At 39.7% G+C, this 72089-nt stretch overlaps 4 protein-coding genes and 1 long non-coding RNA gene across 5 annotated transcripts; 2 read left to right on the plus strand and 3 right to left on the minus strand.

The window, feature by feature from the left end:
• Positions 1–4713: 4713 nt before the first annotated feature.
• LOC137724443 (uncharacterized) lies at positions 4714–5571 on the minus strand. The gene is made up of 3 exons (XR_011067402.1): positions 5314–5571; positions 5098–5208; positions 4714–4907 (listed from the first exon to the last, which is right to left on the minus strand). It is a non-coding gene; the product is annotated as an uncharacterized lncRNA (long non-coding RNA).
• Positions 5572–35609: 30038 nt separating this feature from the next.
• On the minus strand, positions 35610–36262 carry LOC137724933 (uncharacterized). The gene is made up of 2 exons (XM_068463570.1): positions 35990–36262; positions 35610–35801 (listed from the first exon to the last, which is right to left on the minus strand). Exons 1-2 carry the CDS (start codon positions 36260–36262, stop codon positions 35610–35612), a joined length of 465 nt encoding a protein of 154 aa, XP_068319671.1.
• Positions 36263–37561: 1299 nt separating this feature from the next.
• Positions 37562–40002, plus strand: LOC137725174 (stress enhanced protein 1, chloroplastic). The gene is made up of 4 exons (XM_068463766.1): positions 37562–37664; positions 37772–37867; positions 38397–38572; positions 39712–40002. The coding sequence occupies exons 1-4, from the start codon at positions 37619–37621 to the stop codon at positions 39814–39816; spliced, it is 423 nt and encodes a 140-aa protein (XP_068319867.1). The 5' UTR covers positions 37562–37618; the 3' UTR covers positions 39817–40002.
• Positions 40003–41193: 1191 nt separating this feature from the next.
• On the plus strand, positions 41194–42719 carry LOC137726593 (ADP-ribosylation factor 2-like). The gene is made up of 5 exons (XM_068465528.1): positions 41194–41402; positions 41621–41691; positions 41874–41993; positions 42100–42218; positions 42399–42719. Exons 1-5 carry the CDS (start codon positions 41255–41257, stop codon positions 42487–42489), a joined length of 549 nt encoding a protein of 182 aa, XP_068321629.1. The 5' UTR covers positions 41194–41254; the 3' UTR covers positions 42490–42719.
• A 267-nt stretch (positions 42720–42986) lies between these two features.
• Positions 42987–43473, minus strand: LOC137724934 (uncharacterized). The gene is made up of 2 exons (XM_068463571.1): positions 43328–43473; positions 42987–43230 (listed from the first exon to the last, which is right to left on the minus strand). The coding sequence occupies exons 1-2, from the start codon at positions 43471–43473 to the stop codon at positions 42987–42989; spliced, it is 390 nt and encodes a 129-aa protein (XP_068319672.1).
• Positions 43474–72089: the final 28616 nt, after the last annotated feature.

Here is a 72089-nt window from a genome sequence, read left to right on the forward strand (position 1 = left end):
TGAAGAATAAAGCGTATTTTTTTAAGTTTATGTAATTTTATTTGGTGTTTTTTTTTTTTTTTTTTTAAGTTTATTTGGTGAGGTAATGTAATCTTATTTGATGTGTTTAAATAAAGTACAAAAAAATAAATTTGAAATTGCATAAAGTTCTAAAAATAAATAAGAAATTACATAAAGTACTAATAATAAATAAGAAATTACACAAAGTACTAATAATAAATAAGAAATTACATCTATAAATAAAAATAAATAAGAAATTACATAAACTACTAAAAATAAAGACGAAATTACATAAAAATTACATACGAAATTAAATAAAGTACTACAAATAAATACGAAATTATAAAAAGTCTCTGGAGCTAGGGTATGTGGTGCTAGGATCTTCGTTACTAGGATTTGTGTAGCTATAACCCCATTGACTTGTTTCCGCATCTCTTGCACGCCTCCTTTGTACGACGTCTCTTTTTTCTGATGTCCAAAAATATTTTGAATTCGGAGACAGTCCTACTAGAGACTTGTTCATAATGTCACGATCTGCTTGAGCTATCCTTTCTTCTCTAAGCATCTCATTTTCTTGATTAAGTGCTTCTCTAATCATCTCATTCTCTCGATTAACTATTTCTCTTTGTCTCTTAGCCGCCACATCACGTCTCTAAGTAGTTGCTAATATTGCTGGCATAGCAGCAGCTTTTTCCTCATCTCTAGCTAGTTCTCGCTCCATGTTCAGTTCACCTTGGTGAGCAAGTTCCTCCATATATTTAGTGTAGTCATTTTTGGAAGAACTACCATTTTTCTTTGATGCCTTTTTACCTTGAGGCCTGAGGGATTGACAAGTCAATTGGGTCTCCGACACTTCTTCAGCAGTCATTTCCGTGTCTTCTTCTGGCGAACTGTGTAGACCTATGCCGTGCATGACAACTTCTAGACTGGTTACCATAATTTTGTATTTGGGGCAATCTTTGACAATTTCCCATTGAATGATTTGTTGTGGTTCTTCGCATTGTAGAAAGCTTGTGCTTGTATTGTCTATAAATGTGGGATCAGACAATATTATAAAATGTGGGTGTAACTCAAATAAATAAATTAAAATATTGATGTGGGTGGCATACATATAAATAAATAAAAATATTGTCACCTGATCCGCTAAACTTATCCCACTATGCAGATTACCGGAAGCATGAGAGATGTTTTTCCAACAAGTAAAGGATGCGTTAAGTTTTTTCCAACAACCTTGAAGACCTTGACTACTTCTGGCGTCATTTCCATGTACATTGTAAAACCCTTTCGTAATTTTACTCCACATTTCTCGTTTATCCATCTCATTACCCGTAATCGGGTCATGAGTTGTGTAGAAAATATTGAAATGTGGTGTAAGGTGGAAGATGAAGGATAGGTATTTATAGATAAAAAAATAATTTTTTTTCTATATTTTTTCATAATTTTTAATAATTTTTAATTTAGTTAATTAATTTGGACCGTTGGATTTGAAAAATATTCAAATCCAACAGCCTATAAGGCACCATGTGGCCAACAGTCATAATTCTGACCGTTGGGCCTTTTTTTTTAATTGTTGGGGGAAAACGTGAACTGTTGATCTGTGATCAAACGGTCCAGATCAAAACTGAAATTCAAAATTTTTTTACCATTGGAAATCCAACGGTCTAGAAAAACTAGCCTTTGGAAATCCAACAGCGCAGGCCGGGCCACGTGGCCTCCCCGACTAAGGTTTGAGTGCGCTGCGCATGCGGGCCCCTTTTTGCAAACTTGTCGGCCATTCACGCCCACGTGTGCCTGACGCAATAAAAAATTTGAATTCCTCTCCAACGCCACGCTGGCGTCAGATGGGCCGGTCCCAAGGTCTATCAATTTTGGGTTGGCCTGGAGAGACTTCCCTAGGTGCTGGGCAATTTTTTTTGGCTGTGTGCCGGCCTATCCCACCCTTGGTAGGGGGAGACGCATTATTTTGGAGAACTTTAGACTTTTGACCTTCAAGGTGTTTTTAATCATTTTTCTATTTAATGATATTTTCTTTAGTTTTTATTATGATTGTTCGTAACTAGTTCTTTTGCTAGGGCGAAACCATAAGCCTTAGAATGAATATGTGATTTTATTAATTTGGTTATGAATGGATGCATGCTTGCTTTGAATTATTAATCACTACGATTAAAGTATCTAATTGTCTTAGTGATTCGCCACCATTAGGGTTTTTAGACAAATAATTTGATGCAATTTCTGTTGGAACATCACCCTGAAATTGAGGAGGGCTTCTTGTGATTAGTAATTGTAAGTTCACTTAAGGCGAACATCATTCTTTTAAGGGTTGCATGGTTTTTCAAAGGGTTTTCACAAAACTTAATGAGTCTTGCATGTTTATATTTGATTTGAACATCAGAGACTAAATGCATGTTAGATATACGTTTTCGCTTGAATATCACGAGGAAAATATGTATGAAAATATGTATTAGGAAAGTCTAGCCTTCAAAACATGTATGTAGAAATTCATAAGTAATTGGTAAAATTGCAGAGGATTGTTAATGGTGATGGCATAACCCTAATGTTTAAATAGTTTTTCAAAACTTTTGTCTTTTGCTTTCTTTACTTTGCCAATTATTTAATTGTTTTTATTATTTTAAATTCCAAAATCAACCTTTCCAAAACTTTGTTCTAAATAATTAGCTAAGAATTAGTTTAAATACAAATTATTCATTCAATCCAACGACCTTGCTTGAGCTATTATACTACGACAACCTTGTACTCTTGCAAGTATTTTGGGTGTTTTTATCCCTACCTTTGTAGGTGGTAAAATCCTATCAAGAAATTGGCGCCGTTGCTGGGGATTGTTTCAAATAATTTGTGTTTATCATATTCTTAGTTAATTATTTTTGTATGTATCTTTTTACTTGTTGATTTTATTTTTATTTTTGTAGGTTATGTTTTGTTGGTTTTAAGAACAGTTAAATGATGGGCTGGAATCTACAACCAACAGGAGGGTTGCCTTCATGGAATTATATCAATACAAGGAACTCTCAAAGGCCTAGGTGCGATCCACACTCAAAATTTTACAATCCAAGGTGACAAAGCAGCCTAGTTCTATGTGGATGGGTAATCAAGAGCCCTTTGAATTGCCAAGTGTGCTGCAAAGATCTTCTCTAGATGACAAACTTGCTGAATTGGCAGAGTGTGTCAAGCAATTTGTTGATAGCATGCTGAAAACCAAACCATCAACAAATATAATTGAAGAGCAAGATGAGCAGCTTGCGTATCAATTCACAGAAAACGAGAACCATTCATATTCAAACTCTTACACTCAGTGTACAGAGCATCCTGCTTTGTGGGTAAGCAATCAAAAGGCTTCTCACCAGCCCTGTGTGCCACAAAAACTTTATCTGGAGGACCAGATTGTTAAGTTAGAGGAGTCCACTAGGTTGTTTATGGAGAGTACCCCAAAGTTGCAGAAAATAAAACCAATCAACATTCTGGAGCAGCAAATTGGGCAGCTCGCATACCAATTAGCAGAACAAGAAAATGATTCTGATTCAATTTTTCCTACTCAACCAACTGCTAACCAGCAAGTTTCAGAAGAGTGCTATGTTGATCAAAGTTTGAGATGGGGAAAAATCCAACGATAGGATGGAGGAATTTGCATTAGAAGTGCTACCAGCCAGTGACACATGCCCAGAGGAGGAAACAGCGCCAGCTGACCCTAAACTATTCCCCGAACCTGTTATTCCACAAGTTATTGAGCCACCTATGCCTTTTTTCCAAAGGCTGCCGCAGACCACAATCGATCAGCACACTCGAGATTCTATGCAGACACATGCAAAAGTGCACATTAATCTGCCATTACGGGATGCGACTGAGAAAGCTCCAAAGCAATCACTAAATTCCAATTTATATGAGGAGGCTCCAAGGCAACCCGCTATGCAGCAGGAATGCATTAATACTCAAACAGATTGGGATACAGGGCAAACGGGTGGTGAAGAGAAAATTTTAAATGCTAACTGGACAGTACACCAACACAGCCGATCATATTTAGAGAAATTTGGGGAAAGTCCTACAAGCAAGCTAAGATCTGCATGGGAAAGAAGAAAAAGCTTGATGGCAGCCGCATTCTTCGCCAACAAATTCTACTAGTGCTAAGGTTGTGGGTGTTAAATATAAGGTTCAAGTCAATTCGATAGAGACGTAAACCTCGCTGGAAGGGACCCAATTTGATTACAAAGATTCATTCACATAGAAGGGCAAATTTGACAGGTTCAACTTCTAAATTTCAATGCATAATTGATAAACATCAACACATTCCGTACCTACTGTTGCTTTATAACGCTCCTAAATAGTGGTTAATTCTAAATGAACAAGTGACGTGATCACCAATTTTCTTCCGGTCTGTCTAGTTATAGACATTAACTAAAGCGCTAATTGGGAGGCAACCCAATTTTTCTAACTCTCTTTTATTTTATTTTCGTTTATTTGGTTTTTTGCCTTTATTTTTTTTTATTAAAAAAAATAATAATAAGAAAATGGAAAAAAAAATTGCTCTTTTTAGTTCTTGTCTAATTAGTTTTTTAATTTTTTTTAATTTTTGGCCTTTGCAGATTACGTTTGGAGTTGAGTCGGTCCTAAATTCCACTGCGCGAAATCAAAGCAGCATTGATGCATTCACATCCACAACATTCATCAGAGATTTCATTATCAGTAGTAAAGTGCAGAAATTACACGAATGCAGAAAAGAATGAGGCAGAGTTTAAGAATGCTTACAGCGGGGATTACCAAGGCCTCACATTTCATTACAAAAAAAATTATTTTACAGACCAAGTTTGGGGTGGGATCCAAGTAGCACAGCGGTGAGACCGTTGTTCATGACCAAGTTCAGATGCAGATTCATGCGAAAATTTGGTTCAAAATTCCTCATATGGCAAAGATGCAAAGCACAGACAGAAACGAAGCACATGAGCATAGTGGGCAAATCAAGAGATACATGGATGCAGGCATGTAATAGCACAGAGAATAAGACATGATGAATTTGTAGAGCTCTGCATGCATGACGAACAAGCCAACACACTGAGACTACATAGTTGCAGGGATATAGAAGCATACCTTTTAAATGCGGATCCGTGAGTCTCAGTTTCTCCATGGTCTGTATTTCTTCCGCATTTGGGATCCGTGCATCTCCTTCTCTCTGTCGTCTTCGTCGTTTCCGATCAAACACTACAACACAGGAAACACACATGCATTAGGCAATTTTCATTCATTTTCCCCTAATCTAAGCATCTGAGACAAAATCGAAGGGAAATGGGGATAAAAAAAAAAAACCTGTGAGTGTGTCAGACTCAGAGAAGGATGCGATTTGCGGTTTCATCTTCGTAGGCTAAGGGTCTTGTTGCTCGAGGGAGCTGGATTTCTGAGACATGGAGGCATCTGGATTTCTGAGACATGGAGGCATCAAGAAGATAAACGAGGACATCGCAGAGGAGCGGTGACTGAACTCGAATGATTTTGGTTTGGATGGGTTCTGAAACGGAAGGCCTTCATGGCGCTGGGCTCGAGGTCAGTGGGAACTGAAGAGAACTAAAAGGCACGGATAGGGTTTGTTAGATGAGCATCTGAAATGCTAAATGGAGCTTATATCGCAAAGTGCTCGGGTACTTGACACATGAAGGCTGCACGTGTGGCTTCGTGTGTGCGTGCAAGGAGATCATCATGCTGCTTTCAAGTTTCGAGTTCGACTCCACGTCAGCTCCTTCTTTTTCTTGTTTTTCTATTTTATTTGTTTTATTATATTTTCCGCTGTCTCTTTGCCTATGTTATGTTTTGGTTCATTTCAGTATTTCTTCTATTTGTCTAGATTCATTGATTGTTTGTGTCTTAGGATTTTCTAGTGGTGGGTAGTCATTTTATTTTATTTTTATTTATTTTTCACACCTTGAGGATAATGTGTGATTTAAGTATGGGGGTGTGAAATAAGAAATTTTAGGATTTTAATTTTTGTGCCAATTAAAAATTTTCGTTTTTAAGTTAATATCCATAGATTATTTTAAACGTTATAACAAATGGACAGGGTGAAAATTGATCTCACAGTAGAGTTTTTTCTATTTATCGTTGCTTAGAAACTAATTCATGAGTTATACTTTGAAAATTTGCACATTCACACTAACATGGTTTGTGGAGAGTGAGATTGAAACACTTACTTTTTGTCTAAGTGTATTTTAATTCTTATTCTATTTAAAATAAAGTTTGTTATGTGTAATAAAGTACTAATTGTTCCATTCGAGACTTTACTTATTAACCGGGTCAGTCCTGCTTGATCAGCAGTGATTCTCGCGTCAAACAGTAAGTCTTGGCATGGGGCAGGGTGGTTAGTTGGTTTCGTAGCCTTTTCAACTCGAGTTAGTAAGTCCTTAGGGGTGTTCTACACCTAATGCCCAAAAGCCCTTGTGGTTTGGGAGTCATTGACCTAAAGCTCGTTACATGGGTTGGATAGAAAACTTAATGGAACTGACATTGCACGACCACTGCTATTACTGAAAGAAAATGTGTGAAAAAAAAAAGTTGAAAAATTCGAAAAAAAAAAATTAAGTTAATATGTGTAAAGTATTAAATAAAAAAAGACGAGTGGCAAGGGTTTTAGTCGAGTCTATTTCTTGATAGGGATTTTACCACCTGCAAAGATAGGGATAAAAACACACAAAATACTTGCAAGAGTACGAGGTTGTCGTAGTATAGCAACTCAAGCAAGGTCGTTTTCCACATGGATTGAATGAATAATTTGTATTTAAACCAATTCTTAGCTAATTATTTAGAACAAAGTTTCGAAAATGTTGATTTTAGAATTTAAAATAATAAAAATGAATTTAAATAATTGGCAAAGTAAAGAAAGCAAAAGACAAAAGTTTTGGAAAACAATTTAAACACTAGGGTTCTGCCGTCACCATTAACAATCCTATGCAATTTTATGAATTACTTATGAATTTCTACATACATGTTTTGAAGGTTAGGCTTTCCTAATACATATTTTCCTCATGATGTTCAAGTGAAAACGTATATCTAACATGCAATATGTCTGTGATGTTCAGATCAAGTATAAATATACAAGACTCATTAAGCTTTGTTGACAAGCCCCAATCCCGATATTCCCCGAACACCAGGATAGGCATGTGCTGGCCGACACCCGAGGGTGACGAAAGCCATTTATTGAATGCAAATGTTGAGAACAATAAATAAATAAGACTTATAAATTTAAATAAAATGAATATGCATTTAAGGAACGTGTTCAGAGCACACATCTAATCTAGAACACTAAAAGAATTAATATAAAAATTGAATGAACAAAGGAATCGGTCCTACACCGAGAGGACTCAAAGATGCCGAAGCGGAAGTGTCTTGACGTCGGGATTGTATGTCTCGAATCTAAATCCTGAGGGGGTGCAAAACAAATATGAGTGGACCAAGTTGATTGATGCGAGAATTATACGCACACAAATTAAACCCTCTTTTTATCAATTGTAGTAAGTATGTAAGTAGGGATCGTTCTGGACCGGGGATTAGGAGGGATTGTTAATCACTTGGATTTGACTCAAAAACGTAAAAACACAATATAAAACACTATACTAGACTCAAAGAATGCAAAACTAAACAACGTAAAATAAAGTTTAAAACACTAAACTAAACTCAAAGAATGCAAAACTAAACAAACGTAAAATACTTAAAACAAATCAAATGATTAAGGCTTAACAAAAGATGGGGGGGGATTGAGTTTTTGGCGAAATTAACTAAAATGCACAAATTGTAATTAAAGGCAGAATGTAAATATGAATGTGATGAAAATATGAATGGAATGCTAGCTAGAAGGTTCTTCTCCACACATGTTACACTTGCATACAAGATTGATTTTCAGTTGGTCTTTCGATAAGTTATGAAACTCAACACCCCGGGTTAATTAGGTCCGCTTAAATTAACCGTCAAGTTCTCCTTAAGTTAATGAATTGGATGGGTTTGCGCAACGCAATTCACAACATTCTCCAAAAGTCCTTTACGTGAAAAGCACAATAAAGATACAATCAAAGATCATTAAGCATTATGAAAACTATAAGTGTTGACGAGGCATTCGTTACTATGATGAGCATGAAATTAGTGCCAAGAATTCATTTAACGCAATTGTTTAAAAGCAACCTCCACTACTTGTGAATATAAGTTCATAACTATTAGGTGAAACTCACTTATATTCTAGCGTCATCTTCATGCATGAAAAATTAAGCGTGCACTCTCAATAAACATACATAAATAAGTTATTAATCAAACGGTTAAACAAATTGAATCCACAACTTATGAAATTCCAACCAAAGGTAATCAATTCATATTGCAAGCATAAACATGGTTTCGAATCACCCCCTAGCTAAAGGGGGTTTAGTTCCTCATACGTACAAGACAAAGAGAATTGAAATTAAACATTGAAATCAAAGAAACACCTAAACATTCCAACAACTCAAACTTGAATTGTATGAACGTTTAGGCCCTCTTCTCTTCCTCTTCGTTGCGACACAAGGTCTAAGGAAATGTTTAGGGCTTTAGGTGTATGGAGGTGTGGATGTGTGGTGGTGGGATAGTGTTTTGGAGGGATGGGAAGGTTGAATTTCTGGAATGGTGGATGGGGAGTAAGGCACGGCAAAGAATGGGAGAAGTTGTGTGTTTTGTGTTTGATTTGTGGTGAAAATGGAATGAATGTTTTGTGGCTGCAATGGATGTTTATTTATAGGTGAAAAAGAGGGAATATGACAGCTAGGAGGTGGGTGGAAAGCTGGAAATGCAATGGGAGTGCACGACATGGGTAGGAATGGGTGAATGTGCATGTGGCTGATTTATTTGAAGATGCATGTTCAATGACAGCTAGGTTGAATGATTAAAGGGTTGCTGGAATGTTGGAAATGCATGTGGAATGGCTGGAATGAAGGTGTTTTGCACAGCACCAAGGAGTTTGAATGATTGAATGTGCATGTGGGTGAATATGTGGTTGCATGATGAAGTGGACAACCTGGAAATGCAAGGTGAATGTGCACGGCAATGATGGGTTCTTTTGGTGATGAATGTGGCTGCAAGGTGTGGATGATTATGAGTGCATGTTTGAATGATTAAAGGGTTCATGTGGGTGAATGTGTGGCTGCATGGTTGAGGAATAAGTGCATGTGGGTTGGAAATGCATGTGGATTGGCTGGAATGAAGGGAGTAATGCACGGCAAAGGGTGAATGGGTGATGGGATACACGGTTTTGGGAGAGAATAGGAGTGCATGTGGCTGCAATGGTAAAGGGGGAATGATGATGAATGTGAACTCTTTGTTCTTCATTTTCATTTCTTCATCTCTAGCCTCCTTTGGTCTTCAATTTCGTCCATCTACTTGGCTTTAAGCATATGCAATCCATCCTTAGCCCAATAGTGCTCCAAAAGGCCCATAAATGCACTTCTTTGCTCCTTAAGCCCTTAGAACCTGAAAACACACAAAAGAAGCATAAAGGACTAAAATAACTAAAGAAACATAACGTAAATGTACGAGAACAAGCCATTTAAGTCGCATGAATATGCTCCTATCAAATTCCCCCACACTTAGCTTTTGCTAGTCCTCGAGCAAAACAGAAAAACAAAACAAAACGAAACGAAACAAAACAAACCAAAGACAATCTTAAACCTTCCAACAATGGTCTCAGGGATTTTTAATGCACATGACATGTTAAAAGAACATTACTCATATAGATTTTAGTCATCCTTATACTTAAGTACATACTTAATCATAGTCACCACATACTAGTTCACAATTAAGCACTTAAAACCATGTTTTGAATGTAGTAACATGCCTTAGAGAATTTGCTCAATTCCTTACAAGATATGCACTCAATTTTCACTCAGATTTTCTGACAACACACCCTAAACTAGTTACATGTGAGAATATTGATGTAAACATGAAAACGAACACTCACATATATGTATCATAAAGAAAGCAATTTCTGGAGTTAATAAGCATGTTTAGGTATGATCTCATGAATGGAATGCTACTACTTAGATGCGAGAACCAGTGACACCATATGCTCATACCAAGTTCAAACTCCACAATTGAAATACATAACACTCAAGATAGAAGTCAAGGGTTGTCAAGAGGCTTGGGGTATTGGCTAACAAAGAAGGGATATGGAAAACAAAGGTTCTTAAAGCAATAGTGAGCAAATTATTTGAATTAGGCACTTAGAATTCCCTTTAGAATGCAGAAGTCAACTTTGATCACCCAAGGGGGAATCACACAAAACTTAGGGCCATATTCAACTTTTTGGACCCTTTCTTCAACCATCAACGCTCGTGAGTTCATTCTCACTTATTTTCACTCATTTTCTTTCTTTTCTTCTTCTTTTTCTTTTGAATCTCAAAACATACATATAAACTTAAGAACAAACTTTTACTCCCCCACACTCATTTTCTTGCATAATGTAACTCAAAAGGAATTCATTTAAGTCATGCTCACTATCTTTTAAGAACAAGGGTGTGGATTGTCCTAAACTAGGCTAGGTGAGGATAATGTGGGTTAACAAAGAATAAAGGCTAAATAAAGCTCAACGGGGTTTAAACTTACAACATATACGAAATATGGGAAGTAAGGCTATTTGGCTATGGTGGCAACTACACAACTTCATCTTGATATATGTTATGCAATTCAATGTCATGCTTTGAATGAAACGATATAAGTTCTAGCATTTAGTTCTATCATGATACAATTGCATTCTAAGTAGCAACCAAGCAAGGAATAATGAGATCATGCAACAACTTTAGAAAACAAAGAATCATAGATTATAACTCTCCAAAGAACGTTTAGGCTCAAGTCTCACAAGGTTGTAGCGTTTGTTTGAGTTCCTTCCTTCAAGCATGTTACAAAAACGAATTTTTCTTTTATGATTGCATGTGAAGTCATACATTATAACCATAACCAAGCATATACCAAGAGTAAATCAAACTTTTCTCTATGTTTATAACTCTTTTTAACAGTCATGCAATTACAAACCAAATCCTTATCATTGTGTTGGAAGGTACCCTAAGACACAAACACACAAAAACGACTCAAAACACTCTTTTTAGGCTTTTCAAAACATGTTTTTCAAATTTTTATGTGCTTTTCGGAGTTATGAAACAAAACACACTAAAACACTCCAAATCAACTTAAAAACATTTTAAAACAGCAAGGAACAACACTTGAAGTTAAGGGTGATATAATCCAACGAATTTGCATCAAATATACTTAACGAATTTGCATCAAATATACTTAGTTACCCCCCCCCCCCCCACTTAAATCAAACATTGTCCTCAATGTTTTAAACTTAAAATCACACCAAACAAAAGTAAACATAAAAGCAGCAACTAAACATACTAAACATGGCAGAATGTAACTAACAAAGAGAAGAGTTTAGGGACGCAAATCTGGTTGTGGAATGTAAATTCCATCTTCTCCTTGGTGATTGCATTGAGGCTTTGATCATGGTGATTCCACAGGCTTAATCTTGAACTGGGCTGCAGAATTCTTTTGGTCTCCTCCACTCGTTGATTTTCCACAGGCCACTCTTGAACTGGGCTGGACGATTCTTTTGGTCTCCCCCGAAGGTCTTAGCTTACTCCTTTTATCTCTCCCCCGAAGGTCTGAGCTTACCCCTTTTATCTGTTTCTTTGTTCAATCTTTCCAATTCGTATTGAAGAGGGTTAGAGGATAACTTAGCATATGCAGTTGTTGCGCTTGTCTCCACATGCTTCAATGTATCATTTTCACTTGCCTTACTTGCTCCCCTTGCAGAAGTGGTCCCTTCTCTGGAAGTGTATCAACCGTTGAAGATGACTACTCGAGAGCAACGCTAGGTAAGCAACCAGGGAATGGATTCCAGGCAGTCGGTTCCAGATCGGAAGACTGACTCCAAATGCCGGCTGATTGCTTCTTTCACTTTGCCATGCGAGTAAGAACAAGGACAAAGGAAAAGACAGGGAAAAAGCATGATATGAGATACTTTTGCTTTTGACCTTGATGATATGAGATACCTTTGCTTTTGAAGAAACGGCGAATGAATCAGCACATGTATTTGTGGTTGTCTCCACATGCTTCGATCTACCGTTTCCTTTTGCCTCATCTGTACTCCAGGTATATGGTATCTTCTTTGGGGGAGAAAAAATTGAGTATTTCAAGAGGCTTTGCTGGGAGTGCGCCTTCAGAGGTGAGGAAGAGTTAAGCATTTTCTTTAGGTCTGCCTTGCCATAAAAGATGAAGGTCGACATATATAGGGATTTCTCAATAGCAAGTGGTGGTACTGTTCTTTTACCCTTGTCGACAAACGTCTCTTCGATTTCTGAGCAAACGCCTCTTCGATTTCTGAGCAAACGCCTCTTCGATTTCTGAATGGCAAAAGTAGTCACGGGTGCGGCTCTGTCACCACGCTTGTTGGCAAAGGTGCGTAGTTGGGATGATAACCTTCACGTGTTTTCAACTTTGTCAGAGATCTTTTGACAAAGTTGAACGCGTTATCTGAAAAGCCGCGAAAGCGTCGCCGAACTTTACGCAGGAAAATCCGGCTGTTTGAATCAGTGGTCGTGTCGCCTTTCATTTTTATAGAGGTAACGATCACCTCCAACATGCACACTTTGAAGATTGCCCATTTGTGAAAATCGTCTTCGGCCCTTTTAGATTTTACTCCATCCACCTTTCTCTTTTAACCCTTTGACAATGGCTAACCCGTCTAACATTTTCTTAGATTTGAGTCTCAGCAGTGATCCGAGTGCGCCGCGTCAGGTAAATGTATGGTGCCCTTCTTTCTTATCTTCTAATGGCCCTTTGACAGGTGAAGACTCTGTGATGAAGGACGCAACAACATCTACGATAGTAGCTAGGAACCTCCTCACTCCAAAAGATAGTAGGCTGCTTTCAGAACGATCCGATGAGTTGGCCGTTCAAGAGTCCCTAGCTCTCAGTGTTCAGTGTGCGAGGTCTGTGTCCAACATGGGCCAACGCCTACTTGCTCGCTCCCGTCAAGTGGAATCATTGATGGCGGAGGTGGAAACTCTTAAGCAAGAGATCAAACAGCTTAAGCACGAGAATAGAAGTTTGCATGTGCTTGCGAATAACTATTCGACGGGCATGAAGAAGAAGCTTGATGAGCTGCAAGAATCTGAAGGTCAAATTCAACGTGACCATCAAAGGCTTGCGGCTTACGTCCAGAGGCACCTTTTTCCTGGGTCATCTAGCGTTCCACCAAGTATTAAGGCCTCTTCTTTGATGCCTCCCGCTTCTGTAGTTTTGCCAAGGGCTTCAAGCAAACAACCTTTGTGAAAGTTACATTCTGTTTTTTTTTTTTTTTTTATTTTTTTTTTTATCAAACGGCGTGGAATTTATCTTTGAATGGAAGGTGATACTTGAAATGATCCGGTAATAGTTTAAATTCAAGATTGGGTGCCTGAATCATCAACAATATGTTAGTATAAAAGAAAATTGAAATTCGGGGAGGCGGCTTACCTGTGTGCTCTGACATGAACTCAAGAATAAACACCCTTGCAAAAGTTGTAGGACCAGAAAATTCAGCTTCTTTGGGGTTGTTTATCTCAAGAACGTCCTTTTTGATTAATTCTTGATATTCCATACTTTGCACCTTTGGAAGGCCTTCCAAGATGTCTTTTTCACTTTCTTCTTCCTTGGAAGTTATGAATCTGCAAGAATTAGGGACATTAGGTGGAATGGGGTTAGAACTAATTAAATTTGGAACAACCTTACTTGAATTAGATGGCGTAGGAGCAATAGGTGCCTCCGGCAAAGGTGTTTCCACCTTTTCCGGGGGTTGGGTGTATTCCTCTTCCTCAAATTGCAATCTTTCGTCTTCCTTGTGATTTGATTTTGATGGTTGAGGGTCCGTTCCAACCTCCTTGCCACTTCTTAACATGATAGCATTGGTGGTTTCAAATCCTCCCTTCTGATTTACAATGGTTGAACTAGGGAGTTTGCCTTGGTCGCAAAATTGTCCTACAAAATCCGCTATCTGCCCAATTTGCTTTTCCAAGTGGTCTAACTTTTTGTCTTGATTTTTCCTCTCTTTGTTTTGAAGTTGGATTCCCTGCGTCAAAGTAGTAAGTAATTGAAAAATCTTATCATTATCACTTGAATTACCTACATTGCTTTGGGCAGGTTCTGGTGGCTGCATAGGCGTTGAATAGAATTCCTCATATGGCGGCCAATATCCTTCTTCTTGAACATGTTGAGGTTCCCACCACATAGAGTTTGAATGATCACTCCAATCTGAATTGTAAGTATTGGAAAACACGTTATTCCTTGATTGAAGATCAAATGTACCAACGCTTTGCATTTGGGATCTTTCCATGAGCTGTGACAAAAGGGAAGCATTATCAAGTGCCATGTTGTGATTCTCTAGTACTTGAATTCAACAAACAAAACACAAATAAAAAACTAAAACTAAAATACATAACTGAAACGAACAATCCAAGGGATTAACAAATTTGCTAATCCCCGGCAACGGCGCCAAAATTTGATGCGAGAATTATACGCACACAAATTAAACCCTCTTTTTATCAATTGTAGTAAGTATGTAAGTAGGGATCGTTCTGGACCGGGGATTAGGAGGGATTGTTAATCACTTGGATTTGACTCAAAAACGTAAAAACACAATATAAAACACTATACTAGACTCAAAGAATGCAAAACTAAACAACGTAAAATAAAGTTTAAAACACTAAACTAAACTCAAAGAATGCAAAACTAAACAAACGTAAAATACTTAAAACAAATCAAATGATTAAGACTTAACAAAAGATGGGGGGGGGGATTGAGTTTTTGACGAAATTAACTAAAATGCACAAATTGTAATTAAAGGCAGAATGTAAATATGAATGTGATGAAAATATGAATGGAATGCTAGCTAGAAGGTTCTTCTCCACACATGTTACACTTGGATACAAGATTGATTTTCAGTTGGTCTTTCGATAAGTTATGAAACTCAACACCCCGGGTTAATTAGGTCCGCTTAAATTAACCGTCAAGTTCTCCTTAAGTTAATGAATTGGATGGGTTTGCGCAACGCAATTCACAACATTCTCCAAAAGTCCTTTACGTGAAAAACACAATAAAGATACAATCAAAGATCATTAAGCATTATGAAAACTATAAGTGTTGACGAGGCATTCGTTACTATGATGAGCATGAAACTAGTGCCAAGAATTCATTTAACGCGATTGTTTAAAAGCAACCTCCACTACTTGTGAATATAAGTTCATAACTATTAGGTGAAACTCACTTATATTCTAGCGTCATCTTCATGCATGAAAATTAAGCGTGCACTCTCAATAAACATACATAAATAAGTTATCAATCAAACGGTTAAACAAATTGAATCCACAACTTATGAAATTCCAACCAAAGGTAATCAATTCATATTGCAAGCATAAACATGGTTTCGAATCACCCCCTAGCTAAAGGGGGTTTAGTTCCTCATACGTACAAGACAAAGAGAATTGAAATTAAACATTGAAATCAAAGAAACACCTAAACATTCCAACAACTCAAACTTGAATTGTATGAACGTTTAGGCCCTCTTTTCTTCCTCTTCGTTGCGGCACAAGGTCTAAGGAAATGTTTAGGGCTTTAGATGTATGGAGGAGTGGATGTGTGGTGGTGGGATAGTGTTTTGGAGGGATGGGAAGGTTGAATTTCTGGAATGGTGGATGGGGAGTAAGGCACGGCAAAGAATGGGAGAAGTTGTGTGTTTTGTGTTTGATTTGTGGTGAAAATGGAATGAATGTTTTGTGGCTGCAATGGATGTTTATTTATAGGTGAAAAAGAGGGAATATGACAGCTAGGAGGTGGGTGGAAAGCTGGAAATGCAATAGGAGTGCACGACATGGGTAGGAATGGGTGAATGTGCATGTGGCTGATTTATTTGAAGATGCATGTTCAATGACAGCTAGGTTGATTGATTAAAGGGTTGCTGGAATGTTGGAAATGCATGTGAAATGGCTGGAATGAAGGTGTTTTGCACGGCACCAAGGAGTTTGAATGATTGAATGTGCATGTGGGTGAATATGTGGTTGCATGATGAAGTGGACAACCTGGAAATGCAAGGTGAATGTGTTCTTTTGGTGATGAATGTGGCTGCAAGGTGTGGATGATTATGGGTGCATGTTTGAATGATTAAAGGGTGCATGTGGGTGAATGTGTGACTGCATGGTTGAGGAATAAGTGCATGTGGGTTGGAAATGCATGTGGATTGGCTGGAATGAAGGGAGTAATGCACGGCAAAGGGTGAATGGGTGATGGGATGCACGGTTTTGGGAGAGAATGGGAGTGTATGTGGCTGCAATGGTAAAGGGGGAATGATGATGAATGTGAACTCTTTGTTCTTCATTTTCATTTCTTCATTTCTAGCCTCCTTTGGTCTTCAATTTCGTCCATCTACTTGGCTTTAAGCATATGCAATCCATCCTTAGCCCAATAGTGCTCCAAAAGGCCCCTAAATGCACTTCTTTGCTCCTTAAGCCCTTAGAACCTGAAAACACACAAAAGAAGCATAAAGGACTAAAATAACTAAAGAAACATAACGTAAATGTATGAGAACAAGCCATTTAAGTCGCATGAATATGCCGAAGCGGAAGTGTCTTGACGTCGGGATTGTACGTCTCGAATCTAAATCCTGAGGGGGTGCAAAACAAATATGAGTGGACCAAGTTGATATATATATAAAATATACTGAAACAGTTATCAACATACTAACCCCCAAAAGTTTATGAAAACTAATAGCATAATAAGTGGTAGGTTTTCCGAAAACCCTAGCATGCCATAAAACATCTCATAAAGCATATCTTGTATATAGTGAGCTAAATAGTGGTATCAAATAATAATATCTCCCTGCCCAATGCTTGCTCCTAACTCTCTATGCCTGTAGCCAGAAATTATTTCTCTCGGCCCAATGCCTGCTCCATGTCCCTCGACCTAAAGCCAGGGATTATTTCTCCTGGCTCGTAGCCAACACCATGTGCTCGCCCCTGGTGGAATAGTGACCACTAGATATGCACAAAGACATTGAACATAATCTTTCTAAACATAGGCACATATATCTCAAAAACATCTACCTAGTATAAAGTCATCCATCATCTATATTATAAAGAAGTGTGTGAAAACATGTTCTAAATAGTATATCATCATCTATCAGATACCTTACAAGAACATGGGTTCTATAGAAAATATGGTATTCCAAAAGAAGCTCAGTATAGCATGATAATCAATTTCTCATAAAACGTTCACAAAAAGTATTCAACAAATCATGCTTTTCATGTATGCATTTGTATTATAAAACGTGCATTTTAGAAGGGGTCCATTAACAAATACTCTGTCGTAGTAGAGCCCGTATGAAATAGGAATAATGGGATCGCCGCTAGTACTTGTACCTAAGCACAGAAAGCGTATAATTAATACACTATACTCAAACGATTTAATTTGGGAAAACAGACGTAAAAAACGGGTCCAGGATGTCGAAATTAGCCTAGGAGGGGTTTCAGATGAAAACATGAAAAGTCAACGTTGACCGTTGACCAGTCAAAGTCAACGGGTTTGGATCCAGGGTATTGGGTTGGACTGGGTTGGGCCTAAAGGGTTTGGATCTAATGGGGTTTAGGGTTTAAAGGGTATTGGGCTTGAAAGCCCGTCCCAAAGGCTTTTAGGTTTTAAAACAGAAAACAAAATAAATAAAAATAAAAATGGTTTGGGTTTAAGCCTTTTGGGCTTAGGTCTTTACAATTAATGGGCCTACAGGTTAATTGGGTTTTGGGCTTTGGGTTTGGGTCAAATGGGCAGGGAAACCCGGCCCTAAGGCCTGGCTTAAGGGTGGTTTTCGGGCTACCTTTTGGCCGGTTTTTGGGTTGATATTCCAAGGCTCATAACTTATTCGTTACTCAACCAAATCAAGTGATTCAAAAATGAAAGTTGTAGTACTCGATGAGAGGAAGAGAATGGTAGCTTGCACGATGGCTAACCCACCGTGGTTTGAGCGGAAAACACCTCGAAAAGGTTGTGCTTACCGAAACTCCAATGCGTCCCAAGGGTTTTTAGAAGCTTACCAATGTCGAAAAATTACAAAAACGTCGAGGAAGATGATTAATAGTGAAAATGTTGCTAGAGGGTTCCTCGGCTTGTCATGGGGTTTCCAAAGCTCGTCCGCCCACCTGGTGATGGTTTGTGGCTGCTGTGTGTATGGGTGTTTCAGAGAGGAGGGTTGTAGAGAGAAAGAGGGCACGACATGAGGGGGAGAGCTAGAGAAAATGAGAGAAAGTGAGGGGGGGGGAGGGAGAGAGAGAGTTTGATAATTTTAGAAGAAGAAAAAGGAAGGACTTGTGGGTCCGACAAAGGGTCGGGTAGGGGAGACCAAAAAGGAAATAAGGGCCCCACGGGCACACATTAAGACCCAAAAGCAATTTTAAAAGAAAAATATCCCAAACTTAGTGAAATTACAAATTAATTTGGGGGTGGAGTTTCACATTTGTGAAAACCTTTTGAAAAACCATGCAATCCTTAAGAGCATGATGTTCACCTTAAGTGAAATTACAATTACTAATCATAAGAAGCCCTTCTCAATTTCAGGATGATGTTCCAACATAAATTGTATCAAATTACTTGTTTAAAAACCCTAATGGTTGCGAATCACTAAGACACTTAGATAGTTTAATCGCGGTGATTAATAATTCAAAGCAAGCATGCATCCATTCATAAGCAAATTAATAAAATCACATATTCATGCTAAGGTTTATGGCTTCTTCCTAGAAAAAGAACTAGTTACGAACAATCATAATAAAAACTAAAGAAAATATCATTAAATAGAAAAAGGATTAAAAACACATTGAAGGTAAAAAGTATGAAGTTCTTCAAAATAATGCGTCTCCTCCTAATGTTGTGTCCCCCCCCCCCCAACCCTAATGGCTAAATATCTTGATTTATACCACTCATTAAAACCCTACCTAGAAAATGTCTTAGAATAATACTAGGAAACCAAATAAATTAAAATAAATTAGGAAACATAATCCTAATCAAATATGGGAAATCTACCCAGCCACAAATCAACCACGTTTTTGGACTTTTAGGGCTTAAAACAGGCCCAAAACGACTTGAATTAAGGATTAGGACCTCCTCTTCAAGTTCCAAGGAGAGCCCAAATCCAAAATCCACCATCTTCTAGCCCAAAAGTCGTAAATAAGCTCTGCAACCCAATCTGCCAGCACTATGCGCTGGGCATAAATTAATTCACCACGATCAGATGCTTCAAGATAAAATTATGAAATTTTGATACAATCTTATTGACAGATCCATGAATCTGCTTCAACTGGAATCACTCAAAAATTCCACCGTTTGATTACTTTATGCTCATAACAAGTTCGCATGTCCTACATTAAAAACACATAGCAAAGCATCAAAATCTCACCAAAATAATAATCAAAATATACCAAGAATAGGGAATAATATATAGTACAAAATCAACTCATCAATGACCATGGATTTGTTGACAATGGAGCAAGGGGTGAAGCTTGTGGGCACTGCTTTGGTCAACAAAACCCTCAATAAATGGGGGGTTAGAAACATTCTAAGATCCTCTTGGAAAGAGTTGGGCAAGGTGGAAGTGAAGTGGGTTAGGGATAACACCTACATTATCACTGTTCAAGACGAAGACATGGCTACAAGAATTCTGAACCAAGTTCCATGGGTAGTAATGAAACAGAACTTCTATGTCAAAAAATGGCCACATGAGCTAGCACTGGAGGAAGTTCAGACGGAGTTGGTGCCATTTTGGGTCCAAATAAGAGGTGTCCCACTATACTTTAGCTTGGTGGAGAATGTTAGAAGGTTGGCTGAAAAAATTAGGGAGGTCGAGGAGATAGAAGATCTGGGAAAAGCCAGAGGGTTCCTCAGGGTGAAGGTAATAGTTAATACGGCAAACCCTCTCACTAATGTGTGTTGCCTTCCAAGAGAAAATCACAATGATACCTGGATTGAGTTTCGCTACGAAAAGCTACAGGACTTTTGTTATAGGTGTGGAAGGATTGGACATTCGAACAACGAGTGTTCATTTGAACCAACGAAATGAGGTGCAATTGGGTACGATGATTGGACAAAAGCGCCTCCAATTCGTGAGTACGTGGAGGCATCTAAACCCTTGGCAATTACATCGGGAGAAAGATGATGGGCAGGTGCAAGGGCAAGACCCCAGTCTAATCAGCAGCAAAGGGAGGAAAATGCACACGGGAATGACAACTTGGAGCGGACTAGGGACAGTGAAACTTAAGAATCGATGGTGGTTATGAATGAAAAAGGAAAAGGAAAAAGATGGCATTGAAAAAAAGGCAACTGTTACAATTGAAGAATTACAAGAGGAGAATACGAATTTGGGTAGAGAGGGGTGACGGCTCCCTTAATGGGAAATCACACACAACTTGCAAAGCGGAGGGTGGAGCAAGTTATGGAGGGGACATTTGAGGAGAGCTATGCGGGTTGCCATGAGATGGGGAGTGGAAGTAGCTCTAGAAGAGAGATAGCTATTGAAGAGCAAGAGATGATGCAATCCCCATAGAAGAAAGCCAAAGGTGAGAAGATTAACAGGAGCACAAAGAAGAGAAAAGAGAGAGTTGTAGAGAAGCTGAGAATGATGAACATAAGGGAGAGATGCTTGATGATGGAGAGAGCAATCTATGCGAAGGCGGAGTTGCAGGAAATCCTAATAGAGTATCAAGATATGTGGGACTAGATGGAGAATATTTCTACAGCGAGGAATAAGTCCTTGGTAGAAAAGGAAGTAGGAAATCAATCTCGAGGCAGTGGCGGTTGGCCTTCAATAGCCGCATGTTCGCCATGATACATCTATTTTGGAACTGTTGTGGTCTTAGGTATGACACGATAGTTTGGGCCCTACATGGGCTCATTAGGAAATATAGGCCATCTATGATCTTTCTATCAGAAACGAAAATGAAAGATCATAGAATCGTAGGTGTGAGGCGGTGTATAGGTAGTTGAATGGTTTCAATGTAGCTCTGGTAGGGAGAGCGAGTGGCTTGAGTCTATGGTGGGACGATTCAATCATAGTGGAAGTAATGGAATCCTTGAAACACTTTATTGATGCTAGATGCAGTTTCAACGACTCCTGTGGTGTTTTTCGAGTCACAGAAGTTTATGGAACTTTTTACCGAGCGGAAAAAGATGAGTTTTGGAGAAGGATGATTCAGAAATTTAGCCTAGAAAATATCCCTTGGATATGTGGAGGTGATTTTAACGAATTCTTATGGGATTGGGAAAAGTCGGGTGGAGCAGAAGTGAGATATAATAAATCTCGGTACGTAGAAGATTTCATTAGTAAAGTGGAATTTGTGGATTTGGGCTTCAATTGGTAGAAGCTTGACTTGATCGGGGGTTAGTTAACAGACATTGGCAGTCATTATGGCCAAACATCATTGCCACTCATGGCACGGTCCTGGCATCTGACCATTGCCCTGTTTTGGTCCATTGTGAACCGAATGAGGTGAAAAGGTAGTGAGGCAGAATGGAGATAGTATGGATAACTGGAATCAGAAGATCAATGATTGCCGTGATAAGTTGTTAAGATGGAGTAGAGGAAAATTCAAACAAAGGGGAAGACAAATTGAGGAGATGATGGGAAAACTTGGGTCCCTTCAAGAGGATTGGAGAGGCAATGCTCACGAGATCGAAGTGCTTATGAAAAGGGTGGACCAGTTGTGGAGTCAAGAGGAAAGCTTTTAGAAACAAAGGTCGAGAATAAAAGGGCTATAAGATAGGGATGCCAATATTTCATTCTTCCACCAATCCACTATGCAAAGATAAAGGCGGAACAAAGTAGTTTCTCTAAAGGATGGTAGTGGGGAATGGGTTGACAACCCACGAGTGGTTTGGAGCATCATTGATAGCCATTTCATCAACCTATTTACTTCGATGGGACAAAGGGAGTGGGGTTCAGTTTTGGATTGTGTCACCCCCAAAGTCATAGAGGAGATGAATGAGACCCTCACAACGTAGGTTTTGGTGAAGGAAATTAAGGATGCAGCTTTACAGATGGGGGCTTTGAAGACCCTGGGTCCCGATGGTTTTCAAGGTATATTCTACCACTCTTACTGGGATATCATTGTGAAGGATGTGAATGAGTTAATTGAAGACTTGATGAATGGTAGATAGAACCCCAACCGCCTGAATGTTACTCATGCAGCGTTGATCCCCAAGGTGCAAAACCTAGAACATGTAAACCAGTTCCGCCCTACTAGCTTGTGTAACTACTTATACAAGGTTCTTTCAAAGGTGATGGAAAACTGGCTAAAGCCACTTCTGCCGACCTTGATCTCCACAATGCAAAATGCATTTGTAGCAAGAAGACAAATTCAAGAAAACATTAGTTTCGTGCATGAGATCTTCCACTTTCTCAAGCTGGGGAAAACAAAAAAGAAGTTCGAACTTGGAATCAAGCTGGATATGCATAAAGCTTATGACCGTGTTGAGTGGGTTTTCTTAATGGTCGTGATGGAAAAAATGGGTTTTGATAATAGATGGAGAAATCTCATTATGGGATGTATATCATCGATGAACTTTGCCATTCTCCTAAATCGTCAACCCGACTCCAAATTTGCTCATTCACGAAGTAATACCCTAGAAAATTTAAAATATATGAAAACGTAGAAAATTTATCGATAAGTGGAAAATGCCCCTCGTTGATTAAACGTAATTTTACGAGGACGTATTTTATCCTCGTATATTTTATCATATTTCTTGACATATATGGATGAGATTGGAAGTTGCCAGGTGGCAGCAAGAGAGAAGGGAAATGAGGGATGTGGGAGAGAAACGGAGGAAGGGAGAGGACCAATGGGTAGAGGAAGAAGGGAGAGAAAGGAGGAAGGTGAGGGAGCACCGGATCATTTTTGATCCGTGTAACCGATCCGACTCGATTACATGACTCTGTCTTATCTTCTTCGTCCGACATTCGTTCAAGGAGGTTCAGGTGTCTATGGAAAGCTCTCGTCGAGCCCAATGTCTCTGTGGTGTTAGATTTCTGGATTTCTAACCCAAATTCACAAATCGAAGCCACAAAACCCACGAGTGTCCCGGTGGTTTTATACTTTTTTCGGTGAATCCAACAACGATTGTCGTCGATGACCACCACCAAAAGACTCCCCTCAACCCTAGGGACAAGGCCCAAGTCTTGGATGAGGCGTTGGAGTTCGTTTTGGTGGTGAATCGATAACTACCCAAATTGAGGGTTTCGGTGGTTCGAGGGATTTTCCGGCCACTTCCCAGCTAAATTGGACTTTGGCCCAGGTACGAAAGTTGTTCCTCTCATTGAACTCTACAACCCTGTAAAATTTGGTAATTTTTAGAGTTCGTCAGAATTTGGAGTTTTCGTTTGCCGGAAACCGCTACGAGCGGCGGCGCGTGGACAGTGAACCGACGCTGCCTTTCTAAGCTAATTTTGATATTCTTAATCTATATTTGATATGCAGTTGGTGTGAATTGCTTGTTTGAACTTTAGCTAGTGATTGTTAGTCACTTGAATGATTTTGGAAATGAGTTAGAAATTGAATTTGTGAACTACGAATGGCTTGATCCCTTTACGTAGGCAGTCTAACGAGACGTTTAGATGTAGCCATAAAACAACCCAAATTTAATATTGTACTTGATTTCTTTAAGGAAAGAGATTTATTATGGTTAACAGCGTAGAGATTAACCATGATTTTAATTTTGGCCTATCATCGGATATTAGCTTCCAATTAAGAATTTTTGGGTCGTTGCACACGAGGTCTTTGTCAACGTCGATGGGAAAGGTAAGAGTTAACCCTAACACCAGGGTGAACTCACTAATATGTCTAGAGAATGATGAATGGAACAATGACTTCTTACAAATGATTGTATTGGAAGAGGATTATGGTGCGATGCTCGAGGTTTTGATAGGTGACCTGGAACTCCAGGACATGTTGGTGTGGCTATTTGAAAAAAAATAGATTTTTTTTCTGTCAAATTGGGATACCATTGGGCTAGTACGAAGAGACCAACTCGTGGAAGCCCCGGGCCGTCATCCTCTACTTCCATTCCTAGTTCTCTTTGGAAGGTTATCTGGAAATTGCAAACAACATCAAAAATTCGGTGTTTTATGTGGAAATCCCTTCACTAGGCCATTGCAACCATGGATAATTTATTCAAGAGGAGATTGGCGCAATCACATGTATGCCCATTTTGTAATACTCACGAGGAGTCAGTGGAGCAACTGTTCATCTTATGTCATTGGGTATAATTGGTTTGGTTTGTTGGTGCTCTAAACTTGAAAATTAACCGAGATCAGATTACGAGGATAAGAACTCCTCGTTGATCGTGTTCAGTGGACTCATGCTCTATTGAGCACCTACATGCTTGTCTTGGTGTTAGTCACACCAATGACTCGAAACCAGTCACTCTCCCTAAGAGAAGACATAACATGTACTGATCTTAATGGACTGTCAATGCCCAATTGGCAATCCTATGATCAGGAACGTTTAGGATATATATATGAAAGAGAATGGTCTTATGTATCTAACTTCTTTAGATCACATTCTCCCAGTTGCAGTTGCATATTCCTTGGACTTATTGTTTAAGCATATAGCATTTATATGAGACGGCTTAAAATAATGATCTTTGCCTTTATATTAAAGTATATTTCTTTAACATGTGAAATGTCCGTAAAGTATCATCATATGATTGGTTTTAGGGCACATTTCGAACAATTTCCCACTTGCACTGGAGCTAATCAGCTTCGTCATCAGTGATGATACCTCTTCTGTAGTCATTTCAAACATGGCTGAGTTGCAGGCCTAGACAATGGATATCTATATGTTATCCATATAAGCAACCTTGAGAATAACGACGTCACCATTATACATGATTCTCAATCATGTGGTTTAGTCTCTCATTTGAGTTCGGGTCTTGATGAGACCTTGATTCCCTGGCTTGAGTTGTCACCCCATTAGTGTCATAATGTTGGTACACTAGAGACACTTTCTAGTTGGAACCAAATAGAGAGTTCATAAATGAACTTTCCCATCTAAACAACATTGTTGTAAGCTTGTATATGGCGATATATTTTGCATGCACGATGGAACATACTAAAGTCATTACTTTTAATGTTTCCACCCAAATATCTCTTTAATCATAATTAAGAGATATCCAATTATCTCTTTATTCAAAATGAAGATATATCCAATGATGGATACAATATTAGATTCATAATCTAATACATTTACACTTCCATTGCGTTACTTTAATTCTTCCTCATTCTTGAAGAATTTATCCTTTAGTATTTCTTAAATACTTAAGGACTCACTTGACAGTTGCCATGGTTCTGATCCTGGGCTTGCACTGATATCGTCTTGTACCATTCTAGGTACAACTCATATCAACGTTTTTCATACAATATGAAATATGTAAATCACCTTTCTGCATATGCATAAAGGATTCTATTTACGCATTATTTCTTTGGGAGTCAAAGGGTACGTTCCCTTTGAGAAAAGCAACTTCCTAGTCTCACTAGAGTTATCCTTCTGATTGAAGTTTAACATCATATGAGAAACTTCCTAGCATATTTTGTCTATTATTAGGGCTTGATATAATCCAATTATATCCTGAAATCTATCATTATATATTTCCATCCCATGTATATAGACTATGTCTCCCATATACATTCTATCGTTATAGAATGTTTAAAGTCATAACTTTAACGAAGAAGAATTTCTAAAATTAATATATCATATATATGTTCAAATTTAGGAATATGATTAACTCCCACTAATCTTTTGTAAACCTAGTAAACAAAAGATTCATTTACATCTTTATGAGAAATCAAATGATTTTATATTTCTCTCATAAGACACTTATGGCTCCCACTAGCTTGCTAAGATTCATTATGGATGAATCTCTACAACTTACACATCTTGTGATTCCAAATTTTAGACATATATTATCAAGACTATCTTGATAAAGGTTTTGGAAACCTATATTATGTCCAAATATTGAATCACCATTTAGTTGTAGCTAGCAATCTTCGAATTAATTAAAACCAAGACTACATTAAAGATGGTTTCATCCAAGTCAACCAATCTCATTGATTGTGATAGAAGCATATTTATGCGACTTTGTTAGCCTATTTCCTTGCATTTAGTGAGTTAGTTTCTATTTATTATAGTGTTTTAAGCTATTTTCGTATGTTTATAGGTCCAAATGGCAAAAGTGGCAAGAAAAGGCAATTTGGAGCATTATAGAGCAATTTAGGGCTTGGAATGGATAGCACATGCATGGAACATGGTGGATGGACGTTTTTGAAGATCAAAAGAGGCTAGGAATGTGCTTAACATCTAGAGAAATTAATTCAAGACTTGGAAGATAAGGAATCAGCTAAGAAGAAGGAAACATGATCCAAACTACCTTATCTTATCGAAACCTTATCTAAACCTTATCTAATCTTACCTTATCCTATCCTAATTTTTTCCTACCTTAATTCTAGCTGCAAAGAGGAATCAATTTCACATTAGAACACCTAACATCAGAATTCTAGACGCCTAAATCTATGCCGCACCTTACCTTTCTAGAAGCCCTAGTTTCTGCCGCAGCATCCTAGTTCTTTTCCTTCTGGACTTGTGCCGTGCTCAATCCTTGTCCTCCAAGGATTGGTGCCATGAACCCTAGCATATATATATATACGTACTTTATGCCACACAAAAAAGCAGAGAGAGCTTAGAGAGAAATTTAGAAAAATAAACATATATGCCGCAGCTTTGCAAGGAAGGAATGAGAAGAAGAGCTTGTGCCGTGACCTGTAATCCAAGACCATTGGAGTGCTGGAGTGTTTCTGGGTTCTTTCTATCCTTAGTTTTAGATCAATGTTTAAATTACATTGGTTTTGTTTAATTGCGAACATGTGGAACTAATTTCTTTTTAACTAAAGGTGAATTCGAAGCCATGAACATATATGTGATATGAATTGATTTCATCCAGTTATTGTTTTGTAAAACATGAATACGATTTACTTATCTGTTTCTTGTATGTTGATTAAGGATGCATACTTAGTTTGCATGCATGAATCTGATACTAAAATATAAGGGAATTTCACCTAATAGTTATGAACTTATATTTATAAGTAGTGGAAGTCACTAGTCATGATTGTGTTAAGTAAATCCATGGCAGGAGTATCATGCAGTTCATAGTTATGAATGCCTTATCAATGCTTATTATTTTCATAGAACTTAATGATCTTTGATATGTATCTCTATCATGCAGTTCATATAGGGAACTTAATAAGAATAATTTGATTGTATCGCTGAGTCCAATTCAATAAAATTAGGAAAATATGAGAGTTAATTAGTGCAGTTCACAATTAATTTGGGGCATTGTCATTCATGGCTTATAGAAATAATAACTGGAAATCGATTTGTATGCATATGGTTCATGTGTGGAGAAGAATCCTCTAGCTAGCGTTTTACCCTTTAATTCACCCAATTTTCGTACCAAACTTAATTTGTTTCTTCAATTTCCTTGTTTTAAGTCAGAATTCATCCAAAAACCTTCCCCCTCATTGTTTTGTGTTAGTTTAGTCTAGTTTTTAGTTTTTAAGTCTAATTAGTGTTGATTAGCATCCCTTCTAATCCCCGGCCTAAAACGATCCCTACTTTCACATACTACAACTATCAAAAAGAGGGTTTAATTTGTGTGTTAGTTTATATCACATAAGATTGTAGTCACCTTAAGCTACCATTTAGCTATGTAGGTTTCATTATTTCGGGTCAAATGGTACTATACCATTTCCTTGAGTATATCTCATATATACACTCAATGTAGTCATAAGGATTTTCATTCTTATTTCTTTCGAATTAAGAGGTGCAACTCTATGACTTAGTCATAAAGTTCAAACCATTCAACTGAGATGGTCTAAAAATCCTTCTTGACTACCTTGAAGCTTGTGGTGTAGGAACTAGGTTGTTATATTTGTTGATCATCATCTTGTCTCTCAAAGAACCCATTCTTTGAGTTCTATCTCTCGTTCATTTGCTCTATCTTAGGCAAATCCCAATGTAGGATTACAATGAACTACCCAACAAACAACATTTGTTAGTTGGTTTATAGAAGTGATATCCAAAGGTTAATTTAAGGATATCCCACAAGTTTGTTCTCAAACAAATATTGCTTATTAGCATACAACCTATGGAGTTATGAATTAAGACTTGTTTTTCTTTCCAACTACTTCCTATGGAGTTATGAAAATTTTGGAAGATCTTCTAATTGACAATCATATTGTTTTAGAAGTACATATCCTATATATGGGTAATTGATAACATCCAATGAACTAAGTCTTATTCGAGTTCGTTCTTCTCCTAATGGAGAGATCCATGACCTTATGATGCTATTTTCCTTGATATCTTTCAAGGAAACTTGTCTAAAGTGCTACTTTTCCTTGGATCAAATCTAAGGAGGTAAATACTTTAAACGTCTTACTCATCAACTTACATTCTTGAATTCTTTGAAACCTTTAGCAAAGTATTCGGACTTGTGTTTATTCAAAATAGACGATAATCCTATCGAGAGCGATCTTCGGTGAATGTTATACAACATGAGTAGTATAATGTTGTGGACAAGTTCCACTAACATCTAAGTGAATTAATCTCAATAACTTTGTGATTCTTTCTTCTTTCCAAAAAGAATAAAGATACAAACATTTCGCCCCTATACAATTTTAACAAGAAGGCATTGGATCCGGATCTAACGATTCAAAGCATCCATCTATGACCAACTTGTAATTTATGTTTTAGAGGTGTCACAACTCAATAGGGTTAGTCACTACTTTGTAACCTTTTGGGTTTTAAGCATCATTGTATTCTAAACAGTTAATACTACCACATTATCTCTACAATATAGAGACAATTAATCGGATTACTATAATCCAATCATTCATTAATAAAGAACAATGTTTTGTTAAACAAAAAAATTTATCCATCTCTTAAAACTATTAAGTTCCTTTATTCAAATTGAAATGTAAAGACAATCTTTGCTTTCCATTTTCTTTTGTAGTTTATATGAGGAAGTAAGTACTATCTACTTTCGCAGAGATCTATATTTGATTCACGTTCCGAATATGAAGTACCTTTTTCTTCTCTCATTAATCTTCTACTTCTTATTAGCCACACTTTTACAATGATTGTAAAACATAGTTACTAATACGGAATCAAGCAGTCAAGTAGAAGAACCAACTGTTTTGAACTATTCAAGAACAATTTACAACACCTTCGAAAGGTGTGTTCTTGACACTTGCAAGACATTTCTTGCAAATACCCCTTCCAATGTCCATCCTTTCATAAACCAAGTTTGTTCCCTTGGAGTTATTTTGTCTTCTTCATGTGACTTCTCCATTGACTACAATAGTCATGGTCCCTAAACTCCCACTATCTCTCTTGAAACCTATTTTGATTGTGTTATACACATCAAACGATTTGGAGAGCGCGCGGTTATTGTTCACAATATAGTTTATAATAAACTTAGTGAACCATTTGGATAGGGACACAAAAGGTGAAGTCTTTGCCTAGTTTCCGTCTCTAGAAGTGGTTTAACACTTCAACACTCAATGATTCAAAATCATCATAAGTCCATGTTGATGGACTATTTTTGTCAACCAACCATTATGTTCTAAACATATTTACAAACTTTCAAGAGTTGTTCAAGGCAACTCTCATTTCTTCATACAACAATTTGTAAATGAAGAATCATGGCACATAAAGTGTCCATGCCCTTGTGCTTACTTCTCAAGTTCCTTGTTCATTTAACAAAGAAACAAGCACTAGTGTTTGCATTAACTAAGGGTTGTTCAAAGAAACTCTTATTTCTTCATACAACGATTTGTAAGTGAAGAACTATGACACTAAAAGTGTCCATGTCTTTATGCTAATCTTCATAAGTTCCTTTATTCATACAATAAAGGAATAAGCATTGGTTGTTTATGTTGTCCTCTTTATGATAGACTTATCTAACATGTTCTTCCAATGATACATTATCAATAGTAAGTTGTGAGGATGAGACTACTTAGGTACATATACAATCCATTCAAGACAATCTATGGGATTGTGGTACCAAGTTTGGAAACTAAAGAATTTGGCTTTTCTTTCTCAAGTTTTGGATAGCGTTTGGAAATATATCGGTAAACTAATACATAACGAATATAAATTGATTGATTTTAAGCCATTGGATCCGGGTCTTTAAGTCAAATAGCACGACCAACTATTTTTGGCAAATTCCATATCCCTCGTCGGAATTCGAGAGTTTTGGAGGAAACTCTTAGTAGGGTATGGGAGGTTCACTATTACCAAGCCCACTTCACAATGATATGATGTCGGCTAGCATTAATAATAATGAGAGAGTACACTTACTCATTTGCATCTCTTGCAATTACCCATCTTATTTCACCTCTAGAGAATGATGCCTCAGAATGATATCATGTTGGCTAAACTTGTTGCCTACCTCACTTCATCATGTATGTATATAGAACTCCTCCTGAGTGTAAGCATGCACTTTGTACTCTCCCATGATAGGGTGAAGTCGGTGTACAAGTCATAAACGATCGGAGCCTACCACGGTGGAAGGCCACGAAAGAGTGTTCAAAGCACTCTCACGCTTGTCAACTTAATAATGGTTTGGTTGAGGGTTTTAGGTCTCATCACATATTGTCATTCATTTTAATCACATTAAAACAATTTAGTCCTATTACAACTATTGATTTAGTAGTATATGATACTCCCACTATGCTTGTAAAACGGTTTTTAAAGCAAGAATATATGGTACTACTAACATAAGCTTTGCATTCATTGATGGACTATATAGTTGCCTAAGGGCCTTAGGATGACCATGAACCTTTGGTTAGATCCAACACAAGCCTAGTGTTGGATCTCAGTCTAGGAATGGTGATTGATTTTAGTTACGCGTTTAATCACATTAAGGCGTGTTTTCTTATTGGTCGTTGGACGCTCTACTCCAATTTCATGCATATCAAATAAAACAAGAAAAGAGTACTTCAAAGTAAAGATGAGCTTATGCTCTTTTACAACACTTGATCAAAACAAATTACTTTAAAGTAAAGAAGAGCTTATGCTCTTTTACAACATTTGATCATATCAAATTACAACCAAAATCTAATCTACACATTCCCATGGTTCAAACAAATTTGAAAGACGGCCATTCACATAGCTCAATTATTGTAGGCTTAGGTTCATAATCACCCTTTCTTTAATTAATTAACGCTTTAACTAATTAAACTTGAATGCAACATTGTCGTTTGGTTTTTGTATCCATAGAATTGATTTAGATGAAGCTAAAAGAAATGAAAATCCAATTCTCATTTAAAGATACAAAACTATTTTGTTCTCAACTAATTTGGGCCAAAAAGCAATAACCTCAACCATTGGGCTATATTGCAAAATACAAACTTTTGAGGTCACTTTGTAGAAACACAAAAGTCCACTACTTCATGTAATTACAACTACAACCCAAAAATTTCTACAAATACAAAAACTTCATTAAAGGAGCAAAACAATTTGTCCTTTAGTGATTTTGGGCCTTTACGTAAAAACGTAAACTTTCGGGTCAAAGTACAAATACACAAAAGTATCAAAACTTTATGTAATTGCATAAAACCTCCAAAAGTACTCACTTTGAAGGAGTGGCCGGTCATGGTAGTGTGAGGGAGTGGTTTTTGATGAAAAACAAAGTCTTAAAGTCAAGCATGTTGAAAAGGTGATGGGTATGAGGTTGAAAAAATAGGTATGAGGTGTGTAAGAGAAGTACCAATCATGTACAAAAAAAAATTTCCACTTTCAATCACACTTTCAAAAAATGTCTTGTGATTAAAAAGTCTCACCAACTAACACCAAACAAAGACTTTATGTAATCAACCAAACTTTGAAACAAAATACCAAACTTTTTGTTCTTGGTATGAACAAAGCAAGAACATTGAAGAACACACATGAAAACTCATAAGAGCTCCATGAATGTTTTCACTCAATAAAATTCAAAATTTCACTACTCAAAAGGGGGTTAACATCCTAGGGTACTTAGGGGTTCCACAAGTCATTTTAAAACACTTTTAACAAGACAAACATGAACCCAAAAATCTACCCTTTGGATTTGGGGGAATTTTCCCAAAAACATGGCACCAAATTTTAGCTCCAAAATTTATGCTCATTTGAACTACTTCTACAACATTTGAGATGGTAAATTTTCTAACAAAATTTATATTCAAAGAAGCAAGAATAAAACTTGTAACAATTACAACATTCAAATCAAAGACTATGAACTACAAAACCTAAAAGGATTCACCAACTACTAGAACTAGGCTCTAATACCACTTGAAGGAAATATTTGTGAAAATTAGTTCATCTGAGCAACATCTATACATGCAATAAACAATTAAAGGCGGAATCATGCTTGTATGCACTCAAAAACAAAACTTTACCCATGAAATTCAAAGCCTAGTAGTTGGGTGAACCAAGACTCAACTCAAGAACAAAGTGAGTTGAGAAATCTTATACCTTTGTTGATTCCTTTTTGCATAAGCAAAGGCTAATCACCCAAGGAGAGGGCCTTCATTCCTTGCTTCCTAGCTTCAAGGATTTCTTGGAGGAGGATGGTTGAAAGGATTCTCCAAGTTCCCAAAATAGAGAACCTCTAATTTTTCCACACCAAGGAGAGCTTTGATAAGGAGATGAGTGACCTAGGAAGATTGAGATGCTAGTAAAACCTTCCTAGGGTGGCCAGCCTCTTAGAGAAAAAATGGAGCTTGTGTTCTCATCTTTTCTCCAAAAGAAACCCTAAGGATGAAATGGCTATGAAGTTGCCTTTATACCACCTCACAATGTAGTGGCAAACTTGCAATTAAAGCAAGTTCACTACCCTTCTCTATATGGCTGGCCTTAAGGGTTTATAGGGCTTTCAAGCCCTTTGTGTTTTCAAGTTGTCATACAACTTGAGTTATTGGACTTGACATTCAAGTCCAATTGGGCCTTGTGGCCCAAAATTAACCCGAGGTCTAAAACGAACTTATTTGTTTGATTAATCATCATATTAATTAATCATTGCCATAAATAATTAAACCATTTAATTATCCTTACTCATCTCCGTTATTTCTTCAATCTCTACCTTACACGGTGTACGATCCATTAGGTTCCTTTTAGTGAGGCAGTGGGCGATTATAACTCTTCATATCGATTGTGAATTGAAACTTACTTTCAATTCTCCCTTTAGTGACTATACATGTTTAGGGCTTCCACAAACTATGAGTGACACCTAACAGTATGTCATGGTTACCCAAGCTAATCAGAAGAGGTGGAGAACCTATTCAGTTTAGGATTACAATGCAATACAGCCCTTCTCTAATACAATACTCTTGACCACATTATTTGATTTGATAGTTTATTCATGCTTACTATCCAATGTGATTTGTTTACTTATATGATTACCTTGAATGTGATTTGGAATGACTTCCTAAATCTCATTCATACTCTAACCAGAGATTCTTAATCATATCATAGAGTATTCTCCCTCAAATGTTTTGAAGGTTAGAGATCCCTTGTTGCGCATTCACTTGCCTCCATGGCTAAGTGGCTTAACCCCAACTATGCCATGGACACCCTCTGATGGAGTGACTTTGACATAGTCAAAGATCAAGAACCTAACCACAAGATAACTATGATGCCGTAGGTCAAATGACTACTTTGCATTATCCCAACCATGAGTTCTCATGTGATATGAGTATGAGAACTCCTCGTCGATCGTGTTCAATGGACTCATTCTCTATTAAGTACCTACATGCTTGTCTTAGTGTCAGTCATACCAATGACTCGAGACCAGTCACTCTCCCTAAGAGAAGACATAGCACGTATTGATCTCAACGGACTGTCAATGCCCAATTATCAATTCTATGATCAGGAACGTTTAAGATATGTATACGAAAGAGAATAGTCTCATGTATCTAACTTCTTGAGATCACATTCTCCCAGTTGCAGTTGCATATTCCTTGGACTTATTGTTTAAGCATATAACATTTATATGAGACGACCTAAAATAATAATTTTTGCCCTTTATATTAAAGTAGATTACTTTAACATGTGAAATGTCCGTAAAGTAACATCATATGATTGGTTTTATGTCACATTTCCAACAAATTATTTGAGCAAGAAGTCTTGCAAAAGCTACATTCTGAGTAGACAAGAGACAAACATATGACCATCGGGTAGATGTATCAACCAAAACCATAAAATATCGGAATGGTCCATAGGATGGTTGAATAGGCCCACAAATATCCCCTTGAATTCTTTGCAAAAATGATGGGGATTTAGCATCAACCTTTAGTTGCGATGGTCTAATTACCAACTTTCCTTGAGAACAAGCCTTGCAAGGGTTATCATTTGAGATAGCAATGTGTCTGTTCAATAATGGATGTCCATTAGAGTTGGCAATGATTCTACGCATCATGGTAGATCCTGGGTGACCTAGACGGTCATGCCAAAACATGTAAATTTTTTAGTCAATGAACTTCTGGTTCGTGACAGTATATGATTCAACTATCTTTATGTGTGTATAATACAATCTACTCGTCAAACCATGCAACTTCTCCAATACACATTTCTGGGTATCATTGGAGGTAATGCATAGATACTTCACATTTTCTGCACTTTTCGTTTCAAAGTGGTATCCATTTAAACGTATGTCTTTAAAACTCAACAAATTTTGAGTAGATCGAGTAGCGTACAACGCATTCTATATGGACAATATCGTTCCATTTGGTAACATAATCTGGGCTTTCTCTGAGCCTTCAATCACATTTGATTGGCCTGATATTGTTGTTACCCTTACTTTTGTAAGCATCAATCTTGAGAAATACTTTCGATCTAGAAGTATTGTATGCATGGTTGCGCTGTCTGCAAGACAAATATCTCTGCTATTTCTCATGTTTTAAGAATGACCATAGTTTTTATCCATGCTTTCTGAGTAAAGGGGATCACGGTGAAAAGCAATTTATAATAAGAAATTTAAATGCCACTTTTATTGAATTTGAAATGCTAGTTTTAAACTACAAGTTCAGTACATCAAATATAAATGATTCAGTAGGACCAGTACACTTCATTGCCCCTTTCCGTAGTGAAGTTTGAGACATCTAGGTAGGTTGTGTTCAACTGCCCTGATAAGTCACACACTGGATTAGGTATACCTACTGGTTTAGCCTGGTTGAGAAAATTGGTCTTAACACCCATCTCCTTGATGGAGGCTTGATATAGATCCACCAGATATTTTGGGGTATGACAAGTACGCGCCCAGTGCCCATTGCCACCACACTTATGGCAGGCTCTTTCAAAGTTTCTGGGAGCATTATTCATATGAGCTCTTCCTTTTTGGCGATTTACATTTTTGAAGTTCGAGCCTGAATTATGCTTTCGAACTTGGTTGTGAAACTGGACACCATGATTATTGCCTTTACCATTCCACTGTCTTCGCCTGTGGCCACGTCCTCATTTATGATTATTGCCACCAGAGGGTGTGGCGTTCACTTCGAGGGAAGCTGCATTCATTTCTAGGAATGGTGCATATCCAATAGGTCGACACCGATGATTTTTTATCAAGAGCTCATTGTTTTGTTCAGCTACCAGGAGCACAGATATTAGCTGGTTGTATTCAATGAAACCTCGTTTTCTATACTGTTGCTGTAGGAGCACGTTAGAGGCATGAAAGGTGCTGAAAGTTTTTTCCAGTATATCTTCCTCAGTGATGGTTTCCCTATAAAATTTCATGTAGGAGCTAATTCTGAACATTGCAGAATTGTACTTAGCCATTGACTTGAAATCCTGGATCCTTAGGTGAGTCCACTCATAATGACTTTTGGAAGAAGCACCATTTTCTGGTGATTGTATCTGCTTCTCAATGCCTTCCAGAGAGCTAATAGATCTTCAACCATTAGGTATTCGCTCTTTAGTCCTTCATTAAGGTGGCGACGGATAAAGATCATGGCCTTCGCCCAATCTTGAGCAGATGCACTGTTCTCCTCCTTAATTGTTTCTCCAAGATTCCTTGCCTCCAAATGGATCTTGGTATCCACTATCCCGGTAAGGTAGTTCTTCCCAGTAATGTCTAGGGCAACAAAATCAAGCTTTGCCAAGTTCGCCATTTTCTTTTTTGAAAGAAAATTGAGATGTGTAAGATCTTGCAATAATATGTATTCTGGAGGTATGTAATGTTAGAACTTATGGTTCTTACAAATTTTTTATTTTGATATTCAAGCCAAAATGATAAGCACTCAAAATTTCTGGCTCGAGATTTACATGATGAATGAGAAGGGCGATTGTACCGCACCATTCTCATAACATAGGATGTGCGATTATTCCACACCACTTAAGTAGCAGGAAATTTTAAATATGCAGAGCAGGGTGGGCGATTATACTGCACCACCTAAAATTGCAATAAAAGTAAACAGCAGGCAAATTTAAATATGCAGGGTAGGGTGGGCGATTATACCGCTCCACCTAAAGTTTGCAGTAAAATTAGATCTACAGTTCAAGATAGGCGATGATATCGCATCATTTTGGATTGCAATCCAAGATGGGTGATTGGATCGCACCATATTGGATTGTAGTAAAATTAACATAAATAAACACTGGGTTAGTAGTCATGAGCTACACCAAATAAGAAATCAAAGATATAAGTAACTGTTAGGTTGAGAACTAGAAGCAGGCATGGTGCAAACAGTTCTCCATAAGGGTATATCCAGCAGATGAGGCAGAGGAAGAAGAACAATAAAATCCTTAAAGGAAACCTTTTTTTTTTTTTTTTTTTTTTTTTTTTTTTTTCTTTTGACGAAGAGAAATGAGAAATGGTTAGAGAGTCGTGCTGATAACGTGTTATAAATATGCAAAAAGTTAGAGAGATAACACTTACTAGTGACACGAGTGAAGCAGATGTAAAATATCACACTGTAACTATAACATAAGGGAATGACAAATAAAAGAGGGAAGGATATATACTGATGTTATTGATCTTTTCTTCTTCTTAGTCTGTTTTGATAGCACACGGAGCGCTCTATTTATAGAACAACTCCAAACAAGCGTAATAATTACACCTTGAAATTTACAGCACACACCTTTTGAAAATACAATCCTCATTCATTTCCCTAGTCAATATTACTGTGTGAACATTCATTAACCCACAAATATTTTTAACAAGAACACCTAAGTAACCTGTGTAATTTTGTAAAGAGATGACTTTCACATGCTATTTTTTATTTCTTATATATTTCTGCTATTTTTTTTTTATCATATTAAAAACAAAATCAAACAAGTCAAGATTAAACCAGGGATGTGTTTTTATCATTTCTATTTTCTTACATCAGCAAAACTCTATCCGCTTCGGAATTGTTCGGTCTCCCTGGGCGACACGTGTCACCTTACCCATCTAAAAGTATGGTGACAACTTCCACTACCCGCTTTGCGATTTCCACAAATTTAGCTCTCTTTCCCCTCCTGCAAAAATGGCTGTAGCTCAAATCTCCGCCTCACTCTCCCTTTCAATCAGAGGTACTCTCTCTCTCTCTCTCTCTCTCTCTCTCTCACTGAATATTGAATTTACTTTTGTAAAAATATTGAAATTTCAAAATTTATAATTTGTTTGATAAATTCGACAGATGCAAGTGGAATTAGCTCAGCAGCAGGTCCTGCTCGGCTTCCCCACTTTAATTCCGGTAGAATTGGGACGACCTTTGCTTCTGGTTCTCCACTCAGTAAGCCCTTGACTCTTCTTTCTCCTGAGTTACTTTTAAGGGATGTTTTCATTTTTTGTTTTTTTTACTACGTTCCTCTTAGTTCTAATTTTATGGATGATACTAAATTAGATTGGTTATTGTGTAGCTTAACTAAACTCCCCCTCACTTTAGTATAAAATATTGATGTACTCAAAAAAAAGAAAAAAAAAAAAAAAACCAAAGAAATACAGTTACTGACTTACAGCTTAAGTGGCTTCAGTTTTCTTTTCTTAAATGTAAATTAAATTCGAAATGGTTATCGACGGGCACTGAAATCTATCATCGCTGGAAAGAGTTCAAGAACCAGGAATTATTTTTAGTTTTTGGAATAAGAGTAATGTAGCCCAATTGACACAACTCAAAGTTTACAGATTCTTGTATGAGTAACAGTTTAATTGACACATAAGCTTATACTCTAGGGTTGCTCGACTTCGAAAGTATTAGGACTATTGGGTTTTTGTTTGCTGTATTTAGTTGCTTAAGAGTTGATGTTTGATTTTGTTTTCAGTTATTAAAAGAGCATACCAACAAAGGAATGCTGCATGTAAATCGATGCCAATTTCCATAAGGTGTGAGCAAAGCACCAAGGAGGGAGGTTTGGATGTATGGCTTGGCCGGCTCGCCATGATTGGCTTTGCTGTGGCTATTGGCGTTGAGGTATCAACCGGAAAGGGACTTCTGGAGGTATGACACAAGCTATGGCTTTTAACATCCAAACCAAGATTTCCAATTTACTTTCAGTTGCATCCGTGTTTATGGGAATTAGTGTTGGTTTCCGTTTGTTGAACCGTTGGCTTACTTGTGCCATTGATGATTTAACAAGTATATAAAAGATATTGAAAGGCCTAGAAATTAGCATCTTGCATTGTCCTAAAAGTTATCCTTCATGTTTGCTTTAAGTGCTGTTTACTAGGGTAGGAAACTTACTGAAATTCCAATTAGAAGTACCATCTATAGATTATTGTTAGAATAAACTTTCTAATACTCGAGAGACTTGGATTCAAACTCAATTAAAATCTTGTCGATTTGAGTGGGTTCTTCCTATGTACACCAAGCCTCAGGGTTACAATGACCATCCATTGCAGCTGTGCTCCTTGACCAATTGAGCCTTTTGCTTCCTTGTTTATGACCTTTTGTTAACTCCTACCTGATAGACGATAATTATGATTCCTGATTTATTGTGATCTTTGCTTGATTTTCCTGTATAAATCAAATCTCTTAGATTAGCCTTCCTTTTATGTATTTCTTGAGTAGATAGAAAGTATACTTGTAAATCAAGGCTTTATAAACCTAAATAATGAACGAGAATCAATCCTCAAGTCATCGAGGAATTCAGCGACATACCTTTTATGTTCTTAAAGTGATGAAACCTTCACGTCTAAAGCTGTCTCCTGATGATTTTTTTTCCAACTTTTTTGATTGGGGTATGCCACTGCTTGTGCAAACTTTAGTTGCCAATGACTGTCTAACACACAAGTTTTGAAGAATTTTTAGTTAAATTTCTCAGATGTCCAGCTTCTGTTCGGTCTAGTTATTTTTGGTGCTGGCAGACTTCCATGGGAATTGTTGTTGATGTCTCGGTTAATCACTTCAAAGCTTAATCATTCCTGACTAAGTTCTCCCTGTTCCATCCCTTAGAATGTTGTACTTGAAATGAAAAAACCTCTTATTTAACTGATAATAAACAAAGAAGCTTCCCATTTTACCATGTAACTCAATGCAATCGAGCTTTATTTGACATTGTTCCTCGTCTTCTTTGTGAGTTATCATTCTCGAATCTCAACAAGTACAATTTATAGTAAGTTCCCGTTGTGATTGTGCAGAACTTTGGGCTTACAAGCCCCCAACCTACAGCTGCCTTGGGTGTTACAGCATTGGTGGGAGTTTTGACAGCAGTTTTCATCTTCCAGTCCGGCTCAGAAAAGTGAACACAGTTTCGGTTGCTTGGAAGTTGTTGTATAATTTGTAATACTGACATGTATTCCAAATTCAACACTTGTTCATCACTGTAATTTTGTCAGAGTGCCAACACTTTCGGCGATACTTGAGGTTAAGGATGTATTATAATTGATCCATCTCAATGATGACATGCTCCCTAAAGCAAAATTAACTTTCTCATAGTGGAAATGCTTGTGAACTGTTTGGACTGGATAGCAACAAAGCATTTTGTCATCTACAAGCAAATGTGTGGTAGGCCGACGGCGTGCCCACACCTAGCACCCAAGTTTGAATCTCTTTACCATTAATTAGAGTGTATTAGAATCAATGTTTTAAAGGCGAAGGTGTGAGTGAGGTGTTTCATGGATAGCCTTGCCTAGGCAAACGCCTTGAGGTGTGAGACCTAAATTTTTTAATGTATATTATTCATAATGTTTAAAAAATATAATACTTTGCAAAAACTCTTAACTAAAAAGTGAATAGAAAGGAAGATGGTGGGGTAATGTATATCAGCACATTGGGGTAATAAACGTTAGGAAAGTGGGGTAATAAAAAGTATAGAAAAACCAAAGGTGAAGAGAAAGGAAGACAGTGGGGTAATAAATATCAGCAAAGAAGGGTAATAAATGTGCAAAGTGGGAAATAAAAAGTTTGGAAAAATGATAAATCAGGAGGGAAAAAAAAAAAAAAAATCGTAGCTTCTTCATCTTGTTCACTAGGCAGACTCTGCAACTCAAAGAATTCCATATTTTTGCAACTTAAAAATGAAAAAGGGACATCTCAGATGCACCTCAAGCGAGCCTCAACCGCCTAGGCGTGCCCCACAAAACCTAGGCAAGTATTTCACCAACTCCCACAAAACAGAAGCAAAAATGTTGAAGCCCCGCCTCCAAAGGCAGGCGTGCTTTTTGAAACACTGATTAGAATATTGCGTTGTCAGATTCCTATTAATTAGAAACTGACTTGGAAAAGAAATATTTTCACCTAGAAGGAACATCAGTTGTAATGCTTTGTGAGAAGGATCTTAAAAAAAATTTAATTAGATGCAGACACAAATGAGTGGATATAAGCTTTTTTCAGAAGTTGAAATATTATCTTTGTAATTTCCAGGAAACAGGCCAACAGAATATTGGCCCTGCCCACTTATGTTGCATCAATGTTCCCTTATGATGCCAACAATTCCTGTTGCAGGTAAAATTAAGATAATTAATTTCTTTTCCCTCTTTTCTAATTTAGAATATATTCTCTTCACCTTTTGCATCAACCACCACTAATATTGTCCCATCTGGGCTTTGCTTTCAACTCAAGAAATCTCTTTCCCTGTGCTTATGAATAAACTGATTGCAACCCTTGATGTATTTTCCTTCTCAAATTCTAAATCTTGTTTAATCTCACTGCTAATAACTTTGTTGAACTTCTGTTTTTGGAATGGGAGGAGCGGTTTCGCGAATTGCAAAGAGGTTCTTCCCAAAGAATGGAGTGAGGATTCTAATGGTGGGTCTTGATGCTTCAGGAAAGACAACCATCCTCTACAAGCTGAAGCTTGGAGACATCGTTAACACCATACCCACCATCGGTATTTATCCTTAAAATCCATCCTGGATGAAGCATTTGGTTTATGATTCTGTTGCAGTTCAATTATCTTTGATTTACACACTTGAGCCACTATATTTTGATCAAAAATTCTCCGTGCAGGACGTTCGTTGTTTTATTAAAGAACTAACGCGTATTGGTAGTGTTGAAATTTATCAGTTTACATAAGAGTATGACACTTCCTTCACTTTTATGGAGCAGGTTTCAATGTGGAGACAATAGAGTACAAAAATATTACCTTCACTATTTGGGATGTTGGTGGACAAGACAAGGTACCAAGCTCTTTCGCTCTTCTATCCGTCCGCACAAGGATGACTGATTTTATACTTTTCTGGACATAGTTGGAAATGGTTTTGATTCAATTATGCGTTTAAATATGGATCAATTAAACTCTACCGAGCTTCGTATTGTGATCGCTAACTAATCTGTTCATCATCTCTTTGCTGATCACCAGATACGGCCTTTGTGGAGGCACTACTTTCAGAATACTCAAGGCATTGTATTTGTTGTGGACAGCATTGACAGGGAAAGAATCTCAGAAGCCCGCAACGAGCTTCATCGTATTTTAAGTGAGGTCTGTGAGGTTTATATGTGAGGAATTCGATACCTGTTACAAAAAGGATTACAACTGTGTTGAAGAAAAGGAAAGAAAGAGGTTTATAATTGTTCTCTTTTTGCAGAGTGAACTAAGCAATGCAACACTCCTTGTCTTTGCTAATAAGCAAGACCTTCCACATGCTATGAGTTCTTCTGAGGTTGCTGATAAACTTGCCCTGCACTTACTCGGGAATCGTTTCTGGTATGCGTACAACTTCTCTACTGTACATAAGTAGCTAGAAGAAAAGGGATTGCTTAATTTTAAAAACCTGCTACTGAAACTTGAAACAAAAGCCAACGTAACGCGACTCAAACGTGTTACAATCTGATCGCGTATTGATTCTGAGTTTTCAATGGAATTTTAATGAGTTTTATTGCATAGGTACATCCAAAGTACTTCTGCCACCACCGGCCAAGGACTCTATGAAGGTCTTGATTGGCTATCTGATAATATTGTCAATAACAAGGCATGATGCAAGGGGGCTTCTACAACATTCAGACCATTCACATTCGTACTCGATACATTTTAGTGGAATCAAATTGGTTAACAATGGAAAGTGAACACGTCATTTCTTTGCAAAACCCTGCATATTTGGTTTGAATGGAGCTTCAGTAGAACCTGTCGGTTTGCGAAATGACGGAAATTCAAGCCTGTCTTCCTGTCTTGGGGAGGTATAGAATCCCAGTTAGCACTACTCACTACTAGTAACCAGTATTCATTAATACAATCTCAGAATAAATGTTGATAGGTTATTTTTGGTCTGCTCCTTTTGGTTTCGATTTGAAGCATGTTGACATCAAATTCGACTTTACTCTTAATTTCAAGTTGCCTGACCAAGAAAAATATCTAATCTTTCGGAATAAGAGGCAAAGATACAATTGCGATTAAAAATTGTTCCAATCCAGAAAGACAAAAGATTTTATGCTCAAATTTCGCTTCCTGGTTGCACCTATATAATCAACAGAGTCATCAAAGGTGGATGGATGAAATTCCACAGTTCAAGGTCGATAGATGAAAATCCATAGATTGGTGCCCGGCTGGAGCCTCAGATTTCTTCTGATTCCTCTTCTTGCTTCCAAATTTGTTCCTTTCATTCGGTTTCTCATCCACCACAGGCTGTGTGCTTATTATGTCTTGATAAATTGCACCTAGCGGATCCATCTGGAAAGCAGGATGATTAACAAGTGCACTCAGACGCTTTCCTTCCTTCAATCTGATGAAAACGTAACAATATCAGTCTATTATTCCCCTCAAATTTCCGTGATCTACTGAGAATAAAAATTTTAGAATAAAAAAATTGGAAAACTTACATTAGCTTGAACTTTGCAGCAGGAGTTAGTTCTAGTGAATCCTTCAACTCAGGCAGAAACTCTGAGAGGGAAGAGATATCATATGCATTCAGTTTCTTCCGTCGGATATGAAATTTCTTCTTCTGGTACAAGTGAAATTCACTCATTAGCATACATGATGGATTTTATTCGAAAGTAAAGCAATGGAGAAATCTGAAGAATGCCAAAAGCCTAATCATGTTACTGCAAAAAACAATATGCCTTGTGAAAGTCTTGCTAGCACAAGGAGGGGGAATTCGACTCGAAATCAGACTCACTTGAAAACTGAAATATCTCTATTTTTCGAAGACCTGGGTGAAGACCAGTTGTCCAAGGCAATGTGCCCTCCCCTTGCATCCGAGTTCAAATTTCCCCTCCCCATAGCAAATGTAAATAAATCATAATTTCCAGTTGCAAATTCACAAAGAAACAATCATGCTTAAAAAAATTACCAACCATGATCACCACGAAAAACTAGATTCTCACCTTGAAAAAACCCTTCTTTGTACTCGAGGCAAGGGTTTCTTTACCTGAATTTTCACCCATGTCTGAGTTTGCTTCTTGAAATATTATTCCACTCCTCTAACGTATGACGAAATTTATGAGCAAACTTCGCTAGTTCAGAAGAAGGGGTCACCGGTGTGGCTCAAGGAACTCTCCCACGGTCGAGCCAGTAAACTTCTAAAATTCAAACCAGTTGTCGGCTTAGAGCTCAAGGTATTATGGACCTTTTTTATTGCTGGTATTTTGTACCTTGGTTTGTTCGTGAAGGGAGGATTTATACTGGCTCTAATGTAGTAAGAGCAAACCATTTTAAGCAGCGCTCGATTTTAGGCATATCTAGGTTGTCCTTTCCCTTTTCAAATTCCTTGGATTCTTAGCCCTTTTTCTTTGGGTCCAAAGCCATGTTTTATATTCGGCTTTTTGGGACAATCTCTATGTGCTTAGTTCTTATTTCCTTACTTGCGTGTGAAGGCACTTTGTTTTTCTTCTCAAAATGAGAGATTTGTTTCCAAAAATTTTATCTTAATTTGCTCAAGAATTTTTCTTTTTTGATGCAAGCGATATTAGTGGAGAGAGGAATCAAACTCAAGATCTTGTGTGTAAGTGTTAATGCTCTTTAATGAGCTAAACTATATGATACGTTTGATAACCAATTCAGTTTTTAGGTTCTTGAATTTCCCTTTAATAATTAATCTAAAAATTATGTATGATAGGAAGATTCTAGGGATCCTAAAGCAATCTCATTTGCAGGTTGCTTTTGTTTCTTGACAAAATGAATTTAAGGGGGAGTAGTCAAATTAGGTTTTGATAGCATTTTAATGGATTTTGAAATCTGGGTGTAGTTTTGTATTTTAAAAGATCTTGAAATCATGGCGTAGTCAAATTAAGATTTTAGAGGATTTTAAAAATCCATCAAAATCCAAGCATGGTCGATTAGGATTTGTAAATGAGTTTCCAGATGTCTAGGTGTAGTGAAAATACCAAGGATTTGCTAGGATTTTTATGAATATGAGGGTCTGTGGGTATAAATACCAAATGTCATCAAGAATCCAATCCTCACCCCTCAGATTTCTTTTCATGCCAAAGGAACAGCCTTTTCCATTTGAGAGGACTTGCTGTGAACTCAGCCGCCTTGGACTTCCTTGGTTGGCCGTTAAATCTTTGTAGGCATGAGAAGATGGACCTCGTGTTTGCAAGCTTTGATGGAGGCCACATGGAAATACATTTTAGGGAGCTTTAATAAAAGGGGCTTGGATGAAGATTATTGACACACCCCGATCTAGATCAGGACATGCTGGGGAGGTGATGTAACCATGTGCACAGTGTGGAAGCTAATAAAATAATAATGTAAATAGTACGAATAAATAAAAACTAGTCTTACACCAAGTAATAACAAGTGCAAGCGTAAGTGTAACGCTAAGTTCAGAGCGAAAAGCCTAAAGCAGTCCAAGAGAAAATGATACAACAAAAGCACACTCGAAGGTGGTCCTACGCTGGTGATCGTCTGTCATATATGCCGGGAAAATCCCCTGGGGAACCACCAAACGTGCTAGCCAACTAGAACCTGGAGGGGCGCAAAACAAAAGCGTGAGTGGGCAAAAACAAAGCTTTTCGAAAACCATTTAACAAATGAGTTCTAACCCCTCCCCGTAAAACCTGTATACTTCCCAGAAAATAGACATATAAATATATACCAATCATGCTCAAGAATATGCCGTGTCAAAATCTCAGAATAAAATGCAAGTGCTCAGGTAAAATCATATCACTGTCATATAATCTGGCAGCGGAGTCACCTAACGTGACCTGTACGGCTGAATCTAGAGCTCAAATCTCAATCTCACTAACTAGACCTGCACACGAGTCGGAACCACCTAAAGTGGCATGTACGACAGGCCTGGGTGTAATATATATATACACTCAAGTGCCACGATCACGTGAAGGCTGGGCGAACAATCGCGGGTCACCTATGAGTCGGAACCACCTAAAGTGGTCTGTACGACAGGACTGTGCACCTAACTTGGATCCAAGCTGAGCGTATGGTGCGGGAGGTGAACATCACGTGAAGGACTGTGCCCAACTCTGGGCGGGAGCACTAACACCGGGGGTGCAGGTTATGAGCTCTCTATGCATCTTAATCACCACTGAATGTAAACATAAATCACACTTACCTAGCACTTACATGTGCGTCCGCATCACCAGTACATGCACATATATATAAATGCAACTAACATGTATAACAACCGGCAATATAAAGATGGCATATAACTAATAAACGTTTAAATCAATTTCTGGGAAAATATAAGTATATAGTTATATACGGAAAACCAAAAGCCCACTCACTGGTATGTGGAAGGGTCGTAACCCCCCTGCCTCGAGTGACTACGCTCGTCCTCGGGATAGGTATCATCTATATGCGAAACAACTACACAAACGTTAATTTTAAAGCACATAACCAACCTTTAGAAATAACTTCTCATACAATGCTCAAATGGGGTGTATGAATACACCAACGTGATCTACTCAACCTCAGGAACATCCCCATATTTTTAAAATAATTTTTCACCGTCGCACGCGCCCCCACGCGCTGGCCAAGGCACGGCCACACACGCCAGGCACGTGCCTGGCACGCTGACGGCGTTAGTTGACGCCGTCAGGAATATTCCGTTATCTTTAACGGTAACCGTCAACGGAGTCAGGAATATTCCGTCAGATTTAACGGAATATTCCGTCGTCTTCTCTGGCGTCGGAAAATCCTAAAAACTTCAAACCTTTGTAACTTCTTCGTTTTTCAACCAAATTTCACAAAATTGGTACCAAAATGAAGCTTACAACGAGAGGAACACAATCATACCACTTTCAAGTGCTAAAATCCACGAAATCTCACCTGGAAAATCACCCCAACTCCGGCCAACCTTGAAACTCGTGATCCCGACGTCCAAAACCTTCATACGAACCACCCCAAGCCTCCTAGGGACCTCACCAAGCTTCCTACAAACTTGAAATTCCCAAAAACGTGAGAAATTACGTGTGCATGAACAGTACCAAAATCGGGCATCCCGAGTTCGACGTGAAAATGAAGGTATTCTTACCTGAAATGGGTATGGTTGGACTCCTACGAGCCTCACGAGCATGGATATGTACTTTGTTCCTTCGATCTGGGACGATTTGGGTGGTTTGTGTGTGTGTCCGTACATTGTATGGAAAATGGGATGGGAAAGGGAACTCGGGACAGGTGCAGGGATAGGGAGAAAAGGGTGTGGAGTGTGGGAGAGTGTGTGTGGCTCAAAACATGCCAACAAAACCCAAAACATAACACAAAACGTAGAGAAATCGAACCAGGGGCAAAATCGTCTTTTCACGCGTACGTTTTAAAATTTCTGGGACGGGCTGTCACGATTATTTTAACAAAAAAACCAGCCTAAAATATCGTTTAACAAAAAAACTCTTCAAATTTAACCATAAGGACAAAAGCCCTAAATTATACACAAACTGAATTACAATGCCCAACACGCTCAAATGTAACTTTCCATAATTGCCTTAACAGAAATAGAGAAGGAGAAAAGTTTCTCTCTCTTCACTCCCACCTTACATGGTCCCACCCTTTCATATTTAGGGGGGGTGTATTCAATTGGAATTTTCAGAGAATCTAATTCCATGGAATTTGAGAGAAAAAAAAATGGGATTTTGAGTTAAAGTTTCATAGAATTCACATGAATTGTGAGAGAATTCTTTGCACGGGCTCAGAGAAATTCAGAGAGTTTATTCCTGAATTTCAAGAGATTTGTGTGAATTCCCATGAAATCACAGTGATTATTTTATTTCAAGAAAAGCCAAATTGATTGGTAAAATTGGGTTGTCCCAGAAGGCAAAAGAAAAAATTCGATGTACTTCTTGAATTTTGACCAATCCATTTATAGGCAACTATATCAAGGAGAAAATTTTCCAAACCAACATCAAGAAAGTACCACTAATAAAATGTTTAGGTTATGGAACCGAATCTTAGATCAAGTTAAGGTTCGTTTTTTTAGTGTAAATAAATATGCAAAGGATTTCCTTGACAATTCACTTAATAAGCAGAAGCTTGTGATTGCATTTGCCCACTTCATGTATTTTTCCTAGCGTAGACTTTATATCTCAACTAAGAAAGTTAATGAATTATGTGGAGATATGCCTCTAGTGAATAAGTATGGGAAAATCATTAGAACTAGGCAGAAGGTGATTGTGGATAAGTATGGGAACATCATTGAAAACAGGAAGAGGGTTATTGTGCCTACCAATGGAACCAAATGGGCAACACTGACTGATTCTAATTTGTGGGGGAAAGAAGGCTACGTTGAGTTAGGAAAAGATTATATGGCTGCCCTGTTTTGCTGGTAACTGTACAATATGGAGAACCTCTTAGGGTTCCTTAAAGTCCGACTGCAACTACAAACATTCCTTATATACCTGCTCCCAGTGATAGTATATCGTCTTTATCTGCACCACTTACTAATGAAAATGCATTCTTGCTTTTGGACTGGATTCGTCATCTGGCGCATAAACATTTTCTAGTCTCACAGAATTTTGCGAAGTGCATAGAATAAGGTGGTTGGCTGAAGGTTACTTTCAATGGCTCTCTTGGTTTTAGGCCACCTTTGCAATCATTCCTAATTGACTTACATGTAAGAAACAAAGACCAACCTACAAATTGTGCTGAACTCAATCAATAAAAACACTAATAGAATTTACCAAATAGTTCTTTTGAACACGAAAAAGAAACATTTTTCAAATTCAACATATGCCAATGGTCCTCAAGCCTTTTATTCTACCACCATCCTAAAATCTGAGGGATCAAGAATAGATTTTTTTTTAAAAAAAAACCCCGTAAAATCAAATAATCCCCTCTATTTCTCATCTTTGAATCCTATCATTCACAGCATCTGTCCACATATTTGTAGCTATGCTAGCTCTCCATGCATTAGCAATCTATCATTGTTGCTCTTGGGTTTGATTACCTGGTTCATCATCATTTTTTTCATCTTCAAATTCACCATCTTCTGATTCAATTGGAAATTCATCAGAACGACACTCCTTGCAAAGAAAGTTGTGCAATCCTGCACAAGCTAACACTAACTCTACTTGTGTTTTAATTGGAAATGGAGGTGCTGACTTAAAAATTGTGAATCGAGATTTAAATACACCAAATATCCTTTCCACTACATTTCTCAAGGAAGCATGTCGAAGATTGAACAACTCATTTGCATTTACAGGGTCATGATCATTACCACTAAAATCTTGGAGATGATACCGAACACCTCGAAATGGAGCTAAAATTGGTGACGATTGGCAAATCCAAAATCAATAAAAATGAAAGATCATCATGTAAATAATATATTCGATAAGAAAAAGAACTCACCCTTAGGAAGCCCTCCCATACTTCATCACTAGCCGTGAACTTCTTTGTGACGGGGTCCCAACCAAATCTAGAACTATGCCTAAAAACCTAACATATTGATTGATATCGACCCCTCAACGTTTTCACACGGTTCTTAACATGATCTTGAGTTTTTTGACACCCAAGTTTTTCATTGAGCACAAGAACAATTTTGGCTTCTATAGTCTGCTTGCTTATCATGCCATTAGCATCACGCCATCCATTTTTTACGGCCTCAACAAGTAGTTGCAACATCATGTTGCTCTCTTCCACAGACCATTAATTGTGGTTTCCTTTTCCATTTTCTTGTTGTGAATCTCCCATTTATGATCTTTTAGATGATACATCATAATTATACAACGAATCAATGCACACAATAAAGACTGAACTACATGCATAGGATTGCAAAGAAGACAAATTGAACAACAGACCAGTCAAGTATCACCCTAGTTACATTGACATTTTGACCGAATGCTAAAATCTCACCCTTATTTGACATAAAATCAACGGATGCTAAAAGCATGATAACCAAACACATAATGAACCCTACAATTAATGGACCCCAAAACCATCTTTGTGGATTCCAGTTGATCTTTTTTACAATGAAAAGCATGTACAAGGTGAAAAAAATCAATTCGACAATTCATGTAAACTTGTTAAAAAAATCAATTTGACATCCAACAGATATATTTTTTTTTATAGATTTCAACATCCAACAGATAAAATACAATATAATTGAACAATATGAATTCAGATAAATCCTAGACTAGAAAACCCTAACCCTAGAAAACATCAATTCGAAATCCAACAGCAAGCCATAAACCCACACGCATATTCAACAAAACACCAAACCATAAACCGACACGCATATTCAACAATAGGGTTTCAAATCCTGATAAATCCTAGACTAGAAATGACACACCCCGACCGAGATCAGGGCGTGTTGGCCGTCACACGAAGGTGACGTAACCATGTGCACGTGCGGAAGCTAATAAAGTAGTAATATAAAAAGTACGAATAATTAAAAACTAGCATACAAAGTACCAAAACAAGTGCTAGCGTAAGTGAAACACAAATTCAGAGCAAGTCTACAGCAGTCCAAAAGAAAAGATGCGACAACAGTACACCCGAAGGTGACCCTACGCTGGTGAGTGTCTGTCAGAAATGCCGGAAAAGCCCTCTGGGAAACCACCGAAACTGCTAAGCAACTAGAACCTGGAGGGGCGCAAAACAAAAGCGTGAGTGGGCAAAAACAAAGCTTTTCGAAAACCATTTAGTAAAAATACATTCTAACCCCTCACCGTAAAACCTGTATACTTCCCAGAAAATAAACATATATACGTATGTATAGATATGCCAATAATGCTCAAGGGTATGCCAATCATGCTCAAGAAAATGCCATGTCAAAACCTCATAATGAAATGCAAGTGCTCAGATATATCTCATAACGATAACATATAATCTGGCAGCCGGAGTCACCTAACGTGACCTGTACGGCTGCATATAGAGCTTAAATCTCAAACTCAATAACTGAACCTGCCCACGAGTCGGAACCACCTAAAGTGGTCTGTACGACAGGACTGTGCACCTATCTTGGATCCAAGCTGAGCGTGTGGTGCGGGAGGTGAACATCACGTGAAGGACTGTGCCCTGCTCTGGGCGGGAACACTAACACCGGGGGTGCAGGTTATGAGCTCTCTAAGTATCTCAAACCACTACTGAATATAAACATGAATACCACTTACCTGTGCGTCCACAGCACCAAATATGCATATGTATATGTATGCAACTAATAATGCGGCTAAGGGTGCATAATCAAATATAAATAATATGCATGGCATAAGATAAATAACCCTTTTTACTCAATTTCTGGGAAAATAATTGTATATAGGTATATACGGAAAACCAAAAGCCCACTCACTGGTATGTGGAAGGGTCGTAGCCCCCCTGCCTCGAGTGACCACGCTCATCCTTGGGATACGTATCACCTATATGCGAAACAACTATAAAAACGTCAATTTTAAAGCACAAAACCAACTTCTCGTAATAACTTCTCATACATTGCTCAAATTCGACAAATGAATATACCAACGTGCTCTACACAACCTCAGGATCACACCCAAATTTTTAGAAAAAATTTTCTCCGCCGCACGCGCCCCCACGCGCCGGCCAAGGCACGTGCCTGGCACGCTGACGGCGTCAACTGACGCAGTGAGGAATATTCCGTTATTTCTAACAGATTCCGTCAACGGCGTCAGGAATATTCCGTCAAGTCTGACGAAATATTCCGTCTCCTTCCCCGGTGAACCTCCGGTGACGTCGCCGGCGCCGGAAACTGGAAAAATCTTCTAACTTCGTTTTCTCTCTCGTTTCTCAACCATTTTCCACGATTTTTACACCAAATTGAAGCCTAGGACTAGGAGAACAGCGATATACCACTTTTAAAGGTCAAAACCCACGAGATCATACCTGTCCACACAATCCAAAACCGGCCAACTTCGACCACTGTGATCCCGACGTCCAAATTCGTCAAACGAGCTACTCCGAGACTCCTGGGAACCTCTCCAAGCTACCTACGAGCTTCAAAATCCCAAAAACGTGCTAAATTATTTTTGCATGAATAGTACTCAAATCGGACCACTTCGAAACGACGTGAAAACGTTAGAGTTCTCACCTGAAAATGGTATGTTTGCACTCGCACGAGCCTCACGAGTTCGAAAATGTAATTGGTTCCTTCGATCTGTGATGATTTGAGCGAGTTGTGTGTGTGTCCGTACGTTTATGGTGAATGGGAAGGGAGAGAGAGACGCGGGACAGAGACAGAGAAAGGGACAGAGAGACAGTGAGAGTGAGAGTGTATGTGTGTGTGGCCCAACACATGCCACACCACACAAAACCACCAATAATGTAACGAAAACGAATTAGGGGCAAAAGTGTCATTTCACACGTGCGTTTTGATAGTTTCGGGACGAGATGTCACAAGAAAACCCTAACCCTAGAACAAGATAACAGTATCCAAACAAGAAAAATCCGAAGAAAACATGTACAAGGTGAGAAGTTTTACCTTCAAGCTACTCTTTTTTTGGAGCAGAAGGCGCCGTCTCTGGAGAAGAGAGCAGCACACAAAGTCGCTCAAAATTTCTAGGGGTGAGGTGAGATTTCACAGGCTCTTTGGTATTTATAGGTTTCACCTTGAAATCCTCCAAAATCCATCAATTCACAAATTCCTTCAAATTCAATTTGTTTTCCAATACTCCTAAATTTTTAGAGACTTTGAAAAAATTACAATTGAATACACCTACATTTATAGGAATTTTTAGAAAGTCTCTAGAAATCTCAATTGAATACACCCATATTTCTAGAGACTTTTAAAAAGTGTTTATAATTTTCAATTGAATACACCTAAACTTTCATGAAATCATTTAAATTCCTAATTGAATACCCCTAGAATTATTAATTCTCTAAAACCCTCTTAGAATCTCATACACCTCCCCCTTAGTTTTTTTTATTAAATTGCTTTCCAATGAAATTGGAACAGCTAGCATCCCAACATACTTTAAGAAATTATGTGATGCCCCATCTCCCACCTTTTATGCGTCACATCCCTTAGCACTCTCCCCTTTTTCCTCTTTTTTTTTTTTTTTTTTTTTTTTTTTTTAATAAATTGTTGTTCAAATGAATTTTACAAATTATGTTTTACACTTTTATTTTGTTGTAAATTTACAATAAATTCATATGATTTCTATAAAATACTTCTTAAAGTACTATGGAGTTGTAATTATTTAAATTTTCATTTCATTTTATCAAATTCACCAAAGTACTAAAAATAAATAATAAATTTACTTACATCTGCCTAGTCCTCCACCTGACTAGCACCTAACGTCTTTTAGAACCATGAGAAACAGTGAGTGTTCTTTAGTTTTTTAATAAATAATGTATAATTTTGTCATAGTTCTAGAAATATTGTGCATTACTTTTTTGTTTAATTTCAGAATTAGTGTGGATTATTTTGTTCTAATTCCAGAAATAGTGTTTATTTTATTACCTTTCATAAATAGTGTGAGTGATTTTGGACAACTTTCAAAAATAGTGTGGCTTATTATGTTATAGTTCCAGAAATAGTGTGAGTTATTTCGGTTTACTTTCAGAAATAATATGGGTTGTTATTCTATAGTTCCAGAAATTGTGTGGGTTATTTTTGTTCACTTTCAAAAAAAGTGTGGGTTATTATGTTGTAGTTCCAAAAATAGTTATTTTTGCTCACTTTCATAAATATTGTGGTTTATTATGTTGTAGATCCACAAATAGTATGAGTTATTTTGGTGTAGTTTCAGAAATAGTGTGAGTTATTTTGTTGTAGTTCTAGAAATAACATGAGTTATTTCGATTCATTTTCAGAAATAGTGTGTAATTTTATTGTAGTTTCACAAATAGTGTGGATTATTTTGGTTCGGTTTCAGAAGTAGTGTATGTTATTTTTCTATAGTTTCAGAAATACTGTTTATTTTGTTTCATTTCAGAAATAGTGTGAGTTATTTTGCTGTAATTTTAAAAATAATGTATGTTATTTTGCAGTAGTTCCAGAAATTAGGTGAGTTATTTTGTAGTAATTCCAGAAATAATGTAGATTAATTTGGCTCAATTTCAAAAATAATATAAATTATTTTGGTTTAGTTTTCAGAAGTTCTATAAATAATACAAGATTAATCCACCAAATAAAAAAAACGAATAGAATATATAATCTTACTTTTGGACTTATGTTCACCACAAATACTTTATAAAGATTCATTTTTAATTTTAACGTTTTTCATTTTTTATTTTAAGTTGGAGCAAAGACATGAGAACCCCACTTGAAATGTTGACTTCAAATTCTAGTAGTAGTGTCTTTGACAGCATGATGACGATGACGACCGTAAATTATGACATTTTCGGCTCTCCTGCTCTCTCTCTCTCTCTCTCTCTCTCTCTCTCTCTCTCTCTCTCTCTCTCTCTCTCTCTCTCTCTCTCTCTCTCTCTCTCTCTCTCTCTCTCTCTCTCTCTCTCTCTGTATCAAAATTTAAGTAAAATGCATTTCACACATTCTAGTCAAAACGTTAATTTGATCATTAAATGATGACGTGATAAATATAAAAGTTACATGTGTTTATGATGTATGTGGCAAGAAAAATTAATTAAATATTAAAAAACCATTTTAAAAATAAAACTAAATTAAAAGTTATAAGGGACCGACCCACCCACCTTCCACCTTCTTCTCCAACGAGAGAGATGACGTCCATCAAACTTTCATTACAATTTCAGAAATTGTAGCGGGCAGCGAGGGTTCTATGTCATCTTCTCTTGATCTCTCTCTCCGCGGGGAGCGCATCCTCTATCTCATCTTCTCTCGATCTCTCTCTCCGGGGGAAGCACATCCTCTATCTCATCTTCTCTTGATCTCTCTCTCTTCGCTGAGAGCGCGGCTTCAATTCCACCATGTGTAACCATGAATTGTAAAGCTTAACAAAAAAATCAACTTTTGTCATTTTTATATGAATGGAAGAAAAAAAAGAAAAACCTTTTGTCCTTTTTATATGAATGGAGGAAATGCAGCAGAGGTAGTAGGGAGGAACGACATGTTGTGTTGCTGTCAGGGGCAAAATTGAAAACTCAATTTTTGAACCATTTTAATTAGATTGGTTTTGAGTTGGGATTTATCCTAATCATTAGATAAAATTAATACATGATATTTTTTTTTTATTAAAATTAAAAGTTCTGAAATATTTTTCATTAGTTTTCCTTATATTTTATGAAATGAGAATCCAATTGCTTCAGGTATGATGTTCGAGTCTCAAATGTCCTTCTTGGCCGTTTCGGCTCTAGGCAGTGACGTTTGCTCGGTGGAGTCGGCACAGTTGCTACCACCTTTTTTGGAGGAGAGGGAACAAAAAATAAACGGAGAAAAAAGAATCCGAAGAAAATTTTCACTTTGAAATTTCAGAGAATTGTGTAGTTTTTTTCGTAGATAAATATTGTCTGACCCAGCAAAGTTCTAAGTTCAACACCATATAATTTTTTTTTTCCGAAATGTTTTAGCGGAGTTCGACTTCATATGCCCGTTGTGAAAAGGTCAGCTTCAGTAGTTGTTAAGGCCTCCTCTGTTTCCATCTAAAAAACTTGTATTTAACACTCAGACCCCCAAGATTTAAATCTTAAATCCGCCACTACATGCATGTAAAATAAGTGTGGATTTATTATGATGAGTAATGCTCACAGATGATATATCACTATTCTCTGGTGATAGGATATGTGGAATGGATTTGACATGGGAGAGGGGCAGTCAACCAAATTATAAGACATAGGAGATCCTTATCGAAGAAAGGTTGACAAGCGAGAACATATACAAGTCCATTGAAGCGATGAAAAATGGGTTTAGTATGTCACAAGATTGTCATTGGAGACCATCGGATAATACTGTAATGGCCTTTGCTAATTATTTTGAAAAACATGGGGACATTGAGGATGCCAATTGGTATATCAGACAGGACACTGAAATAAATTTGTTTTATGTTGTGGGAGTCAACTAATAAAAATTCATATCAATGTATAAACTGTTTTTAAAATTGTCCACTAAAAAATTATGCAATGAAAGAAATATCTTCAAATTGTACACTAAAAGAAATCTTAAGAAATCTATAAAAAAAGTCATTTGCATATAAATCTATAATAAAAATACATGTAAATCTGTCAAAATTCTTAAAAAATTGTAAAACTTTCACTTAAAAATAACCTATCCAATCATCTGAAGTCCAAATTGAGGAAAAGTGGTAGAAAGTAGCCAGGTGATAAAGGATCTCACCACTAGTCCTACTAGCCACAAAACCTTTTGTGGTCTATCCCAGAATAGGTAATACTACGGAAATTAAATTTATAAATAAAATTTTGTAAAATAAATGACATATAAATTAATAATTAGATTATTATTTAAGCGTTGATAAACGTGCTAATTCCTATTGATGAAATATTATTTAGTTTGCAAATTTTTATTTATAAATTTGGTCTCTCTAGCATTATCTATCTCAGAATTTGACATATGTCTACCATTAACACCACTTCTAAACACGGTTAACTCTCTGAAAAAGATTAAAAAAAAATAAAAATAAAACCTGAAACTGAAAAACCCAACTGTACCCCCTCCCGCTCAACGTCGACCACCACAACCGCAGAAAAATCCCATAAACACGGCAAGCACAAAAATCCTGAAAAAAAAAAAAAAAAATAGAAGAATCCCACGAACATATGTACTGCAATCGTAAAAGCATCCACACAATAATAAAAGAAAAAGAAATTTACGATCACGAATCTCACTATAAGGTTGTCGTTGGGGTTCAAGGATCTGGATCTGGATATGTCAGGATGACGAGATTCTCAGTGAGGAGAAAAGGGACGGTTGTGGGCATGTGGGAGGGGGAACGTTCGGGCTTCTGAGTTTCACGTTTTAACTTTCATTTTTAATCTTTTTCAAAGAATTAACAATGTTTAAAAGTTGAGTTAGCGGTGGACATGCGTTAAATTCTGAGATAAGACCACAAAAATGTCACATATGATTTTCGATGCAGAAGATTTAAACCCTATCCAACAAATTCTAATTTTCGGTGCATACAACGATAGGTTTTTTTTTTTTTTTTTTTCTGAAGAAATGATATTATTTATATTAAAAATAAAAAAATGAGATTAATTTCACAATGAATTAGAACACACATATCTAAGTTGTTATTCAAACTATTCAACACTTTTGTGTAGTTTAAAGGAGAACCGTTGGATTTTGATGTAAAGGGTAAAACCAACTTTTGACGACTTTTCTTGTGATACAACTCACTTTGGATTTGAGTCCATACATTCCCCAAACATAAAACAGAAACACCTTTTTTAATTTTTCGGGAAAAGTGAATTAAATTGTACAAAGTGGTTCATGTATTACGTAAGCGCCTGGGATTATTCATCAACAAGATAGCCAACAACCACAACAGTCAGTTTTGCAGTTTCTGCGACGAAGGATCCAAAGCTCATTCAATTTCAATTTTCAACTGCATCAGCTTTGGCTTTCAAACGAAAATGAGTTAGAACGAGTCTATCGTCGCTACGGTGTTCTTGTTTAGCAAATGTTACTATATATATTTTTTTTTCTCACGACATTATATTATTAAATTAAAACACTATATAAAAATAAATTAATTACATGCAAGTTGCTTTCATTTAAAATGCATGATAAACACAAAAATACATAATATATACGGGCCACTTTGTCCCATTTTCAATGTCGTTTGAAACCTCTACAGTATAATACAAAGTGTAGTTGTTGACCCTAAAAATTACAAAACCTACGTGGCGCGCAGGCCGAGTAACTAATAAGCTAACTACGTCCTTCGGTCGAATGCGGGGCGTGCCAACTCGTCGGCCGAGTCTGGCCGAGGAGTAAAATTTGTTGATGTAGCTTTGAGCGCGTCGCTGACTTCTTTAACTTGCGATTGCGACCGAGGAAGGAACACTCTCGGTCTCTGGGTTCTACAGCCTAAAGACAAGGCTGCTAATTCTGCGGAGTTCACAAATCGTCCGAGCCCGATTCGGTCACCGTGATTATATTCGTGAGAGTATAAGCACGTCGAATCGAGACCAAGGTGTATGGGCACAAGTACTCGAACGTGATGTATGTCTTGATGGTAAACGTAGTTCGGCCGTCGGAATGCCGAACCCTGAAACTCACTTGTGAGTATCCAATCATAAAACCACTCGGCGACCAGTACGCCGAGCAATGTAATTCGTAACACCTAACTATGCCGAGAAGGCTAGCAAGGTGACCTCTGCCAACAAAGGTTCGAAAACCTTTCTGGACCGAGACTTGGATAGATAATCGGTCGACCTCGACGCAGTGCTGTTTATCCAAACTGAAGATGCTTCTCGGTCGGCTGATTCTGCGGCAGCAGTGCTGTTTATCCAAACTGAAGGTGCTCGCCGGGCGCTTCCACAGTGCTGTTTATCCAAACTGAAGGTGTGTCGGCAGGAAAAGAAAAGGAAAAAATCTCAAGGTGTTGAGAGGTTTTGCGCAGGGCAATTGTATGCTGAATTGGAGGTCCTTTCTGTTTGCATGATTTCTTGTATTTATAGTGCCCCATTCCTTGAAACTGACTCCGATTTGGATTAGGAGTTCTTGTCCTATTTCGCTTCTTCCTCGATCAAACCTACTCCTACTGGGATTCTGAATTTTCCTTCTTTTCGGGACTTCATTCCTTGCTGGTCGAGAATCCTGGTTGCAACAGGACTCCCTCGACCTTTCTATTTATCTGGACTATTTATGATAGGATTTGGCCGACCCTGTTAGCTGGCCCGGGCCTTATTATTCGGCCCATAGTATTTATCATCTCCTTGGGCCGAGCACATCCTGCTGCTCGGCCCAGCAATAATATTTTGGGCCCAAACATTGCCCCCTCGCTTCTGAGGTCGCCGACCATTAACTCTTGGTCGGGCCTCGACCTTGCAGAAGCGAAAACGTTTATTGCTTTTGGAACTTTACTTAATGACCGTTATTCCTGCGTATTTATGAGGCATGATGGCACTTTCCTCGTTGCCCCCAAAGCGTGGCCACGTGTCGATTCTACGCCGTTCTCAAAACTTTCAATCATGGGCCTCGAAACCGTGCACTAACTGGAACGTCTTATCCTCATTAATGCCTTAAAATGGCGTCGCACGCAATCGTGCATCCTGGATTTTCGACTCCTCGATCCCCTCTTCGCAGGTTCCCAAAATATTCGAAATGATTGGGAACTTTTCCCGGTTAAATTTTCCCCCAATTTCGAATTCCAGTCGTTTGATATTCATTCTGAAAAACCTATAAATGCCCACATTTCTGCCATTCACATCTTACGCTTTCAGAAACTCCAAAACCCCAATTTGTTCACACTTGTTTTAAGCCAAAACCTTTCCAGTGCTTCCTTCTGCGATTTCTTCCCCAGTTTTCCTTTCTGCAATTTCTTCTTCTTCCAATGGCCTCCTTTATCTCAAAACTCTCCAACGAAATCAACAAGTGCAAAGACTTCATCGATCGAAGCGCAATCAAAACCCTACGCTTCGAGAATGACATGGCCACGACTCATCAGATTCTGGGCCCCCTCTTCAGAGATGCAGTGCCGATGTGCATCACCACCCTTCTCAAGGAGCAGTGCCTAGCACCCCTGCTTCAAGGGTTCGACTGGTCCAAATGGTGCTTGGCTCGGCCTCAAGGAGCTTGGCCCTCGACCACCACAGCCTGGGCCGCCTGGGTGGATCGAATGAGATCATTCTTCGGCGATGAGTGGAAAGCCCTCGGCATCTATGATGCCATCCTGCTCTCGACCATGGAAATTACCATGGACAAAGAGCTGCTTATGGCGGCCTTGACCCTATGGTGTTCGGCCACCAACACCATGGTCCTTCCATTCGGACCCCTCGGCCCTACGATCCTCGACATCTCGGCCATTCTTGGGACTCCACCATCCGGCCTCCCAATCGATGCCGCTCTTTCTGGATGCCCCTCCCTCCTCGACCTGAAGGCGCTTTTCGACGAGCGGGCTGTCGAAACGCTCAGCCGAGGCGGTCAGGAGCCTTCAAGAGAAGAAGTTCAGAAGCTTCATAAGAACTTCTTCAACTACAATACTCTGATTCTCCATTTTGCCGGCCGAGGCGAGGAGAGTCTCAGGAAGGGAGAACATGAAGCCTTCCTCTTCTATTGGTACAACAAATTTATTTGTTGTACCAGGTCGAACAAGTGCTTGGTCGAGAATATGCCAGTGGCCCAGGCCCTGGCCAGTGGTCATTCTCTGGCGCTTAGCCCGGCTATTCTTGCCAACCTTTTTCGTTGCTTGGGCGAGACGACCATCAACAAGATTGACCCGCACCAGAATGGGCCCCTCTGGGTTTTCCAACTCTGGCTGCAGGTCTATTTTTCCACTCTTCGGCCTGAGGTCCCCGCCTTCCAGCGCTCGGCCGCCCTCGGCCCCCAACTTGCCTCTCGACCGGCTCCTCCTCACCGGGCTGACGAGGTCCTCAAGCACTTTTTCAGTCTCGAAGTTCTTTCGGACGACGAGTTCTTGGTGTGCCGGCGCCAGGAGTACCCTGCGTCAATCGGGCTCCCGACGGCAACTTGGGCCTCGGCCGAGGACGCGGGCCTTCGTCAGTCCTGGGGGTCAATCGTACTGGCTCGCGACCTTCCCCTTGGTTGCGACGCTCGCCGAGCCGGTTGGGAGGTCTACCAGCCCCACTTTGTCGCCCGACAGCTCGGCTACCTCCAAGGTTGCCCTGTACCCCTGATCGTCTCTCGTTCCCTCCTAAGCCGGGGACGTCTTTCTGGTTCTTCCGAGAGGGAGTGCCGGACGATGGAGCAGGAGTTTCAGGATCGGTGCAAGAAGTTCCGTCTTCGGCCAACCGTTCCGGAATCCTTGGGTACCGACACGTTTGGGGACTGGTGGGACGAGTACGCTGGCGACTTCTTCGGTGCCTCGGCCGAAGACGTGGTGAGCAAAGTGTTTGGTGACCGGCCCAGACCAGTGCCCTCGACTCAACCTAAGGAGTCGGTCCAAGGTATATTGTTGACTAATTGCTTTGCCAGTTCAGAAAAACTCATTTGTCCTTGTTTACTAATTGCTTTGCTATTTCAGGGGGTCGCGGGTCGAAAACTGTCGAGGTGGTCACCGCGGTGGCAAGGACGAAGAAGCTGGTGCCCAAGAAGGGGACCCTTGTCACCGAGCGGTCGGTCCCTGCCAAACGCCCCCACCAAGAGACCGAGCCGGCGGAAAAGGCCCCTCGCCCTTCTAAACGCGTCAAGAAATTGGCGAAGAAGGGCGACCGGGAAATTCATGTCGTCCCCAGTGACACTACTGGGACGCCTGCTCCTGCCGGCTCTCCAACTGTGCCGGCTACCCCGGCAACTCCAACCCCGAATCCTCCAGCCGTCTCCCCGGCCGATCCAATCGTCGCACCCGCACCAGCTTCGGAGCCGGTCGTGATACCTGAAGTGGGGAAGTCGGCTGCGCCTGCCGAAGCACCCTTGTCTCCAACGGTCGTTTTGGAGGTATAATTCTGCTTCCACTTGCTTTTTTTTAGGTTTCTGGTCGTAATGCTAACTGTTTTCTCTTTTTGTTCAGGATGTCGAGAGCGAGAGTGACGAAGTCCCGCTGCAACGCCGCCGTCGACCAGTCAACTCTCCTCCCGTCCATCCTCCTCCTGTAGTCGAGGCGACCGCTCGACCACGTCCTACTGCGGCGGATCGTGGTAAGAGACCCATGGTCGATCCTGAGGCCACGGCCGAGTCACCGATCCACCCGCAGGACGAAGATCCTCCCATTCCTCCACAGGAAGTCTCTTCGGCCTTTGTAAGTATTGTTTCTTTTGTGTTTTTGAGTTTTTTGTGACACATGTTTTAAAAGATATTAAATGTCAGGTGCCTGAACATTCATTTCACCGGCAATTTTACGCGCCGAGGGGCGTTGTCTATATTTCCTGGCCGCCGTCGTGGCCATCAAATGTAGATAACCTCCATCGGCCGCGTGAATTGCGTAGCGGTCTAAGGCACTGGGCTCGGCCATTAAGCTCCCTGGGTTCGAGCAATGACCCAGAGGGCATGGCCGAAGTCTCCTCTCAGCAGGTCTAAAACAATCCCCTTTTTCTTTATGCACTATATCACATCTTACTTTCCCTCACATTTTCCTTTTATGTGCACAGCCATCGTGGGAAGTGGAACTTGACGCTCTGCTTTAAAGCACGACCGGTGAGGTCGGCTCCTCTGCAGCTCCGGCCGAATCGGCAGGAGCCACGCCCGCCGAAGTCTTCGTGAAGCTGCACGAAGTCCTATCTCTGACTGCTTCCCAAGCTCTCCGGTGCAAGGGCCTTGACTCTGTTGGAGAGTGTCTCAATGACCTCGCCAGCGGTGGTCACTTGAGCCCGGAGGGTATCTCTTTCCTAACCGACCTCCTGGAGCGGACTCGGCAACACTTTCTTATCTTTGAGCGTGCCATACAGGCCGAGGACGATTTGAAGGTGGCCAAGGTCGCGCATGAGGCTGGTCGAGTAGAGATGGAGGCTTTCAAGGCAAAGAAAGCAAAGCTAACCGAGTTTGATCTCCAGATTTCTGACCTCCAGCGTCAGATTTCTGACCTTCAACGCCAAAGGTTGGCTGCTGCTTCCGAGCTTGAGAAGGATTTTGAGGCTAACAAGGCTCGGCTGACGGCCTTCGCTGCCGGCGCCCGGTGTATCCAGCAACTGCAGTGCAACAAGAAGACGCGGCAGGCTGAGATAATTTTGAGCGAGGCGAAGTGGCTGGAGCTGAAAGCTGCCCTTGAGACTGTCCTCCCTTCGACCCCTTAGGAATTTAATCATTGTATTTGTTCTCTTGTAATGAATCTTTTGTTATCAATACAATGGTTATTTTGCTATTAGTACAATGGTCTTACTCTTGCATTTCCCATGTAATTGGGTAGTACTTCTTTAAAAACTTTCCATTAATCGGCAATTTATGAACTGAACCTGTCCGATCTCTTAGATGATATGCCCCATTGCCGAGTACTTTGTGAACGATGAATGGCCCTTCCCAATTCGGCGACCACTTACCAAACCTAGGATCTTTAATCCCAACGGGCAACACAGTTTGCCAAACCAATTCTCCTTCGCCGAACGTTTTTTGTCTTACATGCTGATTATACGCTCGCTCGGCAATTTTCTTTTGTGCTATTAACAAGTTAACTGCATCAATTCGACTTTCTTCCAAGTCTTCTAACTCTTGTCGCATCGCTCGACTATATTCAATACTGTACAAATCACTCTGCTCGATTACTCGCAACGAACTTATACTCAATTCGACCGGTAACATGGCGTCGTGTCCATAAGTTAACGCGTAAGGAGTGGTTCCAGTGGCCGACCGAGGTGAAGTTCGGTATGCCCATAATGCTTCACTTAACTTCAAATGCCACAAACCAGGTTTCTCTTTTACCATTTTTTCAAGGATGCCGATCAACACTTTGTTGCTTGCCTCGGCCTGTCCGTTCGCCTGTGGGTAGTACGGCGTAGATTGCTCGAGTCGGATATTCAATCTTGACGCGTATTCCCTAAACCTATCGGCCGTAAATATAGTGCCATTATCAGTTATGATCGTTTCTGGCACGCCGAATCTGGTCACAATATTCTCCTCTACGAAGTTGCATACCTCTTTAGCCGTTAATTCGGCGTATGACCTTGCCTCGACCCACTTAGTGAAATAGTCAGTTGCTACAATTATCCATGCGTGTTTCGCTGCCCCCGATGATGGCGTAATTTTGCCAATTACATCCATTGCCCAACCCCTGAACGGCCATGGTTTAGTAACCGAGTGTAGCAATTCGGCCGGGGCTCTCTGAACGGGTCCATGAATCTGGCATGATACGCATTTCCGCGCATATTCGATGCAATCCTTTAATATATTGGGCCAAAAATAACCGTGTCGTTGGAGCAACCAACGCATCTTTCGTCCAGATTGGTGTGCTCCGCAAATTCCTTCATATACCTCGGCCATTACTTGGGCAGCCTCGTGTGGGCCGAGGCACAATAGTAGTAAACCATCTTCGCCCTTGCGATATAATTCATTTTGATACGACACGTAATTCGTCGCGATCACCTTCGTTCTTCGGTCGTGTTTCCCATTGGGGTTATTGAGGTACCGTAACATCGTCTTTCTCCAATCATCCGGTTCTACTTCGACGGCGCATACTTCTATGGGATCTCCTCGTTCTAACAGGGATGGGAGCGACATCACCCTTGTACGTATTACGTGCGTGCGTTGGAGAGTTTGCTGATTAATCAAAACGGGGTACGAGCGTTGACCCGTGTTCGCAATTTCCACAATTCGACTTAGTTTGCCCCCCATGAGTTGTGCTCCGGAGGCGATCTGGGCGAGTTCGTCGGCGTCAGTATTGTGGATACGTGAAATGTGTTCAAATGTGATTTGGTCGAACGACGCGGCCAGGTAAGTGGCGACCATGTGATAGGGAGCTAAAGTACAACTCATGCAACGAAACACGCCGTTCAATTGGTTAATCACCAGTTCGGAATCACCAAGGACGAGAACGCGGGGGGCCCGCAGATCGTGTAAAACATGCAGGCCGATAATGAGGGCTTCATACTCGGCCTGATTATTGGTGCAGCTGAAATCTAACTTGAGAGAAAAACACCATCGGTAGTGGTCAGGCGACTGAATTGCGACGTCGACACCTGCCGAGGTCGAAGTACTGGAACCATCAAAATGCATAGTCCAATGGTTATCGCGTGTGGTGACGAAACCGATGTCGACCTCGCCCCCCTCAAGACCATAAGGGGATGGGTGTTGTGCCAGGAAGTCGGTGAGGGCTTGCCCCTTGACGGCCTTTTGGGGTACATACTGAAGGCTGAACTCGGATAAGGCGAGTGTCCATTTCCCAATTCGGCTTTTGACCATAGGCCGAGTCAGCATGTAATGAATTACGTCGGTTTGGGCGATGACCTGCGTAACTGTGGGGAGCATGTAATGCCGAAGCTTGGATGCGGCGAAAAACAATGCTAAGCAAAGTTTTTCGACAGGGGAATAATTAAGTTCTGGTGAATTCAGGTTTCGGCTAAGGTAAAAGATAGCTTGTTCGCGGCCGACGTTGTTATCTTGTGCGAGTAGGCACCCAATGGATTGAACAGCTGCTGAAATGTACAATTTAAGGGGTTTGTTGCGACAAGGTGGAACGAGCACAGGTGGGGTGGAAAGGGCCACCTTGATTTGCGTAAATGCAGCTTGATGCTCTTCGCGCCATTCAAATCGGTCGGTCTCCTTCAGTTTAAGGAGTGTAGAGAATGTTTTCATTTTACCGGCCGAATTGGCGATGAAACGACGGAGGAAATTGATCTGCCCGAGTAACGACTGAAGCTGTTTCTTTGTCGTCGGTGGTGGGGCGCTAATGATGGCGCGGGCTTTATTTTCGTCGACCTCGATGCCGCGATGGTGCACCAAGAATCCTAAGAAATTACCGGCCGAAACACCGAAAGCACACTTGGCCGGGTTCATCTTGAGGTTGTTTTTGCGCATGCGAAGGAACGCTTGCCTCAGGTCGTCAAGGTGTGTTTGACGACGTTTGGATTTTACAACCACATCATCGATATAAACTTCGACGATTGTACCGATTAAGTCGTGGAAGATCATATTCATGGCTCGTTGGTATGTGGCGCCGGCATTCTTGAGGCCGAAAGGCATGACTACCCATTCGTAAGTACCAAGTGCCCTCGGGCAACGGAAAGCCGTCTTGTGGACGTCAGCTTCGGCGATGAAAATCTGGTTATAACCCGCATGACCGTCCATAAAAGATAGTAGTTCATGATTAGCTGCGGCATCAATTAATAAATCTGAGATCGGCATCGTATATTCATCCTTGGGAGTAGCCAGATTTAGATTACGGAAATCGATGCAAATGCGAAGGGCACCGTTTTTCTTTAATACGAGGACGATATTGGCCAACCATTCGACATACCGAGCGGTCCTAATAAACCCGGCTTTTAGAAGCCGAACTAATTCTTCCTTAATGCCGAGTTGTACTTCGTTTGAAAATCGGCGAGGAGGCTGTCGAAAAGGCTTACACCCCTCCTTGATGCATAGCTCATGCTCTACAAGGTTTCGGTCGAGGCCTGGCATTTCATGATAACTCCACGCAAAGCAATCTTTAAATTCGTGGAGTAGTTTATGGAGTTCGACCTTCATGGACGGTGGGAGTAACGCACTAATAAACAATGTTCGAGGATCCTTGGCCGTGCCGACCTTCACTTCCTCTAACGGGTCCTTGACTTGAGGTCGATGGTCTTCGAGTTCGGCCGGCGCAGCCTGAACTTTATCGAAAGATAGAACGGGGCCGTTATTTGCTTCGGCCAGAAATTCGATTAAATTGACGCCAGAATGTGGTTGCTTGGTAATGACGTACCAATGGGCCAGCAGACGTTCCATTGTAGATGAAACCGCGGCCTGACGCCGTTCTTGTGTGGTGTGCTCAATCATCGGCATTGATAACCAAGTTCGCCAAGCCAAGTCTCGCCGAATCCTGTTGGACAGTCTCGGCGCCGACCTCAATCACTTTTTGTACTGAAATTCTCGTCGGCCGTCCATCCTCGTTAAGGCCTTGGAGGGTGATGTAGCCAACGTGATCATCATAATAGCGAGCCTGAATCATGTTGATTTCAAATGGTTGGTTATCGGCTGGGTGAACTACGACCGATTTACCATCCCAAAAGATGACGACTTGGTATAATGATGAAGGAATGCAGCTGGTTTGGTGGATCCAGTCGCGGCCAAGTAATGCGTTATAATCCGTCTTGGAATCAATGACAAAGAATGCCGTCATGTGTTGACGACCGGCAATGCTAACTTCCAACGGGAGCACCCCTTTGGTCTGAGATTTGTCACCAACAAAGCTGCTCATAGTGATCCCTGACGGAATGAGTTCATTATCAGAACGGCGTAAAGCCTTCATGACGGATATTGGCATAATGTTGACTGTGGCTCCACAGTCGACAAATACTTTAGAAATGGGAAACCCTTCGATGTGAGCCGTGACGTACAACGGCTTTAGGTGTTGGAGATTAACCGAGGAGGAGCGGGGAAATAGCTCGGCCAAAGCCGTTTTGAGGTTATCTCCACTCTGGTTTTCTCGATCGTCGTCGTTTGCGACGAAGTCTACTTGTGTGGCTTCCTCGGCAACTACATCCCCGTCCAAGAAGCTTGACTGGTGGGTACTTGGTTGGAATTCAGCCGGTAGAACGTGTACCATACTAATCTCCATGTGTTCGAGGACCGAGGGGCCCATGGGGTCATGGTCGTCGTCTTCCGGAGAACTATCCTCTGTAGCAGTCGTCGGAAAATCCTCGATCAAACTTTTGAGTTCCTCGGTAAGAGCCGGTATCCGAGACGTGGGAACCAAATCGAGTGTGGGTGAGCCATTTCCTTCGACGATGTGGACTGCCGAAGATTTCCGTTAGTCTTTTGTTACCCGGGCTCGTTCTTCATATGCAATACGGGCGTTCCTCGTGTCTAGATAGGTATCCAATCGTGCTATCCGTTTTTCCTCGTCGGCCGTGAGGCCGAAGAGCGATACAGCCGAGAAGACTTCGAAATGATAGCGTAAATGCTGAAGGTCTTCGAGCGAAAAGGGTAATTCAGCGGCGTCGATATCTGTATAAGGATCGACCTCAAAACCAAGGACCCGAGCCTCCCGTATATGTTGAAACCTAGCTTTAATGGCTGGATCAGAAGTTTTCTGGATAATTTGCTCGGCATCAGGGCAAGTTAGCGCTAAGTCGAGGGCTTCCTGACATGCCTTGGGGAGTCTGTACAAGTCATTTGCAGAATATTTCTTATGAAATTCTCGCATGTATTCCATGGACGCACCGAGGAATGGAGGGTGTAAGTTGCGCCGTATTTTGATAAACGGCTCGCGCGGTGGTAATGGAGAAAGTTTCCTTTCGGCCTCTTGTGTAAAGTACTCCAGACGAGCTCTCGTTTCCCCAGGCCGGAGAAGGATCTTAATACGTTTCTCAGCCTCCTCAATGGTGGTTTCGAAATCAGCATCCGCTACTTTCTTCCCTTCGGCTAACTCGGTCATGATAGTCGGAGTTGGCCGTTCGCTACTATCTTCCACGGCCTTTTTTGGTTGCCATTGGTTGGCCGGGCTGGCCTGCGCTTCTCGTCGCCGAGCCATGCAATCTATCCGTTGACGACGACGTTTTTGGGATTTGGACAGCGCCGTATACAAACCAGTCGGAGAATTGTAACTGTACCAGCGTTGATCCGATGTCCTTGGTGGTTTAAAAGTTTTGCGATCGGCTGGTAATCCCGAACTGTTGGCATTGCGCGAGTAATAATCCTCATTATAGAAAGGTGCGTCGAAATCAAGACGCCGCCTGACTGAGGTCTGGTCTTTCGGCTGTACTTGTGGGCCGAGTCGATCAAACACTTGACGTCGTGGACCTAATCCCTTTGATGATGTTGTAGGGGCCGTGGGTGGTGTTGAAGATTTCTTCCCAGGTTCGACTGGTGTTTTACAATGGTCACATAAAACCTTCGATCCACAAGTTCCGTCGGATTTTGACCTTGTCATCGGCTCATCGGCGGGTCGAACCGATTGTTCCGTTGGTGGTGCATTTGAAAAGATATCAAGCTTTAGTCTTGTTTGACCATTTTGTCGACGGATATGCTGCACCGGGACATATTCGGCCTTCCCTTTGTTTTTGGGAAGGTGAGCATCCACCATACCAATCGTTGTTGAAGGGAAAGGATTAACGTCGACCGCCATCTTTTCCGGAAATTTCAACTTTCCTTTTTCAATCCAGCTTTGAATTGTGTCCCGGAACACAACACAATTATTGGTTGCATGCTTATTAGAATTATGATATTTGCAGTATATCTTTCCTTTTAATTCATCGGCCTTAGGGATAGTATGCCCCGGCCGAAGCTTGATGATTTTTGCTGCCAATAACTGATCGAAAATTGCGTCAGCTTTGGTGATATCGAAAGTGTATACTTTTGATGACTTAGCCGTTTCCTCGGCGGTCAAACGTGTTTTGGCGTCTTTGGTATTTACTTGCGCCAAAGCCTTGCAAACATAGGGTTTGTCTATTATGATCTCGGCCGCATCCACACTAGCATACTGAGGGTCTTCACTTTCGGCCGATGCATAGCTCACCGTGGGGTTCTTATACAACGTCCCCCGGGATGGTGACTTTGATATCTTCTCTTCTCGGAGCAGATACTCATATTGTTCGACGTGTTGAGCAAGTTCGTACATATCTCGAATATTTTCCCCCAGAAACTTCTTTTTGTATTCCACGTCTAATCCGTTGAGGGCGATCCTGACGAATTCCACTTCGGGGAGTGGCACTCGGCACCAATTCCTGGCCGATTTAAACCTTGTTAGGTATTCCATTGGAGATTCATCAGATGCTTGAGCCATCCTGGCCAAGGATGATACGGACATCTCCATCCCTGGCCGATAAAATTGTTCATGGAACTTTTCGACCAACTCTTCCCAACTCTGCACGGAGTTGGGTGGAAGATTAATGTACCAGGCGAAAGCTGAGCCTGTCAGTGAAAAGTTAAACAGTCGTAGTGTGTAAAAATCACTATTGACGTCCCCACACTGCGCTGTGAACCGAGCCACATGTTCTAGTGAGGATAATGATGATTCCCCGGCGAAGAGGCTGAAATCGGGGATCTTAAATCCTCGTGGGTATTCAAACCTTTCCACATAAGCCGGGTATGGGTGAATGAATTTTGGAAACTTCGGCCCTTTCTTTAGGGCCGAATCAATCATTCTCTGGACTTCGGTCACGTTTATGGAAGCGACTTCTTCTCCCTGGCTTGGTCCCTCGGATCTATTTCCTGGTCCTCTTCTTTCTAAGGGGACTGGTTGCGGCCGAGCGGACCCTCTCTCGGCTGGTATGGGCACATTCGTCGGGAGCTGCCGCGGTTGGTCGACCTGGCCATCTTCGAAAGCTTTACTGACTAGTAGTTCAAGCATTCTGGTCTGTGTATCGCTGTTACTACGTATTGCGTCTAGCAAATCATTCATCTTCTGACCAATCGACTGCTCGACCTGACGATATTGTTCATCCAGTCGTCTTCGGAGGAATGTCCTAGTTGGTGGATCGGAACCTTCCCCACCATCGTCATCACAATCTTCCACAATCCCTTCCATGAACATTCCAGCTGTTTGATTCGGGACTGCGGGGTTGTAAGGTTGCCCGCCGAGACAGACTTCATTCTCTCGGCGTGTTACACTTGTGGCCTCGGGCGACGCAATTATGATCGGATTTTTTGTAAAGTGCAAATCCTGCCCAAGGCCTTGCACTGGTAAGTCAGTCGTTGACTTTCCCATGGTTGTTTTCTGTTTCGTAGACCGTGTCTCAATGGTCATGAACTCCGAAGGTTTAGCACAAATGGTCCCACTGGGCGTGCCAAAATGTTGACCCTAAAAATTACAAAACCTACGTGGCGCGCAAGCCGAGTAACTAATAAGCTAACTACGTCCTTCGGTCGAATGCGGGGCGTGCCAACTCGTCGGCCAAGTCTGGCCGAGGAGTAAAATTTGTTGATGTAGCTTTGAGCGCGTCGCTGACTTCTTTAACTTGCGATTGCGACCGAGGAAGGAACACTCTCGGTCTCTGGGTTCTACAGCCTGAAGACAAGGTTGCTAATTCTGCGGAGTTCACAAATCGTCCGAGCCCGATTCGGTCACCGTGATTATATTCGTGAGAGTATAAGCACGTCGAATCGAGACCAAGGTGTATGGGCACAAGTACTCGAACGTGATGTATGTCTTGATGGTAAACGTAGTTCGGCCGTCGGAATGCCGAACCCTGAAACTCACTTGTGAGTATCCAATCATAAAACCACTCGGCGACTAGTACGCCGAGCAATGTAATTCGTAACACCTAACTATGCCGAGAAGGCTAGCAAGGTGACCTCTGCCAACAAAGGTTCGAAAACCTTTCTCGACCGAGACTTGGATAGATAATCGGTCGACCTCGATGCAGTGCTGTTTATCCAAACTGAAGATGCTTCTCGGTCGGCTGATTCTGCGGCAGCAGTGCTGTTTATCCAAACTGAAGGTGCTCGCCGGGCGCTTCCACAGTGCTGTTTATCCAAACTGAAGGTGTGTCGGCAGGAAAAGAAAAGGAAAAAATCTCAAGGTGTTGAGAGGTTTTGCGCAGGGCAATTGTATGCTGAATTGGAGGTCCTTTCTGTTTGCATGATTTCTTGTATTTATAGTGCCCCATTCCTTGAAACTGACTCCGATTTGGATTAGGAGTTCTTGTCCTATTTCGCTTCTTCCTCGATCAAACCTACTCCTACTGGGATTCTGAATTTTCCTTCTTTTCGGGACTTCATTCCTTGCTGGTCGAGAATCCTGGTTGCAACAGGACTCCCTCGACCTTTCTATTTATCTGGACTATTTATGATAGGATTTGGCCGACCCTGTTAGCTGGCCCGGGCCTTATTATTCGGCCCATAGTATTTATCATCTCCTTGGGCCGAGCACATCCTGCTGCTCGGCCCAGCAATAATATTTTGGGCCCAAACAGTAGTATAATGATTTCATACACTTCCACCTTATGCAAGCTCCTCTATCTTTTCAGATAAGTGTGTTTGATGACACATGCTTTTTTTTTTTTTTTTTGAACAAACGATTGATGACACGTGTTGATTCTTTCATCTTTTGTGAAAAAGTAATATGGAGAACGATTGCTATTAGGATTAGTGTTTAGAGAAACTAATAATACATGTTAGGTTTAAGGTCAATTGTTTATCATTTTCATGTATGCTTTATTTGATTTAGTTTGTCGGGCAACCAACTAGCCATTGCTGCCGTGGTATATTCTCCACATTTGTTTTGATTTTGTTGTCTCTTTAAAAAAGCTTTCAACATCGAATCAGCTTACCTAAATTAAAATAATTTGGTGCAAAGATTGGAAATTCCGATGATAAAGTGGTACATGTTGAGTTTTAGAAAATAAAGTGAGATTAATTGTAATTCCAAGCGTCATAGTGAGAAACAAGCCTTAAAAAAACAAGCATAAAAGCATTATTTCATTCACTTTTAGACGGACTTCTGAACGGTAAAACCATGAAAGAAAAATGGTGATCGAACCACAACCACACGATGTGGTCAAAAGCTGTGCGCTCTACTAGCTGAGCTAAGACGACATTTGTGGTTGAATACATTTTGAATACACCAAACTACATAAATAATTTAAAGTGAGAAAGGAAACAAAACTTGTTAAGCTTGTCCC

The sequence above is a fragment of the Pyrus communis genome, chromosome 2, assembly GCF_963583255.1.
Source record: "Pyrus communis chromosome 2, drPyrComm1.1, whole genome shotgun sequence".
Taxonomy (NCBI): Eukaryota; Viridiplantae; Streptophyta; class Magnoliopsida; order Rosales; family Rosaceae; genus Pyrus; species Pyrus communis.

Bases quoted from the DNA above. Each gene is read 5' to 3' on its own strand.
- LOC137724933 (XM_068463570.1), bottom strand. From the start codon at position 36,262: ATGGCGAACTTGGCAAAGCTTGATTTTGTTGCCCTAGACATTACTGGG. The intron at 35,802-35,989 runs GTGCTTCTTCCA...GTGCTCCTACAG, and splicing joins GATACAATCACCAGAAAATG to CAACAGTATAGAAAACGAGG.
- LOC137725174 (XM_068463766.1), top strand. From the start codon at position 37,619: ATGGCTGTAGCTCAAATCTCCGCCTCACTCTCCCTTTCAATCAGAG. The intron at 37,665-37,771 runs GTACTCTCTCTC...TAAATTCGACAG, and splicing joins ACTCTCCCTTTCAATCAGAG to ATGCAAGTGGAATTAGCTCA. The intron at 38,573-39,711 runs GTATGACACAAG...GTGATTGTGCAG, and splicing joins CCGGAAAGGGACTTCTGGAG to AACTTTGGGCTTACAAGCCC.
- LOC137726593 (XM_068465528.1), top strand. From the start codon at position 41,255: ATGGGAGGAGCGGTTTCGCGAATTGCAAAGAGGTTCTTCCCAAAGAAT. The intron at 41,692-41,873 runs GTACCAAGCTCT...GCTGATCACCAG, and splicing joins ATGTTGGTGGACAAGACAAG to ATACGGCCTTTGTGGAGGCA. The intron at 42,219-42,398 runs GTATGCGTACAA...TTTATTGCATAG, and splicing joins TTACTCGGGAATCGTTTCTG to GTACATCCAAAGTACTTCTG.
- LOC137724934 (XM_068463571.1), bottom strand. From the start codon at position 43,473: ATGAGTGAATTTCACTTGTACCAGAAGAAGAAATTTCATATCCGACGG. The intron at 43,231-43,327 runs GTAAGTTTTCCA...CGTTTTCATCAG, and splicing joins GCTGCAAAGTTCAAGCTAAT to ATTGAAGGAAGGAAAGCGTC.